This window comes from Apodemus sylvaticus, chromosome 20 (genome assembly GCF_947179515.1).
Source record: "Apodemus sylvaticus chromosome 20, mApoSyl1.1, whole genome shotgun sequence".
Taxonomy (NCBI): Eukaryota; Metazoa; Chordata; class Mammalia; order Rodentia; family Muridae; genus Apodemus; species Apodemus sylvaticus.
The window spans coordinates 48,883,016-48,953,332 of NC_067491.1; the positions used below are offsets into that span (position 1 = coordinate 48,883,016).

The 70,317-nt window shown below is 48.2% G+C and overlaps 2 protein-coding genes across 5 annotated transcripts; both read left to right on the forward strand.

The window, feature by feature from the left end:
* Window positions 1-4,667: 4,667 nt before the first annotated feature.
* Txnrd1 (thioredoxin reductase 1) lies at window positions 4,668-44,346 on the forward strand. 4 transcript variants are annotated; one of them, XM_052165005.1, is made up of 15 exons: window positions 4,668-4,786; window positions 5,938-6,054; window positions 20,639-20,761; window positions 22,015-22,087; window positions 23,888-24,007; window positions 26,003-26,145; window positions 26,555-26,670; window positions 28,770-28,995; window positions 31,117-31,209; window positions 31,705-31,781; window positions 32,131-32,287; window positions 32,376-32,483; window positions 34,225-34,320; window positions 37,124-37,258; window positions 42,576-44,346. In XM_052165005.1, the coding sequence occupies exons 3-15, from the start codon at window positions 20,675-20,677 to the stop codon at window positions 42,636-42,638; spliced, it is 1,494 nt and encodes a 497-aa protein (XP_052020965.1). In that variant the 5' UTR covers window positions 4,668-4,786; window positions 5,938-6,054; window positions 20,639-20,674; the 3' UTR covers window positions 42,639-44,346. The 4 variants fall into 4 exon arrangements, with proteins under 4 accessions (XP_052020965.1, XP_052020963.1, XP_052020962.1 ...); XM_052165003.1 differs by lacking the exon at window positions 5,938-6,054 and having other exon boundaries at window positions 4,695-4,786; XM_052165002.1 differs by lacking the exon at window positions 5,938-6,054 and having other exon boundaries at window positions 4,711-4,786; window positions 20,642-20,761.
* On the forward strand, window positions 12,131-15,398 carry Eid3 (EP300 interacting inhibitor of differentiation 3). Its single transcript, XM_052165006.1, has one exon. It carries the CDS (start codon window positions 12,233-12,235, stop codon window positions 13,400-13,402), a length of 1,170 nt encoding a protein of 389 aa, XP_052020966.1. The 5' UTR covers window positions 12,131-12,232; the 3' UTR covers window positions 13,403-15,398.
* Window positions 44,347-70,317: the final 25,971 nt, after the last annotated feature.

Consider the following 70,317-nt stretch of genomic DNA (forward strand, 5'->3'; position numbering starts at 1 on the left):
GGTTGGAACTGGATTTGTGGAGCCCTTGGGAGTCAGCAAAGCCAGGAAGCATGGTAATTAAAGGGACAGAGGGTGGGCTAATGATGGGGGTGAAGGGGAGGGCTGGGTTAGATGAGGAGGTGGGACTGAGGGCGGGCTAATGATGGGGGGTTGGGGGAGTGAAGGGGAGGTTAGAGATAGAGCCTGGGTTTTACCTCAAAGTCCCACTGAGTAGTAAGTGTTTAAAGAGGGTGGCTCTGCATTCACCTTGCCCTTTTCTCCATGGGATCGGGTACATTACGACGTTAGAGGAACAAATATACAAGCAGATGATGCCAGCACTGTTGGTCCCATCCTGTGTCCCCACTCCCTGCTTCTCACTGAACGAAGGAGCACTGGACCCCTCCGTAAGCAGGAGCACCTTCCACTGGCTTCTGAGACACTACATCATCTTTGTCTTCTTCCTGCATCCTCTAGTTCCTTCCCCCGGGGCCAGTTCCTTTTTCTCTCTGTAATTGGTGTTCAGGGCTACCTCGGGGCCACCTTCATCTCCCTAAATATACTAACTCCCTGAGTGACCTCATCTTTAGCAGAGTGTGAGAACTAACTTTACTCATCAGCCTGACCCAGCTGTGGTCACCCACTGACTCAGTTAAACACTAGATGTTGCCGTGAAGGGATCTCAGAGGTGTAATTAACGTTGCAAATCAGTAGACCCAGAGTAAAGATTACCTCCCATAACTCGAACATGTGCGTGGGCTTTATCCGGCTACCTCAAGGCTCCCAGAGAAAAGCCAGAGGCCCACTGAGTGTCCCTGTCCCACAGAGTGCCACCACTGACCCCTGCAGAGTGCCACTGGAACCTCCAGGCCACAGGCTGGAGATTTGTTAACCTTCTAAATCACCCAGCCAGTTCTTTCAGTGTGAGACAGGGTCTCCTGTAGTCTTGGCTGGCCTCAAACTTCCGGGCTAAGGGTAACCTTGAACTTCTGAGCTTTGGCCTTGCTTCTCAAGCATTAGTACAGGCAAGAGCCTTAACTGCTAACTGATTCCCTTCTGAGCTCAGGGCCTCTTTACACTCACTACCCCACTGCTGGGTTTTCTTCTCCCTAGAAAACCCCAATATTTGTAGTCTTTTCTATCCTATAGTTTGTTTATTTTTGAGACTCTTGGCTGCCTTCGAACTCACTTAGTAAACCAGGCTTAGCCTCGAACCCATAGAGCTCTGTCTGTTTCCAGTGCCCGAGCGCTGGGATCGAAGGCATGTGCCACCATGCCCAGCTAGTGCATATAGTGTATGGTATCGTCGTTTATAGTGGACTCCCCGGATTTCACTCTAATGCTCACTTTTAGTTCTGACCTCCAGATCTATATATCCTATTGGAAATCTCCATCTAGAGAGAAAATCAAAAATTAGAACTCTCTAGTCAGACTGTGGGTTTGTACCAGGCTGACACTGACCCAGTTGCCAAGGCCGATGTCTGGATCTGGATAGATTTCAGGTTCTTCTCTTCCTTTGGTATCTCTCATTCGACAGTTTGCAAACCTGTGTTTAGCCTCAGATGTAGCTGTCGCCTCACTAGTCCAAGCCTTTGTGGCTTCCGTCTTCAGGCTTCCCCTGGGCCTTTCGATTCCTTCCTGCTTTTTCTTCCTGGCTCTCTGGCCTCTTGGCTGCTGGAGTACAGCGAGCTCCTGGTGTGACGTGATGCTTCTGTTTCTCTCGGGTCCTCTGGCGCGGGCCTCCTTTCCCTTTAATCTCTCCCACAGGCACATCCTTAGCTGTTCCTACCTTCCTGCTCCTTTTATTGTTCTTCGGCGTGCAAAGAGCTCCTCCAACACCCACCTCACTGCCATCATCTTGTGAAAGGATGCCGTGGCAACACCCACCTCACCGCCATCATCTTGTGAAAGGATGCCGTGGTGGCCTCTATGCAATGAGAGGCACACTGTGTTTGTGTGATGACAGAAACGAACACGTACAGATCAAGAAATTGATGTGACTGAGGGGTGTCTTCCCCGAGCGAGGGCAAAATGAGGTGGCAGTGCTGTTAGAAATTCGAGAAAAGAAGGAAAAAAATGGAAGAGTCATTGTGGCAGCTGGAGAAATATGACAGGGAGAAAGGATTGCTGGGCGGGGCTGAGGACACACTTGAGGTTTGTGGCCCTGACCGTCTTCTCTCCACGTGTTTCTCCAACAGTGGTTTGCTGCCCAAGTAGGGTGCAGACTATGTGGGCAGCCAGCACTGACAGGAATGGTTCTTAGCCAGGGGGTGGGTTGGGGGCAGCAGCACACACACACCTTTCTTAATCCGAGAACTTGGGAGGCACGGGGCAAGGGGGTCTCTGAGTTTGAGGTTAGCCTGGTCTACAGAGCAAGTTCCAAGACAGCCATGGTGACACAGAGAAACCCTGTTTTGACAAAACAAAACAACCAAACTTCTCCAAACAAGGGTGGGTCTTGCCTCGACTGGACATTGAGAAACCTGGCCTTGATCTCAAGGGGCCCTAGAGAGATGAAGGTCTGCGTAGTGATTGTTCCCGAGTGCGCTCTCTGTAGGTGGGTGTCTTAGTGCTCTTGATGCAGTAGGACCCCATTATGTCTTAGTGTTCTTGATGCAGTAGGACCCCATCGTCTGTCTTAGCTGAGATGACAGTTGAGAAACAGAAGGATTTTCCATCCATTCCTGAGCATTCCGTGGAGACGAGAAATCAAACAAGGGTTTGCTTTTCAAAAGTTTTGATAGACTTAGAAGATGTGCAATTATTAGTAGGTACTTGGGGCCTGAGAGAGGGAAGGAACAATTAATCCTCAGTGGGAACCCCACCCAGAGGAGGTGATGTCAAATGAGTGTTGACGGACTACTACATTGCTTTTCAAGAAAGATAAGATCATGCACAGTTGAAGCGATTTAAGGTGTTTGATTAGACAGTGAACAGATCTTGAGCTATGAGGACAGGGGAGGAGCCTCTTCTCTTAACCAGTAATTGAACTGGACCAGAAGAGAGCTCTCTGCATCTCCTCACAACAGGGAGAGCTGTTTTAGCCACTTGTGCTATAGTCTGCTTATCCTTAGAGCAGTGGGGAGTTGAAGTGCCTTCCATGGTCTTTTCTAATAAGTTGTTAGAAAAATCTCAACTGGGGCTGGAGAGGTGGCTCAGTGGTAAAGAGCACTGTCTGCTCTTCTAGAGGTCCTGAGTTCAATTCCCAGCACCCACATGGTGGCTTACAACCATCTGTAATGGGACCCGACGCTCTCTTCTGGTATGTCTGAAGACAGTGACAGTGTACTTGCATACATAAATAAATCTTTTTTTTTTTTTAAAGAAAAATCTCAACTGTGATTCCTCTCTGACCAGTCCATGTAAGACATTTTCAGGGTCAAGCTATCAAAATACTATAATCACTGCATTAGTATATTATTGTAACTTATCGATATGAGAGCCTCTTTCTACCCTGTCATACTCTTGAAATAAGTGGCGCTGTCCGTATTTTTAAGAAGGAGGTGTTCGAGACCTTCCTTTACAGACTGTCCTTATACCTAAGATAAGGCAAACAGCTCGCAGAACTTGCTTGGAAGCCAGGGTAATCAACTTTTCCATCCCTCGGTATCCCTGGGTCCTTAACTACCTTTGCCCTGAACACTTTGGAGCTGGGCACTTTGTATCCAGTCCTGACACTAATCAGGGGCTGCTCTGGATCGAGCACTGCTTGCACACACACACACACACACACACACACACACGAAGTGAGCAGTGGGCAGTGTGGGTGAACCGCCAGCCAGATCGGCCTGGCAGTGTGTGTATGTTTATGCCAGTTTCCTACTTTCACCTTGGAGAGCCTAGAAGGCATGTGGGGAGGTCACTTAGCGCTCAGGAGGCGTGGCTACAGGCCTAGGAGCCAGCAACCCTCTCACCTAGTTTGTTTGTTTGTTTTTTGTCACCCAGCCAACTGGTTGGACAATTCATTCATTCATTCCCCAAGCATTTTTAGTAGGCGGGGAGGCAGGAGAGGACAGGCCTTCTTTGGTCGATGCTGGTGGTGGTCTACCGAGCGCTAAATATACTGTTTCCCCCGAAGCCCGATCAGGACGAGGAGGAAGTATTGTAAAGAGGAAATAGTCATTTCTTTCCATGGTTACTCAGGATGATGTAGGCATAGCTTAAAAAAAAAATAACAAAACAAAACCAGGGAACTTCCTTAAGAGAATCACCAGACTTGACTAATCCATTCCCTTAGGGCAATGGGTCACAGACTTTACAGTCAATTAGACTAACTTTTGGATTCTTTTTAAAAAATTGGCAGGGTCCCAGCCAGTGCCAGGGGCATCAGAACTTGTGCTGTATGGGTGCCGGGAGTCAATATTATTAAAGTCCCTCATGTGACTAACGCAAGCTTGTGTAGACAGCAGCGCCTCAGGGCTGAGGCCGGCTTACTCACGCCACCCTCGGGTTCTGGTTACCCTTGGACTGGCAGCCGCGGCCTGGGGTCGGGGTAGGGGTCGGGGTTGGGGGTGTGGGGGGCGGTTCAGGGCAGCGAGGATGCTCTGCGGTCCAATTAGGAGCTCGCGCTCTGCGGGGACGCCGGGCACAGGTGGCCGGGGCTGCGCGGGGACTGGATTTTTGCTTTGTCATTCTGACACGGGCACTTCGCCCGCCCACTGAGCAGGGCGTGGCTTCCCGGGGCCACTGGGAACCGGCAGCGCTTTATCCTCAGTTTGCTTCCGTCAGGCCTCGCATCCACGCGGGAGGTGCGGGACGCCGGCGCCGCGGGGCGAGACGAGCTGGTGCCTTCATCTTCCGTGCTCATGTAAGCTCTACGTCAGCGTGGATGCCCCGGGACGGCCGCTGGCGGGTCTGGGCGCATCGCTCCGGGGTGGCGATTTGGAAATGTCCGGGAGGGGATCATTTATTTAATGTGTGGCTGAGAGGGCTGAGTGCAAGCCAGGGTAAGCTCTTAGAAGGGTGCAGAGGACAGCCCGGGGCACAAGCTTCAGTACGTGGACACTAGAGGTTGACCCTTGTCTGCTGGGGCCCGGCAAGCTACCAGAGAAAGTGGGCATCCTTTGTAGAGCAATGATCTTGAGTTATATGTGACACTGTGATGGATGTGTATATAGATCCATGATAACATTACAAAGTTTCATGCCTTTACAAAGGCTTCCACTTCCTAAGCCCGGTGAAGTTCCTTGGAATTGTCAATCGTATTTGTTTCCAAGTGGCTCGCCCTTTCCGACCCAGGCTGTTAAACCCGCCAGCTGGGGTCAGCACAGCCCTTTCCCAACTGGAGGCTGTGCAGGCTAGTGGTTAAGGGCAGAGGCACTCCTGCCTGGGTTTGAGTCCCACCTCCAGTGTTGACAGGCAGCTCGAACTTATCCAAGGTGGTTGACAGTATGTAGCCCGGTTTCCCCTACCTGCTATATGGACATCGTAATATGGTAATACATCTAAAAGTACAATTGTGAAGACTAAATGTTTATATATAATGTTATATCAACTTTGTGTATGAGCACTGTTGGTACTAGTACGGAATAACTATGCTTATAAGTGCTGGTGTCAGTATATTATATATGATCATATATATATGCATATATATTCAGCTATGGGCTACATTTTTAATAGTCCCAGACTTCTGAGTTCACTCCCATGTGAAATAGGACCACCCTGATGGCATCCAGAGCGTGGATGGATGGCGTCTTTGTGAGCCTTCCTTTTGCCCGCGGTTTCAGATTCCAGGAAGCCCCGGGTGTTGCTTTCCCCGGCGCAGCGATCCACAGCCACACTCGGCTGGGGTCTCTGGCCGCCCTGCAGAGCTTTCCTGAGTTCTGGCGGTCCTGGAGTCTTGCTGCTGGCCCGGCAGCTTGCGGCTCGGACTCCGCTTGCGGGAGTGACCGAGTGCGCATGGCGTCCCGGAAGCCCCGCCCGGAGGAAGGCTCACTGCCGCTCTGCTTTGTGCCACAGAGGGCGGCGGGGCCTTGCAGTGGCGCGGCGCGGGCGAGCGAGCAGAGAGGCCGCGGGGAGGCAGCGAGCCGGCGGGAGGCGCGACTGGCGGAGGGTGGCCATGGTCCAGCCCTGAAGGTAGGAGCCGTGCACGGTCCCCGATCCCCGGCTTCCGGCCACTGCTCAGGCTGGCGACCCACGTGCTCAGATCCCCGAACCGGGAGGAGCCAAGCCAAGCCATTTCTCCTTTTAAAACGATCGGCCGTTCAAAGTGCACTTTGCTCAGGCTTTTCCCTCTTGCAATCTTCAGCGTCAAGGTGAATAGCGAGGAGGAAGTCTTGAGAAAAAAGGCACCAGGAAATGCTCACCCTTCCTCATCAGGCCGCCCGGGCACCGTCCTCTGAAATCTCTGAGGCTTGGGGTACCAAGAAACACCGGCTCCGCCCGGGAAACAACCCGGAATCCCCTGGGTTGAATTTGTTTCCCGTCAGGCATTTCTTTCTCTAGCTCAAATTTGAGTGCATATAAAGGAATCTAGATCTACCCTTCCGTGGCGAGTATCTGGACATCTTTTGTTGGTCCGTGCTCTTGGGTGACAGCCTGCAGAATTGTAAAAATGTATGAGACACTAGGCAGCGTTCAAGTCCGAGGACATTATGGAGTCTGTTCTTAACTTCCCCTATGTGGATCCTGGGGGTCAAACCCCAGTCTCCACACTTGGCAGCAAGCGCCTTTCTTCAGTGAGTCATCTCGCCAGCCCCTCTGTGATTTTTTTCAAAGTAAAATATACTGGAACATGTGCTTTCTTAGTAAACCTGCTAGGTGTGTGTGTGGGGGGGGCACGCTTAGATGTATGTGTCATTAACAATTACTTTGTATTTTTATTTAGTCTTCTACAAGAAACATTTTTGAAGAGTGAATATAGGGAATGGAGCTAGACTTCAAAGGCAAATAGCAAATGGATGGGAACTAATTACCGGAGATAAAAGGCTTTACCTTTAGTTAAAGTACCTGCACCACTCAGACCTTCAGTTTGCAAGTTAAATAACAGAGACCTGGCAATGGTCTTGGGGGGGGGGCTCCACCCGTGTTGTAAATGTATATTGAGAAGTTACAATCATTTGTTTCTGCATAATCTTATCCACACTCATGATTTTTAGTATCCGTGGAGTGGGAGTAAAAAAAAAAGCCTTTATAAGCTTTGGGATGAACTTTATTGTCCTGTTTCCCCGATCTTTTCGATTTCATATGACCAGTTAGTTTCAGAGCCACAGTGAAGTTTTGTAACCTTACTTCCCATTCACTACATATGTAGGGCTTAAGTAGACCAGCTGCTCCCTTTCCGACTTTCTCCTGGTTTTAATGAGTGCTAGAAGAAATGGAAGGAGACAGGTTAAGATGGACTGGCTTGAGAATCTTGAGCCTTTTGCTAGCCACAGTGAGTACATTATAGATGCGAGAGGGAGATCTTTGGAAGGACTGGTAGGTAGGCACAGGTGACTTCCCAACAGGGGAGTTTGAATAAATGTTTCCTCTTCCTCTTTTTTGGTGCATGTGCCAGGATTGGACAGGGCTGTAAACATTCTAGGTAAGCGCTCTACCACAGAGGTACATCCCCAGGGCAGCTGCTTGTGTTTGTAATGCCCGGGAATGGAGCCCAGGGCCTCAAACACAAGCAGGTACTTAACCACTGCAGTCCTGTGGTCTTTCTTTCTTTCTTTCTTTCTTTCTTTCTTTCTTTCTTTCTTTCTTTCTTTCTTTCTTATCTATCTCTTTTTCTTGCTTTGCTTTTCTTTTCTTTTCTTTTCTTTTCTTTTCTTTTCTTTTCTTTTCTTTTCTTTCTTTGGGAGGGAGTCTCCCTATGTAGATCAGGCTGACTTTGAACTTATTGTGTAGCCTAGGCTGGCCTTTTTGGGTGCTAGGATTATAAGCGGGCGCCACCAGGCCTGACAGCATTTTATCTTTAAGGCAAGATTACAAGGATCGAGTTTATAGGATTCCAGAGGATTTTAAGTTTTTTGTTTTATTTATTTATTTATTTATTTATTTATTTATTTATTTATTTTATTTTTTGGGGGGGGGTTTCTCTGTATAGCCCTGGCTGTCCTGGAACTCACTCTGTAGACCAGACTGGCCTCGAACTCAGAAATCCGCCTGCCTCTGCTTCCCTAAGTGCTGGGATTTACAGGTGTGTGCCACCACCGCCTGGCTCTATTTTAAGTTTTTTAATTGCATTTATTTGTGCATGCGTTTGTTCTAGCCATGGTGTGTATGTGGCTCAAGGGATAACTCGCTTTCTCTCCCTCGACCACGTGGGTCTCGGGATTTGAACTCAGGTTGTTAGGGCTGGCAGCTCGTGCCTTTCCACACTGAGCCCTCTCCACGGCCCTGACTCCAGAGTTTTGAAATTGCCTGTGTGAGCGCGTCTCTCGGTGGCTCTGAGAAGAGCGGGTGCAGTGAGTGGAAGGATAGGTACCCCGGGAACAACCGTGGTTGAGCCTTCAGGAGCACGGTGGACGAGTCTTGGGCTGTAACAGTAACAACTGGCTGCCTGAGACTAATCACAGAGGGGCTGGCGAGATGGCTCGAGCTGAGGAAAGGCGCTTGCTGCCAAGTGTGGAGACTGGGGTTTGACCCCCAGAATCCACATAGGGTAAGTTAAGAACAGACTCCATAAGGCAGAGAGAAAAGAGGTAACTGGCAGGTGGTGAGACATCGGGAGGGTCACATCCACGCAGAGGGAGCCCAGTTGTGCTCAGTCCCCGGGTGGGCAGCCTCCAGCCCATCCTGTGAGGCCAGCCGCAGCCTGCCTCTTCCTGACCGCCTCAGAGAAGGGTGCTCGAGCCCACCCTGAGCTCTGCCTCCCTCACCTGCCCAGGGCCGGCTTCCTCAGGGCTGCTTCTGGCTGCCTGGTCGGCTTCAGGATAAAGGGCTGGCTCACTTTCCAGTTCTTTGTTTTGTGCCTTCTTGGGCCAGGGCCAGCCTGGTTTCCTTTTCATCATCTCGACTCCCAAGCTGCTGTAAGCTCCTGGGAATAGTGACGCCTGCAGTGGACACCTCTTGAGAGAAATGCATCATTTGACCAAACTACTTGTGTGTCCCCACAGCAATCCTACAGATCCTTCTTTCTGGAAAAGGAGGGATCCTGCCAAAGATAATTTCCTGGCTTGCTTATGGAGGTGGCGAGGTCAGCTTACTTTAGGTGCTTTGTGTTCACAGGGGTGTGTTAGTAACCGCTGCTGAATGGATATGCCCAGTACTGTGTAACAGCTGTGTGTGTGTGTGTGTGTGTGTACTCGCGCGTGCGCGCTGGATTCTAAGTTCTCTAACTGCCTGGTGAAGAATATGGTGCCTTCCAGTATTGCCAGCCAGTAAGAAATGAAGATCTCCATCCACAGTTCCCGGAGTGCACAGCTGGCCACCAGGCTGAGGCAGGCCTGCATCCCAGACCACTGCCTTCAGAGCCACTGTCTGCTCCGCTCACACCTCTGGCTTGGTGTTACTACTTCTGAGACACAGGCCTGCTCCTGGTCTGATTTCTTGTGCTTGTGAGTCAGGATGGAGCCCGTGCAGATCCCAGCATTCCTAGCACACTTGCGGCCTGGAGCCGGCGGCCATCCATTTGAAGCTTACTGGCTGACTCCATTCCACTGTGCCTACTCCACTAGAAGGAGGAGGAAATGCTCGTCCATCTTTCCTTTGTCCTTCAGCTCTTCATATGCATTCCATAAGTCAGCAGCACATCACTCATAACTCATATCCTCATTCCATAAATATTCATTAAGTGGCCGGGACGTAAAGATTCACTTAAGGGAGTTAACTTTGAAGGCTCTGGTTTCATGGAAGATGGGTTGTCAGACACGAAACTCTTGAGCTGTTCAGAACAGGTTCTGAGTAGCACATTGGGAAACAACTTAGACTTTTACATCTGATAATGCTTTAGTTTGGCGTGTAGGTGAGCCTCTGTCAGTCAGGAAAAAAAAAGAGGTCACTTTAGTTAGTTTGTCGGGACAACAGTGCTGTCAGCACTAGACTGGGCGTTACCCTGTTGTCTCTAACACAAATCTGTATGACACTATATACACTTAAAAACACTTTTGTTAGGACTTTGGTAGGTGTAGCTCAGTGGTATAGAGGGATTGCCTGGCTTGTCATGGCCCTGGGTTCAATCCACAACACTACTAGAAAACGCATGCTGTCTTAGTTAGGGTTTCCTTGCTGTGAAGGGACAACATGACCATGGCAAGCTCTTAGAAAGGACAACATTTAATTGGAATTGGCTTGCATTGTCAGAGGCTTGGTCCATTATCATCACAGGGGGAAGAATCGCAGCATCCAGGCAGACATGGTGCTGGAGGAGGCCTGGGTTCTATATCTTGATCCGCAGGCAGCAGCAGGAGACTGTGTGCTACACTGGGCATAGCTTGAGCATAGGAAACTTTAAAAGCTTGCTCCTGCAGTGTCACATTTCCTTCAACAAGGCCACACCTCCTAATAGTGCCACTCCCTACGGGCCAAGCATTCAAACACGTGAGTCTATGGGGGCCCTACCCATACAAACCACCAAGTATGCCAACAAATGTTTTTCTATTAAAAAAAAAGGGGGGAGGTTAGTAATAGTTTTGAAGGTATAGTGGAATGCGCAGAAGACTGATTTTGCAAATGAGGAAACTCAAATACTCCTAGAAAGTATATGGAAGTCACAGAAGCATTTTTTTCTTTTAAAGATGTGTGATTTGAATGTTGGCTATATATATGCACGTTGAGTACAGAGGCCTGTACATCCTCAGCCTGAAAATAATTTTCTTTTCTTAAAACCTAAAACAATGAAAAATCACTGCTTTGTATGTTAAAATTATTTTTGAGATGCTTTGACACGTAGTAAGTATGTACTCAATAGTTAAAAGCACTGATTATATAATTTTCATTCCATATGTTACAGTCCCCATCTTACACATGAGGGGCAGTGGTGGCTCTCAGGGTTAGCTGCCTATATCTTAGGTTAATACTACATAGGGTAGATTAAGACTGGGACGTAGGCTTTGCTTCCAGTCCATTCTTAAATTTTAAGTTATGCGTATGTCTGTGTCTGTGCTTGTAGTGATGTATCCCAAGTGTGTGCAGGCGCCTGCGAAGGCCAGAAAAGGTTGGATTCCTTGAGGCGGACTTAAAGGAAGTCGGCAGCCTCCGTCCTCTGGCAAACTGCAAGTGCTCTTAACCTCTGAACCATGTTTCCAGCCCCGTCAGTCCATTAAAAACCGTTAAAAATGAGTATGGTGATATATGTGTGATGTATGTTTAGGCAAGAGTTCCATGGTCTGTATGTGAAGTTTAAAAGACAGTGTTGATGTAGACGTGAGTACCATGACAACACGTGAGAACCATGGGCTGTGTGTGGAGTTCAGAGGACATGTGTGTAGGCATGAATACCCCGGTCTGTGTGCGCAGTTCAGAGGACAGTGTATGTGTAGATGTGAGTACCATGGATTGTGGAGTTCAGAGGACAAGTTTGTGGAGTTGGTTCTTAACCGCACTTTGTGTGCTTTGTCCTTTTGAAAGTGTGGCCGTGTACAAGTGGGTGCCAGTGGGGGGCTAGAAAAACTGGGGTTACGGGCTGTGATTGGGAGCTCTACCCCACAGGGTGCTGAACTGTAGTCGGGCAGTGTGACCCTCCAGGTCAAGCTTTCTGTGGTGTGAATTGGGTATGCGCGCCTGTTAATTTAGAAACAAAACACGCCTCCCATTGTTAAATGGGGTGGGGTTGGGGTTGGGTGGGTACTTAACTGTGTGTGTGTGTGGGGGGGGTCACCGGTGAGCTGTTGTTTGTGTTTCCCAAAGCATATTCTTCACCCGGTGGGAGATAACACAGGTGGCACCAAAAATCCTCTTCATAGTTTGCTCGTCGTCTAGGATTCAGGTTCACCCCCTCTGCGGTGTATAAAAAGCCTTTACCTAGCCTTTGGCAGACTTCCAGATGAACAGCTCCCCTGCAGAAGGCGGTCTGCCCGCTGTTCTTCCGCGCTTGAGTGGAGAGGCTTCTAAGATCGCTTTTGTGTAACGGTGGGGGTTGGGAAGCATCCTTCCCGTTGTGCGTCAATTAGCATGTGCTTCCCTCTAGGCAGAAAAGGAACGCTGCGCCGAGGCTGCGGGAGCCTGGGCTGGAGGTGTGGTCTTGGAGAGCTGGGGGGTGGGGGCGGGGTCTTTTGCGCATGAGCAGGAGGCCTCTCTGTTCCAACGGCTTTCAGGTTTTCAGTTGCCGTCGCGTCACTACCGTTGGTAGTAGTCCTTGGAGAGCTGTTACCTGCGCACCACCACCATGGCTGCAGAAAAATGTTCCCTTACTGAAGGCAAAAAGAAACGAGAAGAGCTGGTCAGGACCCTGTCATGGCAGCACCTGGTGAAGCAGAGGGAGGAGGAGGAGGAAGAAGAAGAAGAGGCACTGAAGAAGGAAGAGGAGGAGGAGGAAGAGGAGGAGGAAGAGGAGGAGGAGGAAGAGGAAGAAGAGGAAGGGCCAGACAGTAGCTCTGACGACCTGAGCCCCAAGACCCCCTGCATGCACCCAGATCTCCTGGAGCTGGCGGTGGACCGAGAGAAGTGCCGCAACATCCGCAGGCAGTACCGGCAGCTCATCTACACGGTGCAGCAGAACCGCGAGGACATCGTGAACACGGCCAGCGACTCGCTGACCGAGGCCCTGGAGGAAGCCAATGTGCTGTTCGACGGGGTGAGCAGAACCAGAGAGGCAGCCCTGGACGCCCAGTTCCTGGTTTTGGCCTCTGATCTGGGTAAAGAAAAGGCAAAGCAATTAAACTCCGATATGAGCTTTTTTAATCACGTCGCCTTCTGTGACCTGCTGCTGGTGTTTGTGGGCCTCAACTGGGTGGAGGAGGAATGCGAAGAATTGAGCAACTGTGATGATAGCATAGCTCTTTCCTTCTGGAGCGCGCTGCACAGGGAAGCCAAGTCCTGGATGCTGCAAGCTGAAATGTTCCACTTCATTTTTGGTTCTTTTAAGGCAGAACGTTCTGCACGAAAGCCCCGGCTTGAACATCACAAGAGAGCTTGCAAAATGGAAGGAAGTGGGGATATGCCTACAAAGTTGAGGAAACTGGATGTGCATGCTAATCAGGAGACGACCGAAAAAGAAGTCGAGAGAATCTTGGGATTGCTGCAAACCTACTTTCAGAAGTACCCCGATACTCCAGTGTCGTATTTTGAGTTTGTGATTGATCCAAACTCATTCTCTCGCACTGTGGAGAATATCTTCTATGTGTCTTTTATTATTAGGGATGGTTTTGCAAGAATAAGGCTTGACCAAGACAGACTGCCGATTCTGGAACCAACCAATGTTAACCAGGTGGATGAAGAAAATGATTCCTGTTCTTACTGCAGGAAACAAGGAGTTATATCTTTGAGTTTACAGGACTGGAAAAATATTGTCTCCACTTTTGAAATTTCAGAGGCTATGATCAAAAACTCATACTAAAGAGTTTTATTTGTAGTGTATGACTCCATCTTGAACTAGCATTGAAAAATGGAATCTAAACAGAAGCATATACTCTAGTAAACTATTTTCAAGAACAAATGAAATTGTCTGTGCTTACTTGATAATAAGGTTGTAATCTTAAAAGTTCATTATGCTTATGGGAAATTTTTTTTGAAATCCAAATCTCAGTAAGCTCCTGAGTTTCTTAGATGGTATTAGCCAACTTGCTAAAAACAAAAACCAGGACTCACTGTGATCCTGAATTGCTTTGTCTGATGTGGCAAACTTAAGGGTAATGGGGCTTTTCATCAAGTTGGGGAAAGAGTGAGAAAAGAGACAAGAAAAGTCAGTAGTATTAAGGCTAAAAATTCCTAGGTATATGCTTCTTTTCAAAAAGTGGATCTCTGTATTCTGAACTTTGTTTTTGATAAATGAATCTAATAAAAAATATGTGTGTACACTGACAAGACTGAAGTTAGTTAACTAAGGCTTGAAAGGTAGGTCCAAATTTAGACAACGAAGAAAGCATTCTGGGTTGTTTTGAGCCCACGGAATTGTGGCTGTCCTGGAAGTCACAGTAATCTGCCTGCACCTGCCTCTGCCTCCCACCACACTGAGCGTGAAGGCATTCTAGGTAAGGTCAGATGTGTGCAATTGAGACAAGTTGGGAGAGGATGTGCAGATTTATAGAAAACTTTACACTTGACTATGAAGCTGGCAGGAATTGCTATGACCTCACCACTGTTCTGGGGCAGACAATATTTTTTATCACTCCTAGTTGCAGGCCTTACCTCTGACTAATGTCACCAGTCAGTGTCCTCGTGATTTCTACAGCAGAGTATCACTGAGATTTCGTGATGTTTCAATTCGTAACAACTTTGATTGTCCCAATGAACATCGCTTTAAAAAACAAAAGCCCAAGGTTGACTCTGTATCTGGTCTATACCGTGAGAATTCTCCATCCACCCCTGGTGCTTGTGCCCTAGATGCCCAGTTTCTTGTGGGCCAAAGTTGGAAACTAGGTGCTGATTTGAGTAGTCGGGCTGACTGTGTAGCCTTTTGCTTCTGGAAGATTGCATCAGAGGAAGCAAGTCAGGAACTCCTGTTGCAGTTGTTTGAATTTTTTTCTTTCTCTTGGTACCTTGCAGTTTTAAGAGTGTAAATCACAGGACAACTGGGGATGTGGTCCAGTGGTTAGGTGCTTTCCTAGCATGAGTCCTGTTTTAGCTTCTATCCCCAACATGAGTGGGGCGTCTCTGTGTGGCCAATTTATCTGATGGTCAGTATAGAAAATTCCAGAAGAGACAGTGGCCATGCCCTGAATAGAAAGAAGTCTTCTGAATGTAAGTCTTTGTTGCTGAGAAGTGCTGCCACTCATGTGGTCAGTGGTATTTTTGTTCCACTCAATAGTAAGTTTTACTACTAAGTCTATAGTGGTTCGGGGAGGGAAATCCAGGATCTTTGTGTAGGGAGAGTTCATCACACCAGCAGTGCATAGAGAATTCAGGAAAAAAAAAAAAAAACAAAAATCCTTTCCAATGCAAACTACTTTCTGTTGTAAGTAGCTGTCTTTCCCCCTTTCTTCACACCAAGAAGTGCACGGGCCACCCTTCAGGCTGAGGGAGCATCCTCCGCCTTGCTGTTCCTCATCCCCACATCTCCGCAGCGCCCTGGCTTTCCTTTGGATGTCCTTTGGAAAGAGAATTAGGCGATAGGAGATGTTGAGTTGTAGAAAGTAACCGGATAGCAGATCTTGCTTGTCAACACTTTAAAATGAGAAGATGTGGTAAGAGAAGTGGGGGGACTTACGGGCTTTGTTTTAAAGTCAGATTTTTATGGAAAGGGCGTTTTACGATCCATATCAGCCCTAACCTGGGCACCTCAGATGTTGGTTTGCCAGGTGAAAATCCTGCCTGCTGTCGAGGGCTTTAATCCCAATCCGGAGTTCCTCCCCTGCTTTGATCATTCAGTGCCCAGATGAAAAAGACACAGCCTTTATATTTACAATAAGCCTTAAACAGCACAAGAGCTGGCCAGAAATCAATCCTCTATGCTATTTTACCTATCAATAACCCTGAGTTACTACTTGCTATGTTTTATCTGGGCTGCTCTTAACTCAGGGCCATGTTCTCTTGAGCTCACCTAACCTGTGGTGGCTTCTCTTCCACCCTCTTAAGTTTACAGTAAAGAGAAAAGGTGCTTCCAGAGTCTTGCTACTCTCAGAAGATCTGATTTTAGTTCCCAGTACTCATGTTGTAGCCCCACTACACCTTTACTGTATAAGGAAGCGTCTTCTGATGGCATCAGGCACACACATGCACACAGAGCACTCAACGCCTAAGCAAACATGGGGTTAAATTAGAAAAATGTATGTGAGCCGGGCGGTGGTGGTGCATGCCTGTAATCCCAGCACTCTGGGAGGCAGAGGCAGGTGGATTTCAGAGTTCGAGGCCAGCCTGGTCTACGGAGTGAGTTCCAGGTCAGCCAGGGCTACACAGAGAAACCCTGTCTCAAAAAAACCAAACCAACCAACCAAACAAAAAGAAACTCTCACCTAAGAAAAGTGTGTGTGATTAGTTACTAGGTATATATCAGGAAGAGCAAGAGATTAGATGTAAAAAGGTGTGTTTGTGATGTGTGTGTGTACCTGCTTGTGTATGTGTGGAAGTAAAAAGAGAATCCTGCCCCCCTGAGAGAGAGAGAGAGAGAGAGAGAGAGAGAGAGAGAGAGAGAGAGACTCACTATGTAGACCAGGCTGGCCTCAAGAGCTCCTACTGCCTCTGGCTCCTGAGTGTGTCACCATGAAAGCACAGCTTTTGAAAGTTGGTCCTTTTGCTGTGAGAGTTGGTGTTGTACTTACATCATTCTGAGGTTTTTACTGGCTCCCATTACAATTTCATCAGTTAGTTAATTTATTTGATGTGCGATGTGCATGGTTATTTGGCGGTCAGAAGACACCTTCTGGGAGTTGCTTTTCTACTCTACCATGTTAGTCAGTCCCAGGGATTGATTAGGTCAAGCTTGGTGTCTGGTGTCTTTATCTGTTGATTCATCTCGCCAGCTTGGGCAAGTTTACTGCCATAGCCAGGCTGCTCTGCAGCAGAAATGACAGGACTTTAACTTTTACGAGGTTTGGCCAGATTTAACATAGACAAAATGTGTAGTACGATATTTTGTCTCACTGTGGACACTCAGTGAGTGACTTGCACGGTGCCACCTCTGCGCATTGACTTTTCTGGTGGTCTGTCTTCTCCGAGTCTTGTACTTTCAAGCTTCCTTGCCTTTGTTCTGGGGGAATCTGTTGCCAACTGATCGTGATGTGCACATCGGTAACTGACACAGTGGCTGGTGGGCAGGCTCTGTGCCAGGTACTGCGCTGGGCACTGGAGGGAATGGTGGAGCCCTGTCCTTCCAGGAAGGGACAATCGTGGGTGTGTTATTTCATGGCTTTGGGTAACACTGCCTATGGCGTCCTGGGGGCTGGGTCTCCAGACACAGTGGGTTTGGCTAACCTGAAATCAGGACCCGTCCTGGGGACCTGTTCAGCACATTTCCAGGGAGACAAGGTTGAGCAGGAGCTGGTGGCCAGTTCAGTGTTTACATGTGAGTGTCAGTTCAGTTTTTACATATGAATGTCTAGCATTCGGTTCTAGGCACGCCGGATGCTTCAGATGCCCACAGCTTGCCAGTTACACCTTAGAGATTCAGGGTCTCTAAGCACACTTTTTTTTTTTTTTAAGATTTATTTATTATGTGTAAGTACACTCACTGTAGCTGTCTTCTGACACACCAGAAGAGGGCTAAAGACTGGCTGGTATAGTCTACCTGTCTGCTTGAGCTGTAAAATCCATGTTCAGTACAGAATTTGGTGAGAACACTAGAAACCTTTGGGAGGGGGAATGCATGGACCTTTAGGGTGGGGCTGCTGGAGATGTGCCTGCTCTTACTTGTCTGCTTGGGTGTCAAAGGCTGGCTCCAGGGGCGAGAGGTTTGTATTGTTCTCCTTGTCCCTATCTGCCCTAATAACAAGCGATTAAGCCGGGCGGTGGTGGTGCACGCCTGTAATCCCAGCACTCGGAGGCAGAGGTAGGCGGATTTCTGAGTTCGAGGCCATCCTGGTCTACATAGTGAGTTCCAGGACTGCCAGGGCTACACAGAGAAACCCTGTCTCGAAAAAAACAAATCACCCCCCCCAAAAAAAATCAAACAAAAAAACCAAACAAAAAAACCCATGAGATTAAAACGAATTTGGGATTATAATAGTTTATCTTTTAAGTCAGTAAATTTTACTGATCTTTCTTTCTGAGCTTTCAAATGTGGTTCCTTTGTTGTCCATTGAGGTCACTGAAGTTTAAGATTTCTAAAATAGCTTTTTCCTCAAAGAGCAAATGCTTAGTCTAGTTGTGTTACCACTAACCTATAACCCTCCGATTCTTTTATCTGAGCGAATTAAGGACAGACATTTGTGACAACTTCTAGGTTCTCCAGAGTTCTCTATCTTTTGACCTTTTGTATCCGGTTTCTTGAGTTGACTTTAGGGTGGATCTGCCTCTACTTGCTGACAGGGATGCGTCTGTTAGGAGTGAGCTCAGGTCAGTCACTCCTCTAGCATTCAGGGTACTGTGGCTCTGTCTGTGGGATGTGCCACTGTGCTTGGATGCAAGCATCTCTGCGCAGCAAGATGCTATCTCGAGTGGTATCATGTTCCACATCACGGGATAGTCATCCGGTGAATGAAAGTGGGAATGCTGGTGTTCTCGTGGCTTTCTGGTTGCCCGTGCTTTAATTCGCAGTGCCCAGCATCCCTCTGCGCTGTCTGCTGCATCCGTAGGCTTGTCTGTCACACCTCACGCTCAGCAGTGGCTCCGGGACGCGGGCGAGGATTGGCTCTGTGCCTGTGTTCTATGCACACAAGTGCTACCAGTTAGTTTTGTTTTATGTGTATGGGTGTTTGTCTGCATGTGTGTCTTTATCACTTGTGTGCCCAGTGACTGTCGAGGTTTAGGCAATTATGAGCCTCTGTGTGGTGCTTGGGAATTGAACCCAGATCCTCTGGAATAGCCCCTAGTGGTTTTTGTTTTTGTTTTTTTACTACTGAGCCATACCTATATTCATTTAAAGGAAATTTGTATGCATGCAAATGCTGGTGTCTGGGAACCAGAGTCTGCAAGAATAGCGTGCTCAACGGCTCATTTATTGCCTCAGCCCCACAATGGTGGTTATTATTATTAATTATTATTACTATTATTTTAAGAACATCTGTTTGACTTTTTTTTTGTTTACCCTTTGAGACCAGCAGATTTTGTGCTCTTGGTCACTCCGTAGGGAGGAGCCCCACTGGTTACCTGACTAGTTTACCTGGTACTGTGATCTGAGTGGCCGTTATTACCAGCTTGTTTCCCCCTACAGTGCCCTGCGTTGAAGGAGAAGCCCTGGTCATCATGCCAGTTGGTGAACACTGGCTGTGTTTCCCAGCCTCTCGGGGTAGAGCCTCTATGCAGACTGTCTGGGTGACGCCCACTTGCCCCAACTGGTGCTGGTTTCCAGGTTTTCTCCCTCCAGTCCCCCATCCCCCGTGTGTGCCCCGTGTGCTGCTGAGGGGCCCTCGTGGGGCTATGCTTCCGGCATCGCTTCCCTCCAGGACACGCCCCTCCAGGACACACCCCTCCGCATCCCAGACGCCCTGTTCTACTGACCCCTGTCTCTGCTCTCTACCCTCCACATCTGATAGTAGGCAGGAAAAAAATACGCAGTCTGGGCTGGTAAGTTCATGGCTTTGTAGATATGAAAGGTAAACTGGATTTCAAATGTTTTTACTGTACTTGCTGACATCGGTTCCCCTTACTAGCCCAGGGCTATGTTATAAGGTAACCGTGAGTGTAGTGCTGAAACAGTGCCCCAGCCTAGTGTAGACTGTAGCTCGTTATATATAGCTAGTGTACACTAGAATGAAAAGATGTTTTAAAAATATTTAAAATTTTTTTCTTAAAGTTCTATACATATAAACATTGAAACAAGAGCTAAACATAGCTTTAGACCGTAGGATAAATCAAAAAGAGCTTAATAGAGTCTGATGAGTCCTGCCTACTTAAAGTCTCTTGCAAGGCTGTGTGGTAGAAAACACATATGGGTTTGAGGCTGGGCCTGGTCCTCACACCTTTAGTTCCTGTGCTTGGGAGGCAGGGACAGGTCTCCATACCGGGGTTCCAGGACAGCCAGAGCTGCATAGTAAGACCCTCTCTCAAAAACAAAACCCGTAAACCTATAAAGTACCTTGTAGAGGCACAGACTTCTAAGTTTACCTGTAGATCAGTACAGGTTGGTGATTTTTCTGCGATTTTAGATTTTGCCTTTCAGCTACATAGTGTAATAAAAAAGTCTTAACTACTCGGCCAGCTGTGCAGTTGCTGTCTTAACCTGCTGTGTTTGTGGTTGATCAGACTCCTCCTTAGCTTACGACCTCAGCCCACTGATCTGTCTCTGACAAGAAGGTAAAGGTGATGATGCCAAGTCGTATCGCTGACACTATTAAAACCATGCCGCGCAGTTCCATTTAAATAGCCTCACGTTGTGCAACCGGGAGAATTTCAGGACAAGTTCAGTGTTTCTGTGTTTTGTTTTCCCCCAAATTAGGGAGACTTGATTTTAAAACCTAGTTTAAAAACTCTAGGAAGGGGGCGCTGGTGAGATGACTCGGCAGACAAAGGTGTCTGTTACCAAGGTGATAACTTGACTCCAGATTTCCCTCTGCTTTTTACAACCATGCTATGGCAGGTGTCCTCCCCCACAGACAGACAGACAGACAGACAGATTAAAAAAATCAGGTAAGGTCGGCAAAAAGTCCCTGGGTGGTCAGTATGAAAATATCATAGTGAAAACCATTATGGATAATTAATACATGTCTGTTAAATACTAAATTCTGGGGGAGAGAGTGTTAGCAGACTTGGTTTAGCTGTAAGTCAGCTTGGAGGGCTGTCTGTAGAATGGGCTAACCGGAGAGTAGGGAGAGGCTTGGGAGGGGTGCTGGGATGCAGTTCTCTTTGATACTGGCCTAGATGCGGAGAAGGATTGGTTTCCCTTCAGGAAGCCTGGATGTCTCCGTACAGAGCTGAAGTGAGAGTCTACATTTCCCCTTTGCATATGGCCTGAGATTGCCTTTAAAAAAAATTTGCCAAAGCTTTTCAGACATTGCTGCTTTTCACTTAAGTCCTTTTCATTTTTGTTGTTTTCCTGCAGCAGCACAAAAAAGGCCAAGTTCAAAAGCTGCCAACCATGAATGGCTCCAAAGATCCCCCTGAGTCCTATGACTTCGACCTGATCATCATTGGAGGAGGCTCCGGAGGACTGGCGGCGGCAAAGGCAAGGCCATCTGCTGTGGTGTCTGGTGACGGTTAGGGTGCAGTGCTCCCTCCCGGGCACAGTGCTCCCTCCTGGGTACAGTGCTCCCTCCCCGGCAGCTCTCTGCAGCCTCTGGATTTGTCCATCCAGGCCTGTGTGCTTATTCTTTGACAGGGTATATGCAAAGGGGCAACTTCATAAATTACTTTTCCACACTGAAATGTTTCCTGTTCTTAGAAAAGTTCTGAGCCCAGTGATTTAGGGTATACTTTGTTTCATTTGAAGTCTTATCTTGTGTTTCAAGTATAGTAAAGGTGTGTGGAAATGGTTTGAAGTTACATACTTTTTTTTTTAACTAACATTTGATTTTTTTCACTTCTTTGATTTCTGTAATTACTATTCTGCAATGAACAGTTAGATTTCTTAAAACTGATTTGCCTCCAGTGTTTATAGCATGATCTGAGAATGACCAGTCTCAGTCCTGGGTCTGACTGGGAAGAGACTCTACCACTAGGAAAATCCCTCAGGAGTGAGGCTTCTGGCTGCCCGCACCCTTCCTCTTTGTGAATGACTCCAGGCCTGCCAGCCTTTCCACTAAGGCGGGGCCTTCGTCAGCCAGTGAAGGTGGATTCATGGGCCCTTCCAGTTGACTCCGCAGTAGCACGTGGCGTGTCGCTGTCACAGTGACTTGTTTGAGGGACACACAGTCCTTGCTCCCCATTGTCCTTTGCAAGGCCCAGTGTCCAGTGTCCACACTTCTTCCGTGAGAAAGAAATGTTCTCCACAAGAAAGACAATTTCAGAAAAAGAAAACAACCCCCGCCCCGTACTCTGGTAACGTTCTTAGATAGAACTAGGTAAACGCAGAAGTTCCTTTTAAAGATGTCGCTTCACAGGGTCCAGGGTGAGGCAGGCGCTTTGGGCTGTCGGTCAGATGGCTGGCCTTACCAGGTGGTTATTGCCACTTGCTTGGAAATGGACAAAGCGTTTTTCAGATTTGTGTGGTGTCTGAGGGGAGTCATGCGGGAGTTAGCTGGGGCAGCCAGCTGTTGGTAAGAATGGTGCAGCTGTAATCGTGTAATCGTCGATACGTTCAGTGTCTCGGCTTTTGTCCTAGAGCTGAACTAATCAATACTAATCAATAGGTGTGTTAGGTTCCCAAACTTCATCTGTGACTAGCTGTTCCTCAGGCTTCAGAGCGTGATACAAACATTGTGGGTGTTTGCCCGAGGTCCCGCTCTATGCCTGGCTCATTTGAATAATTTTGTTTCCCAGGAGGCAGCCAAATTTGACAAGAAGGTGCTGGTCTTGGATTTTGTCACGCCAACTCCTCTTGGAACTAGATGGGGTGAGTTTCTGAGATCCTGCACTCGGTTTCCCCTGGTTGGGATGCCAATGGTTCTTAAAAGCCGACTTAATAAAAAAAAAAAAAAACAGCCAGTAGGTGGTGGCACACACCTGTAATCCCAGCACTTGGGATACAGAGGCAGACGGATTTCTGAGTTTCGAGGCCAGCCTGGTCTACAGAGCGAGTTCCAGGACAGCCAGGGCTACACAGAGAAACCCTGTCTTGTACAAAACAAAAAACAAACAAAAAAAAAAAAAAAGAAAAGAAAAAAAAAACCCCAAAGATTAGAAATGACAAAGCCCAACTCTTCCCCGTGACTTGAGTGAGTTAAAGGAATTCCAGTTAAGTGCTGCAATTCCAGTTAGGTTCAGCAGAAACCTTGGCCGCAGGCTGGCTCAAAGGTCGACCTCTCTGTTATCCAGCAGAGTTGACGCTTTCTAAGCCTTCCCCTGCATTCAGATAGTTACTGAAGGCAGCAGTAGCCTTCTGAGTCTTGCTGAATTGCACGTTGCCTGCTCATTCAATGACTGTGTACCAATGACTTGTGAACCAGGAGCATGGGGCTGAGGCAGTGAACTCTGTGAAGAAGTTCCTGCCCCCGTGGAACATAATAATACCCTTTAGTGGGAACTTGATTCTCGGGTGGTGAGTGGTGCAGAAAGAGGGGCCCTCCTGGGTAGAGAGCTTTAGTTATGTGAGCCGTAAGGCAGGGTTTCTGAAGAGACACCCACTCAAGGCACTGCCGGAGAAGATGGGGCAGATGTGCTAAGGCTGAAGCAGAACTTGTAGGCAGTATATGCTAGCGTTGCCACTGAGTAGACTCCAATGGCCCGAGGCGGGTGAGAGTTTTCTGTTGTATGAGCCGGGCGTGACTAGAAGTGAAAGTGGAGAGAAAGGCCAGCCAAACTGTACGGCACTTTACAGGACTTTACAGGAGGACTTTGGGCTGATAAAGGCAGATAATGAGGGCCTGCAAGGCGTTTGAGGCAAGAGAATGATTAGTACATTTTATAAAGAGCATTTGCAGCTCGCATTAGCGTGAGGCAGTGGCAGTTCAGCCAGATAAGACGACAGCACAGTCTGTGAACTCATGTATCCGCAAGTGGCTAATGACACTCTCTCTGTTCCTGGGGTGGATCCAGTCCCTGACCTGTGGAGTTTGGACTTGATGGTGACACTGCTATTTTCAGAGGACAGGCCTTGAGCTGTGAACTCTGGGAGCCACCTCCCTCCCTGCCTGAGTTTCCTTCTGATGAAAAGCAGTGACCCGATGTGCTTAGGGATTGCTATTTTGGAAGAGAGGAGTTTTAACATGGGAATTCTTTGGAGAATCAGGGAAAATTTTTGGCTGCTTGCCCCAAAATTCATATAAACATCAAATTCCAGATGTATTTTCAGACCTACATCTAGCCACACTTAGTATGGCGACCTCTTGATCATTTCTGTGTGTAGGTAGGTAGATTCAGTAGCAGGTATAGCTTTAGACACAGGGAAATTGCAATCTTTGCATCACTAGTGACCATTTTGAATCTGGAAGTTATAGAAATTTCAGAAATGTGTTTGTTTCAGAATGACTACTTTGCTCTCTGTATCTTAGGCTCCATGACCTTAGAAACGCTGTGATGCTTGGGAACAAACTTTAATAATAGTATTGGCTACATTAGATTAGGAATAGCGATGGTGGTGGTGGTGATGATGATGATGATGATGATGATGATATCATCTCATTGCATCTTAATACGCTTTGGCTTCTCTGAAGGCTCCGCAGTGGGCTATGAACTGACTTCTTTGTTGTTGCAGGTCTCGGAGGAACCTGTGTGAACGTGGGCTGCATACCTAAGAAACTGATGCACCAGGCAGCTTTGTTGGGACAAGCTCTAAAAGACTCTCGCAACTATGGCTGGAAAGTGGAGGACACAGGTGTGTGGGGAAAGGAGGGGCTCAAAAGCTGTGGTCTTGGCTGGGTGCCAGCTGGATACCCGGACCTAGGTGAGGCCTGCCGGTCTCAGGTCAGCCCCGGTGAGCCTCAGGGCTCTAACTTGTCAGCTTTGAGAAGCACTTCATGAGTCCTCTGAGCTCACGGGGTGTTGCGCCCACTGGCACTCAGTGATGTGGGCGGTACTGAGTACCAATCGCATGGCACACTAGTTCGAACCATTGGCTCTGCGTGTTAAGAGGCAGCTGCAGCCGGGCGGTGGTGGCGCACGCCTGTAATCCCAGCACTCTGGGAGGCAGAGGCAGGCGGATTTCTGAGTTTGAGGCCAGCCTGGTCTACAGAGTGAGTTTCAGGACAGCCAGGGCTATACAGAGAAACCCTGTCTCGAAGAAAACCAAATCCAAAAACAAACAAACAAACAAAAAAGCGGCAGCTGCAATTCTCCATTACTGTGACTCAGAGGACTGACCTGAATTTCAGGCTTGCCTCTTGTCACTTGCTAGCATTGTGACAAATCTGCTATCTACTGATTTACTTAAAATACAGTGCTTTAATTTAAAATAAAGCAATCAAAACCAAACTCCACCCGCATAGGAAGAATAGATGTTGGTAAGATACTGGTAATTATTATAGATGATTGCCTTGTGGCGCAGGGCGTGTACTGACCTTTCCATCCCTGGTGGACAGTGAGTTCTGCTCATCTGGGGAGCAGAGGCCAGCGAGGCTTTCGCAGGCTCCCTAAAGTGAGGTGATCGCTTAAAGAGGGCTCTAGTTCTAACGTGTCATGATGTGTGAATCAAGTGTCTGTAGTTTATTCGCTATAAAGCCACAGGCCGGCTCTTGTGCAGTCCTGCTAATTCAGGACACAGACCTAAGTGTCATGGGTTCGGTGCCATCTCGTGCTCAGTGTGTTGGAGACTTCATTTTCATGAGAGAAACCTGTTTGTGTTGTTTCCTCTTCAGCCATGAGTGATTTGTCTTCTCCCAGTCTCCTCAGTGTATTTGATCTGTGCCCTGTTTTCTTTAAGTCATTATAACAATGATTACCAGTCACCAAAGGTGGCTGTTGGTTTGTTTTTCATTTTGAAGGTGGGGTGGGGTTGTTTTGTTTTTGAGACAAGGTTTCTCTGTGTAGCCCTGGCTGTCCTGGAACTCACTCTGTAGACCAGGCTGGCCTCAAACACAGATCCACCTGCCTCTGCCTCCCGAGTGCTGGGATTAGACACATACTGTTTCTGAGACGGAAGTGTTCCTCTGTCGTCTTCACTGGCCTGGAACGGACTGAGGAGCTCAGCTGCCCTCTCAAGTGCTGTAGTAGATATGTGCCTGTCAAAACAGATTGATATTTATCAGTTGAAAATTTGAGATGCCGGGTGTACTATCTTAACCTTAAGGATTAATTTATAGAATGGAAATTTTTCTTTTTACCAAGTAAGGATTTGGGGACAATGAGAGTCAAGCTCTTTGACTAAGGAGCCAGCAAAACTTGTTCACAAAGCAGGTGTTGAGACGCTGCAGGCTGGCATGCGGTTTCTGTGGAATCACTCAGCTCTGTTTTTATATCGCAAAAACAGCTTCAGAGGACATGCAAATGAATGTGACTGTATTTCAGTCAAAGTTCACTCACCAAGATGATGCCAGGCCTGCGGTACCCAGTCTGCCCTCACTGAGCATGCCCAGTGACGGTGTAGTAACCTACACCTGGCTAGAGCAGGAGGCTTTGACTCTGTTAAGATGCAGACCTAAGCCTTAACAGTACCGTTTCCCACAGTCAGTGTTTATAATCCAAAGTAAACTACCGGTTCACTTCTTGATAAAGGTAGAAAGAATTTGTGTTGTGGTTTTAAATCCTGGACACAAGAAAGTGGCGTTTATGCTCCAAGAGAATTTGTTCTTCTGGGTTGAAACTGCCTAGCTCCGGGTGGGAGTTACCTCAGCCAGGCAGCGTGAAGGGCTAAGCGTCCTCTCTCCTATCACAGTTAAACATGACTGGGAGAAGATGACAGAGTCTGTGCAGAATCACATCGGCTCGCTCAACTGGGGCTACCGAGTGGCTCTCCGGGAGAAAAAAGTCGTCTATGAGAATGCCTACGGAAAATTCGTCGGTCCGCACAGGATTATGGTAATTGGAAAGCTACGATCTATGCTCCTCCCCTGCCTTTTCAAAACAGCTTCCATTGGTGTTAGCAGAGAAAATCTCTTCAAATGTGCTTTAGGAAATCAAATAAGGTGCAAAAAGTATGGCCACCGTGACCTTATTTGTCTAGTTTGGCCACTTGGCAGCTACGCTTCTTGGGGCCTTCTGTGGGTCAGGGGAGTGTCACCCACCTGGGCCAGATTCCTTGGATGTGAGGGAGACTTGCTCTCCTCACTCACTGTAGCATTATTCCTCAAGGAAGTCCTTCATCTGCTCAGTCTTTAGTTTCTCTTCCTGTTGTGGGAACGAGGGAGACATTGTAAGAAGTGCCCTTTACCAATTATAGGTTCTAAGGGATAGTCTTGCATTGGGGTTGACATTGTTTCCTTTGCAGGCAACAAATAACAAAGGTAAAGAAAAGATCTATTCAGCCGAGCGCTTCCTCATTGCCACCGGTGAAAGGCCTCGCTACCTGGGCATCCCTGGAGACAAAGAGTACTGCATCAGCAGGTGGGAGAAACAGGCCGAGGCTGGCCTGCTTGGTTCTTTACACCCACCCGGTTCATTTCGTGGACTTAGGAAAGAATTCTTTGCCACGATTATCCTGGGAGGTTGAAAGAAAGAGAATCAGGGACTGACAACATCTTAAAGGTTACAGACCACAAGCATTGGTCCTGCTGGTCCTCCTGCCAGGCAGAGTGACCACATTACCCTGGCAACATAATGCAGTTAGATTGACATTTCTCTTTGGACTTGATGTGTATTTGTAAACCAGGTGGATATTTTGTAACACAAACGTGGTCTCCCTAGGCAAGTTTATTTTGTGCAGAGAACAAGGACCATGTTCCTTGTTAAGACTTAGGGGAGTGGAAACAAAGGGTTAGCTCTCTGAGGCCTTGGCCCCACTGAGGGACAGTACCCTGTAGAAGGGCCTTCTAAACATGTCAAGAAAAAAGATGTTTCCCATCAAGGGATAACACTACCAATACTGTTTTTGAGGAGTTTTAAATGATGAAGTCATTAACATGTATTGACAGTCCTTGCTGTTTTGGATGCTTTTTTGCCTGGGAATCTCTGGATTCCTTCTTTTAGGAGTTGGACTCCTTGACGCCTGGTACAGCAGCTCTGGTGTTTCCGTCCCTACTACCTGGGATGTGTGCTCTTGGTTAGTCGTTGGGCTGTTGTAACACAGTGACCAACTTGGGGCTTGCCACAGTTCTGGAGGGTCAGACGGAAGCTTGAGGCACTGGTCGTGGCTGTGTCCCAGCTCATAGGTGGATCTTTTTTTTAGTGGAAAGGACGGTAGCATCATTGTGGAGTTCTTTTATAGACTCTGGTCCCATTTGTGAGAGCCAGATTGTTTTTATACCCTGTTAAATCATCTTCTAAAAACCTACAAAGCCGGGCAGTGGTGGCACATGCCTTTAATCCGAGCACTTGGGAGGCAGAGGCAGGTGGATTTCTGAGTTCGAGGCCAGCCTGGTCTACAGAGTGAGTTCCAGGACAGTCAGGGCTACACAGAGAAACCCTGTTTTGAAAAACTAAAAAATAAAAAGGAAGAAGAGGAGGAGGAAAGGAAGGAAGGAAACCTATTAACACCAACACACTTGGGGTAGAACACTATGAGGAATGTTAATATTTGGGCACACATTCAGATTATACCAAGGTCCCTTCCTGTTTTTTATTTTCTTAGAAATAAGGTTTTCCCTATGTGGCCTAGATGAACTTGAATCCCCAGGCTCAAGCGAGTTTCCTGCCTCAGCGTCCTGAGGAGCTGAGTCCACCAGCATCTATTACCACTATGCCCAACAACTTGCTATTTTGGTGGTGATAGGCTGGTGGGCACCGTGCAGCCCAGGCAAGCCTCAGACTCAGTCCCCAGCTGAGGACAACCTTGAATTCATGGTCCTTCTACCCATGCTTCTACCCATGCTTCTACCTCCCAAGTGCTGGGTCTGTAATCATGCACTCCTTATCCAGCTATCCTGACATGTAATTTTTAACTTCGTTTTGTTTTCCTTGTTTTTTTGGTATTTGAGAAAGGGACATTTCTATGTAGGCCAGGCTGACATCAAACTAAGACCCTCCTGCGTTTGTCTGAGGGCAGGGATTAAAGGTGTGTGCTGCTACACCTGGTCATTTTTATGGTCTCTTACTTCTAAACTCAACTACAAGATTTTTGTTGAGTTAAAAACTTTTTTAACTTTATATTACAAGGATTAGATTTTCAAGGCCTCCCCACCCCCACTCTTGATACTAGATGATCTAGGTAAGAAGGAAAACATTTTCCATTCCAGGAAAGCAACTAAGTATAGGTCAGTGGGGTTTGGGTTTCCACATAATACAAAATGGCTCTGGGGTCTGATGGGTGCTAAAAGTTACACTGTTGGTTGTATGTATTTAGCCATTAGTGTATTTAAAGACCAGCTGGGTATTACCAACAAAGACTAGTATCTAAGACCTTTTAGAATTTTGTCATATGTATAGTATCCTATCAAATGTTTATAATACTAAAAGTTCTCATTCTTAGGAAGTGGAAGATGCTTGCGTCTTTATTCATACGCGAACATTTCCCTTTTTTTCTTTTCTCCCCCCCTTAACTTTTCCAGTGACGATCTTTTCTCCTTGCCTTACTGCCCGGGGAAGACCCTAGTGGTTGGCGCATCCTATGTCGCCTTGGAATGTGCAGGATTTCTGGCTGGTATCGGCCTCGACGTCACTGTAATGGTGCGGTCCATTCTTCTTAGAGGTTTTGACCAAGACATGGCCAACAAAATCGGTGAACACATGGAAGAACATGGTATCAAGTTTGTAAGGCAGTTCGTCCCAATTAAAGTAAGTGGGTTTTCTGTGCTGTGGCTGGTTTTGTGATCATGGTGAAAGGCAAAAAAGCAGACGGACCCTTGAGTGTTAGGGACCCTCAGGAGCGCTGTGCTGATGCAGGAGCATGCACTGACTGCTGCCTCAGCGCTGTTGCTGTGTCCGCGCCATTTACTGCATCCTTTCATGGCGGTGCCCTGGTCTGCTGTAGTCAGGAGTATTCGCATCACTAGAACTCGGAATGCACACGCCCACATGCTAGACTCTCCTCTTCTCCCCTCTCTGCCTTCTGCAGGAAAACATTTTCCTTGGACGCACTGTCGTCATAGACACTGTATAATCAATCCTGTTTCCTCAGAAACAGTTGTTCGTGGCTGGCTTCCCCACTCTTTTCATCTTTGCCGTAAAGGATCTAAAATGTGCCACATTATGTCTGTGACTTAATCACCATTCTCTGAGAAGCGTGGTGACACTGGGCTGGGGACATAACTCAGTGGGAGAACGCGTGCCTAACAAGCAGAAGGCTCTCGGTTCCCTCCACACTGGCGCACGCACACATGCTGCAAGGTCAGGTCCGTCACTTAGCATCTCAGAGCAGCAGTTTCCTCCAGAGTGGCTGAAAGGGGCTTGGTTTTGGCAAAGTTTAGAAATGCTAGGCCAACTGGGCCAACAACTTCTTAGTAAATTAGATTTGTGTGAGAGAATCTTAGTGCTGGCGAGATCCAGTGTTGGGATCAGACTCACTTGTCAAATACTGTCTGTTGCCGAATGACTTAAGGAGAATTCCTTAACCTCTCTAAGCCTTCGTTTCTTCTGTACATTGAGAATAATGGCAGCAGCTGTGTATTTCCGGTGAGGCGCTAGCTAATGTGTCTTCAGCGCTAGAGCACAGCATGACAGGATGCCTGTCTGACCATATTTAGTGAGAGCTGAGCTTTGGATTTCTTGGAAGTTACCAGTACTTCATCTCTGTAGTTCACTGGTTCTCAACCTGAGTTGTGACTCCTTTGGGGGAGTGCAATGAGTCTTTTACGGGAGTACCCTACAACCATCAGAAAACAAGGGTACTTACAGTATGGTTCATAGCAGTAGCAAAATTATAATTAGGAAGTAGGAATACTTTTATGGGTGGGGGTCACCAGAATGTGAGGAACTGTGTTAAAATGTAACTCTTCCTGAAGTATTGTCAACATACAAGGAGTGGTGCACTGTTGTGGTGGCTGGTGCCCTCTCCTTGAGCTCTCACAAATGTGTGTGCAGTAGGTTATCATGAACATATGTGTGCAGTAGGATGTCACAGACATCTGTGTGCAGTAGGATGTCAGTAACGTGTGTGCATCTGTGTGGGATGTTCTTCTCCTAGTTCAGGAGGCTGCTCACTCCCTTTTTTGCATCTACAGCAACTGTCAAACTTGCACTTAGACACATCTTTCCCTTTGTGATTCCTAGGTCTTTCTAACTCACATTTAAGTTCTTATAAACTCCACTATTTTATCAGTGAAAACTAACATTAGTAGTCAAAAAGGATGCTCTGAAGTTGAGTAGCTGTGGCTCTCATCAGTAATTTCCCTGGAGACAGCAGCAGGTGATAGAGAGTGTGCTATGGTGGGTCCGCCTTAGGGATCATCTGTGATGGGTCCACGTTAGGGAGCGCACTGGGATGCGTCTGCCTCTTCGTGTGCATCACTGGGATGCGTCTGTCTTAGGGCTCATCTGTGATGGGTCTATCTTAGGGAGCGCACTGGGATGTGTCTGTCTTAGGGATCATCTATGATGGGTCTATGTGTGCATCACTGGGATGCATCTGTCTTAGGGATCATCTATGATGGGTCTATGTGTGCATCACTGGGATGCATCTGTCTTAGGGATCATCTACGATGGGTCCACCTTAGGGAGCGTGCTATGTGTTCTCCACTTTCTTCCCTACTTTTTTCTCTGTTCAAGAATTACTTGAGAAAAAGCCTCTCAAGCAAGCGTGTCAGTGAGGTTGATAGAAATTGATTCTCCCAATGTTGCTACGTGAAGGAGATGACGTAAAAGCCTTTCAGGGCTGAGTTCTGTTTCCTGAGGACTAAGAAGATGGAAATAGAAGAAACCGCTGACCTTCCTTGTCTGCATCTTTGTTTGCTTTCGTAGATCGAACAGATTGAAGCAGGGACACCAGGCCGACTCAAGGTGACCGCTCAGTCCACCAACAGCGAGGAGACCATGGAAGGCGAATTTAACACAGTAAGCAGCGGCCCAGGTCAGGCTGGGCGTCAGCTATGTACTTCGGGTGACTTTCCTCTCTCTAAAATGCAGCCCATTCCTTGCACATTCTAAGACATTTCAGTTAGTGTGACACTAGAATTTATTTTATCACAGGGATGGCTTCAGCCCTTTCGGTAACTTAATGTCCTGTATGCCAAGTTTCACAAGCAGGCAGAAGTTGATGAGCTAGACTGCCCATGCTCTCCCCTTTCCTCTCCTGGACTGTCACTTAGAGATAATTCAGCCATGGACCGTGCACTTGGCTTTTAAGCTTGCCTGCCTCAATTAGGGTAGCAACTCCCTTTCTTATAAGGAATACCAAGAGATGTTTGCTTTGTCCTTTCAAAAGACTTGAAAACATAAAAGGTTTTAGCTTTCTTAAACTCTTGACTTTTATTAATGAAAGGTGTTTTTCAGGTCTGTGTTGAAGAAGTTTATGCAGTGGTTTTGTCAATACTTTATTATTTTTTTCAGGTGTTGTTGGCGGTTGGAAGAGATTCTTGTACAAGAACTATTGGCTTAGAAACCGTGGGCGTGAAGATAAACGAAAAGTAAGGAGACCACACAGGGTTCTCACGGCGTCCTCCCTCCGTTTTGCTGGTAAAGCTAGTCCAGGGCTGGGCATTACCTTTAGGCATTGGCTGCTCAGTGCTACCAGATGGCGGTGTGCGTCAGGTTGTTCTTATTTAGGCCTGGCAGTCTGACCACTATGTGAAAGGCGTTTTTCTTCTATTTTTCAAACACATTTCATACTTGATTTTAAAGTAGTAGGCAGGCTTTTTGCTAAGCAGTTTGAGTCCTGTGCGTGGTTTTGTTGTTTTAGTAATGGGAGTATTGCTCTCCTGGGGAGGAAGACGATGTAGTTTTTACTTCACTAATAGCAGCAATTGATGGTTACAGGACCGGGAAGATCCCCGTCACGGATGAAGAGCAGACCAATGTGCCTTACATCTACGCCATCGGCGACATTCTGGAGGGGAAGCTGGAGCTGACGCCCGTAGCCATCCAGGCGGGGCGATTGCTGGCTCAGAGGCTGTACGGGGGTTCCACTGTCAAAGTGAGTTTTGTGTTGTCACCCGCTGAGACAGTGGTTTCTATCGTCGTCATTTTGCCTCTCTTAATTATTTTTTCTCCATTTGACACAGTGTGACTATGACAACGTCCCAACGACTGTATTTACTCCATTGGAGTATGGCTGTTGTGGCCTCTCTGAAGAAAAAGCTGTGGAGAAATTTGGGGAAGAAAATATTGAAGTAAGTGCTTTTCCTCTTTTCGTATTGCTTTTTTCAAAGTCAAGGTGGTTTTCAGTGGGCAGAGAAGTGCAGTTGAATGAGCGTGCCTACTGATTTTTAAATTTATCTTATTTTTTAAAGGTTTACTTTTAGCCGGGTGGTGGTGGTGGTGCACGCCATCCACAAATAGGCAGGAGTTGCTAACGAGCTATATATGAGCTAAAGAGAGGCTAGGACTTGAACCCAGGTCTTTTTAACTGCTGAGCCTTGTCTCCGGTCTATGGCCATGGTTATAAACCATTGTCCACTTTTATAATTACTCTTTGAGGATACATTGTCTGTCAAAGCATTTAGCAGCTGGATGATGTAAGAGCACTTCAGTGCAAGCTTAGGGACCTGCGTTCAGATCCCAGCACTCACATTGAATGCTGGGTCTGGGTGTATCAGTGGGTGGGGCAGGGCGGGGTGGGGTGGGTGGGACGGGCAGGCAGTATGGACAGGAAGAATACTGGGCCTTTCTGGCTGCTAGCATCACCAAAGAATGGTGGTTCAGGGGAATAAGGCGGAGAGTAATAATAGTGCTTGTGTAATAATAATATATATTATACATATAATGGTCTTAAGGCTTTTTATCTTAAGATATTTTTATCTTAAGGTTATTAGTAAGCAAGTCATGTTTCACGCAAATAGACTTTGAAATTTTTACTTTCCTTACAAAAGTGATAGATTTGCACCAAAGAAGTTTTGAACAACCCAATTAAAGAAATAGGACTCAACTACTCCCAGGTGCTGTCTGTAACGTAGTCCTTTGGGAGGGTTTCCTCAGGCTTCCCGTGTGTGATTTTACAGTGTGTTGCATCTTTGTGTGTCAGACCACTGGTCTGGGTCCCCAGCTTATATCGAAGCTCGTGGTCAGAGGAAGGACAGTCTTGGACTGTTGGTCTTGCCCAAGACTTCAGACAGAGCCTGTCTCCCAGCTCTCCTGCACCTCCTTCCTTCCTCCTGTGCTGTCCACTAAAGGTCATGGAGGTTTCTGGAAGCGGGAAGAAGCGTCCACTGGGCGGTTGCTAGGGATGTCCCTGCCATCTCACTGGCTTTTATTTACGGCAATCATTCCTCTGAGCCAATGATTCCCAACCTTCCTAATGCTATGACAATATAGTTCAATATAGTTCCGCATGTCCTGGGACCCCCCAACCATAACATTATTTCAGTGCTACTTCATAACTGTAACTTTGCTATTATTACAAATCGCAGTGTAAATGTCTGATAGTCAACACCAGAAGGGGTTACACCCTGCAGGTTGAGAACCATTCTTCTTCGTTAACCAGGTGGTGTCTTTGTATTTTTTTCTTTTCTTTTTCTTTTTCTTTTTCTGAAACAACAATATGTCTGTTAAGTCGCTCTGGCTATCTTAAAACTTCCTATGTAGACCAGTTTAGCTTCAAACTTTGATCTACCTGCTTCTGCTTCCCAAGTGTTGGGATTAAAGGTGCATACCACTGTGCCTGGCTTGTATTTCTTCTTTCTTGATTTTCTTAGTCGGTTTGTTATATTACTTAAGGTTTACTAATCATGTTGAAATAAGCAAGATTAGTCAGAGGGGTTTTGACAACAACATTCCAAGTTAGTTGCCTTTTGACCAAGTCAGTTTATTCTGTGAACTTACTCGACAGCGCTAATCATGTAAGTACCTCCACACCTATTGCTGGACAACATCTTACGTGAGGAAATGAGTCTGAATTGTGCTTGTGTCTTCCAGGTTTACCACAGTTTCTTTTGGCCGTTGGAATGGACAGTTCCATCCCGGGATAACAACAAATGTTATGCAAAAGTCATCTGTAACCTCAAAGACAACGTAAGTGCAGTGGTGGTTGGTGGTCTTTGTGGAGGTGTGGAGCTTTTGAGATAGCTCAGTATGGACCATGAGATGTGTTAGCATTCCACCCAGCCCTGTCCACAGCCCCAGGGGCGGCGTCTGAGGCGAGGCGAGGGTCTGGGCTCTCCTGCCTGCTGCCCATTCCACTTTCCTGCTTCGGGGCCACTGCAGGGAGTGGGGACACACCTGAGTGAGGAAGGGAGTCGGGGGACAGTTGGAGCTTCTCTGTGTTGATGAGTGCAGAGTCGTGAAGTCCTCTGCTACCTTCACATACACACACACACACACACACACACACACACTCGGGATGTAGCCCCTGGCTACACTAGTGACCGTGGCCCGGGCTCCAGATAGGGGATATAGCCCCCAGCTACACCAGTGACAGAGCCTGAGGGCAGACTCTTCCCCCTCCTCGGGATTCCAGACCCATAGTGGGAGAGATTGAATACTTTTGTGGTTTTCAAACTTTCTGACTGTTAACCACACAGTAAGTACATCTTACATTATATCCCAGGTGTGCATACACACATATTCTCTTTCAATATTGCACCAGAAACTGAATTTTTTTCAACATATTCAGCACTTGACCTTAAAAATCCCTTCAGGAAAAATATAAATAAAGCCAAAGCCTTACGTCAAACACTCAAGGAACTTGTTTAGATTCTTAAAATCTTTGGGTTTGTCTGTAATGACATATTTCGTTTAAAAACTACTGTTTTAGATGAGACAGAGATTTTTCTTTTAGAACTCAGAAGGTTTCAGGACGTCTCTGTGGATGCAGAAGTCACCACTGAGGCACATGTTTAGTAACTGAATAGACCAGGGTGGCCCCTGATGGCCTGTGCACTGACAGACATAAGCTGTATTTAAGCACGATGTGTTATCTGACTTGACAGTGACTGGGCGACTTTGTTTTTAAACAGAGGTTAGTGCTCCCCGTGTGAAACGTGTAAATACACACTCACACATAGAAGTGCGTACTGCTCAGCTCTCGGGTCAGTGACCACCAGCCTCTTCTGTGTAAGAGACCAGCAGTGCACATACAGGTCACAGCACTCTGGTCCCTGGACACGTGTACCACCATTAGTCTGTGCTGAGATAGTGCGACTACGACTACAGGTAATTCTTATCTGCTAGTTCTGCCCATTCTGGGGCTGAGGAAACTGAGTCCAGAATTGACCTAGCAGAGCTGTTAGATCCCAGCCCGTGTCGCAGCCATGCCAGTGACAGTCACTCCCTGCTCATGTTTTTTACTGTCTTGGTTTTTCATTCCTTCTTCGGAAGTTGTTGTCTCTCTCGACCCTTCATGGTTTTTCCTTGCTAGGTCTCTCCTTACATATAAACATTGCACGGTGCTTTGTGACTGAGTTGAGAGAGATTCCTCAGTAAATGGAGGTGGGCACCTTTTACTTTAGTGTCATCTTTTGAGAGGACAGGATGTAGCTCAGTGGCAGAGGCCTGGTTTAGTACGCTGACAGCTCTGGGTTCAAATCCTGTCACTGCATAGAGAAAACCCTGACTAGATTTCTTATGTTCTCCTACATTATGATATACATTATGATAGTTTTTTTCAATGATTTTAGGTATATAGCACATGGGTGGACCTTACTCATCTCCCAGCCCCCAGCTGCCTGATGTAGGTTATATATCAAGACCGACGGCAAAGGTGTCTTCAATGATTTCTAAATATTTACGAACAACTCATTTTTTTATAGTTACTTTCTTACTTTTATTTCCTGTGCATTGATGTTTTGCCTGCATTTATGCCTGTGTGAGGGTGTCAGATTCTCTGGCACTGAAGCTACAGCAAGTTGTGAGCTGCTGTGTGGGTGCTGGGAATCGAACCTGGGTCCACCGGCAGAGCAGCCAGTGCTCTTAACCACTAAGCCATCTCTCCAGCCTCAGAGGTTCCAGTTTCGTACAACATCTTTTTTAATGGTTTTTATTTATCCTTTGACTTTCTAACAAAGCCTCTGCACGTGGGCTGGCAGCCCATGGATCTACGTTGCTTCATTTCTCTGGTCTGGTCTGTCAGCTCTGCAGATGCACCCACTGAACCATGGAACGGTGACGTGCACGAGCTTTCTCTTCTTGGCAGAGATAATCTGGGCGTGGGATTTAGATTTTTCTTCACAACCAATAATTCCCACACAGGTATTTCAGTTTCTAGGCATTTCCCATCTGTGCCCGTGGAAAGGTCTGGACAGTATCTGAGTTTCTCCTGTACCCAGAATGTCAGCTAAATGATCTTGAAAGTTGAGTGACGGCCCGGTGGTGGCACACTCCTGTAATCCCAGCACTCTGGGAGGCAGAGGCAGGTGGATTTCTGAGTTCGATGCCAGCTTGGTCTACAGAGTGAGTTCCAGGACAGCCAGGGCTACACAGAGAAACCCTGTCTCAGAAAAACCAAATCCAACCCCACCCCCCCCCCCCCAAAAAAAAGAAAGTTGAGTGACTTCTCTTAAGTCTTAGTCACCACAGAAAATGGTCAGTTTCTGACAGAACCTGAGAGACTGCCCTATCAGCATGGTCTGGAAGGGCTCTGCAGCTAAGGAGCTGCGGGCATACACTTTTCCTCAAGTTTGTGTGTTCTCCTCTAGCTTGATGCTCGCATCCCTGTACCTGCCTGAGGGAGTCCTCACCTCCTGACTCCGCAGCACACTGTGGGTCTTAGTAGCCCAAGACCGCCATTTCCATCAGAGGCTTCTGAGAACAGTCTGTGGAAGTACCAGGGCTCGAGGGAGAGACCAGCTCACCCACGTCCCTCTATTTTGCATCTTAGGAACGCGTCGTGGGCTTCCATGTCCTGGGTCCAAACGCTGGAGAGGTGACGCAGGGCTTTGCGGCCGCGCTCAAGTGTGGGCTGACCAAGCAGCAGCTGGACAGCACCATCGGCATCCACCCGGTCTGTGCTGAGGTGAGTCAGGGCACTGCCCCGCGCCACGGAAACAGACCTCTTTCACTTTGATGACGGTATGACCTACAGTGTTTCTGCGGTTAGTGGCTTGGGAAAGCCTCAAGGCTGGTCATGGGGTCTGCCTCTTGAGCTGTGCGCATCTAAGAATGACCCTGGAAAGTGATGCTTCTGAAAGTCTGAGCAGAGGATAGTGAGCTGGAAACTGCCTGGTCCGGGCCGCACGGTACCAGTGTCAGTACTGGCTGTCCCCATCATCCAGGCCTGAGGACTGTGACCAGAGAGGGAACTAAGCCTTGTGACATGGAAGGACTCGGGGTGGGTTAATAATGGCAGCTTTTATCTGTGTGCCGTAGCCACATGACGTGCTTGTGTGTGTGCCTTCTTACTGGATCCATGTGTGTGCACATAGGTGTGTGTATGTGTGTGCGTGCGCGTGCAATTCTTACCGGATCCTATTCTGCAGCTCATAACTGGTTGGTTTCTGTTTGCACTTGTGTTTGTTGTACAGCTGACCTCTTGGTTGAACAGATGTCAGCTTTCAAAAGACTCAGGAAGGAAGGGGCTGAGGAGATAGCTCAGTGGGTAAAGTGGTTTTTTGCACAAAACAGGACCTGAGCACCCTGGTGTGGTGGCGTGCTTCTGTAACCCCAGTATGGGCGTGGTGGGTGAGGGATGGGGGAAGGGCACAGGTCGAAGGTTAGGGAATGACGATACGTGGATCCTGGAAGCAGGTTTAGTGAGAGACTCAAAATGTAGGTAGAAAGCAACAGAAGGGCTGGAGAGATGGCCCAGCGGTGAAGAGCACTGACTGCTCTTCCAGAGGTCCTGAGTTCAAATCCCAGCAACCACGTGGTGGCTCACAACCATGTGTAATGAGATCCGATGCACTCTTCTAGTGTGTCTGAAGACAACTACAGTGTGCTTATATATAATAAATAAATCTTTTAAAGAAAAAAGAAATCAACAGAAGACATTTAAAGTTTCATAAGGCCTCCATACAACCACAAGTGCATACATGTGCATATGCACGCGCGTGCACACACACATCTTAGTGTAAAGTGCTAGAGTGCTTGCCTGGGCATGCATAAAGCCGTGGGTTTAATCCCAGCGCTACATAAATGGGGCTTGGTAGCAGACTCCTGCCATCCTCGCCGAGGTGGCGGCAGGAGGCTCAGAAGTTCAGAGTGCTTCTCAGCAACAGTGTGACGTTGTACACGGTATAGGCCACAGAGCCCCACATTTTAAACAAATGTAAGCACAGCCGTGGGAAAGCACCACGCTTCTGTGTGCCCTGCATCTCTGTCACTAGGAATGCTGTTCTCCTTCAGACTGACGTGCGCTAACCTGATGGGAAACAGGCACAGCAGAGAGGTGGTGGAGCACGAGTCAGAGAAGCTGCTGGGTTTGACAGTTACAAATGTCAAGATAAAAATTATTTCCAAAAAATTGAAGAGTGTATATTAATACTATTTTAATTAATTAATTAATCGAGGCAGGGTTTCTTTGTATAGCCTTGGCTGTCCTTCCTGGAACATCCTTTCCCTACTGGACTAGCCTCAGATGCGGACATCCACCTGCCTCTGTCTCCTGCCTCCCGAGTGCAGGGGGTAAATGCTGCTCCACCACACCCTGCTTAGATTCATCGTCTCGGGCCATATCAGTTTTCCAGTAACGTGTCACAGATTGTCTGCATGGGAAAGGCGCCAGTGAAATTTTTTTAAATTTTTTTTTTTATTTTTTTGAGTATAGTAGCAGTATCACAAACAGGCTTAATGTGAGAAAATAGAAATTAGGCTCGCAAGATACCTCAGCAGTTAAGAGTTTGTAGCTGTTTTGCAGAGAACTAGAGTTCAGTCCTCAGCACACATGTCGGGGTTCAAAGCCTCCAGTAATGCTAGCTCCAGGGGGGCCCGGGTGCTTGCACACACTTGGCATTTGGTCACATATACACTTAAGGTCATAAAAATAAATAATAAAATCTTCTTAAAAGAAACAACAGAAATATCTCTTCTCCCCATTCTGGCCACACTTTCTCCACTTCCGGCGTCCCCACCTCAGCTTCCTGAAATGTCTCCAGACTGTTTCAGTCCGTCCTACCATGGGAAGGGAACTGAGGGGAACACTGGAGTACAGTGGAGACACTGAAGACAAATTTGAGTCAATACTGGCAAGACCTCTGACTTAACTGTCTACGTGAGGGCCTACTGTGTGTACCAGGCACGATGTATGCTCTGTGTCAGCTGTTTTCTTTCCTGAGGAACCCGAAGGCAGCATCTCCCAGTGACAAACAAGGATGTTGAGGACAAATTGCAAGGACTTGGCCCACGGTTTCCTAGCCTGAGTTGGGATCTTATTCAGCAAGTGAATAAGTGAAGTCTGGCATGTCTCCGCTTCTCAGCTTGGCTTAAGCTAGGGACAGGAAAGCCACTCACAAAGCACAGAGGCAGGGGGTGAGGGTTTGCCAGTGGAGCTGCTGCATCGGCCTGCTGCAGCTGGACAGGTAGCTCTTCCTCCCCAGGGTCCTTCACACACACAGGGCGCAGCTGACTGCCGTGTGTGCCTGCGTGGCAGAAGCCGAGTAGGTTTTATAAAAACAACTCAGGCTGGCTTTGTTGTTAGAAACGTGAGCCATTTGACAGTTTTAGTTAATAGAAACCTGGCGACAAGTTTACATCCCTTTTAAATTCTCATCCTTATACGTTTTATTGAGTTTCGCAAGTGTCAATCCATTTTGATGAATTAGAAATAATTGTAATTAGGAACGGGTCCTGAGCTGGCGTGGAGTGTCCCCGTGGTCATGCAGCCGGGCCATCTGCTGCATTGCCTCGGAACCTGGAGTGAGCTCTTCCTGCTGCTGCCTAGAGGAACTCGGGAAACAGCACAGCCCGTTGTCCAAATCTCTGGAGCGATCACTGCAGACTCGTAGCTAAAGTTCATCCTTAGGCAGTGCGACTTCCCTCTGGGATTTCTATAGGAAACTAGACTCTTGTTCTGGACGATTGGCGAGGCCCAGGGTGGTTCCAGCCAATCGCCTTCACTTGGGAGGGGAAAACCTAACACAAAAAGAGCATCTTAAGACATCCCTTCAGATGCCTAATGCCTTAACGCACAGGCTGCATCCTGGTGGGAGAAGGAAATTGGGGATTCCAAGCGGAGCCCTGTTTAAACTGCACAGTGAGACCACATCTCCAGAAAACAGAGCAAAGCCTGCCTTAAAATGCTTCTAGAGCTTCGGTTTTGTTTTGTTTTTTAAAGTTTGGTCCTTTCCCATTCTAAAGACAGGGTGGGGACCTCCTGGGGCACCGAGGAGCCTGGGGCAGGTCTGGAGGGTCCTGGGTGAAGCTCTCAGTAGCACTTGAGCCCATCCCCGTCCTGGGTTCCGTGTGCTGTCGCTGTTCACCGATAAATATTTCTACAGACATTCTAAAGCAGCGATACGAGGGTGAAACCCGTACAAGTCGGCCCTTCAGTGTTTTCACTGCTCTGGCGTCAGCCAGGGCTCAGTCTCAACCTGCAGCCTCCAGTGCAAACCCCCCATAACAGCTCATTTTTAAAAATTCCTCCTACTTCTTCAGGGACTAGTTCTTACCCAAACCTTTTTCTGAACCCCAAGAAACAAAACAAACTTGCCGGCTGCCGGAGCCAAGAGTCTGTTCAGATAGACCCTCTTGGCTTGATCCTTTTCTTCCGTCGTCAGCACGCAGAAGACGGTGGCGGATGGTGTCCTGATGGCTGTTTGCAGAGTCCCGCATTGTCGTGTGCCCAACCCCCACCCATAATGCCCATCTTTTTTAAACAAAGGAGTTGGTTCCTTTTCAGAAGCAGTTGGGCTGGCTCGCTGCCGTTAGTGTTGACTGTTGGCGAGCTGCTGAGCCTGGTGGGGTTGGGTGGGCTGCGCTTTCCTGCAGTTACAGAAGGGTTCATTCAGCTGAGCGCTTCAGGGGGGCTGTGTCTTTACTACTGAAGGCTAAGCCAGAGCAGAGGCTTTTCTGGGGATTAGAAATCCCCTTTCGCTCAAAGGGTGCTTGCGGGATTCCGGCTGCTGTGGTCAGTGCACATCGAGATGGCCTTGATTTCCCGCTCTTTTCTTGTCTTACATACTGGTGTTCACCTGTGAACACTGGGACTTGGAAGGCTAAGATGGAAGGAAGAATTGCCATGAGTTTGAAATCAATCTGGGCTCTAGAGTCAGATCCTGTCTCAGATAAGTGGACAAATAAGTTAGTGTTCTAAGAAACCAATAGTTTTTTTTGTTGTTGTTGTCGTTGTTTTTTGTTTTTTCCTTTGAGAATCAGTGAAGGTATATTATTTGGCCAAAAAAAAAAAAAGTTTCAGAGTGTCAGCAGAGATCTATGCAGCCAATGTCATAGCTGCTTCCTCGGGCACGCTTCCACACACACGGGCGCCTTTGGTTAAGGAGACTCTGCCTGGCAGGGTAGGTGGAGGAGCCTCCTGGAAATGGTGTGAAGTCCCCAGGCCTTGCTGACATTTGATCTGCTTGGAGGATGGAAACAGTGCACTGTTGCTAGCTGTATAACCTTTGTGGTAAAGTCTTTAGGGAATGGCCTGGTGAGCGAACCCTGGAACTTTAACCCGCCCCCCCCCCCAAAAAAAAATAGCCCAGGGGAAGCTCATCGGTGGCCATGGTCAACTCGGCTTGTAGTAGAGTGTCATCTGAGGAGGAGGAGGAGGGTGTTCTGGGTCGTTCTGTGTGTGGGTGCCTCTGAGATTGCACACATCCTGTGTCGTCAAGGAGCCACTGACACGATCAGCCCTGAGGACCTGACTGCAGAAAGCTAAGGTGAAGCCCTACAGGGCTTTCTGGCCATCTTCATGTTGTCTGTGTGTCAGGGCGGGGCAGCCTGTAAGGTATCTGCAGGGTCTCACCACACGGTCTCACTGCATCTCAGCTATGATCAGATGGCTACAGAACAGAACCGGGGCACGGGAACCCTGTCGAGGAAGCCAGAAGGGGAGAGGGCGTGTGAGACCAACACGAAATGCTACGGAACAAGGTGGTCAGTTGCTCCCCCAGCCTCCCCATTGTACAGACTGAGCTCCGGTCTGTGGGTTGGGTTAGCTTCCAGTGTGTGAAGACATGGCCGACAATGCCTCTCGCCACCAGATGTCTGCACACAGAGGAATCGGCTCATTTTAATGCAGCTGTTCCTTTTATCCTCTGGCCCTCTTTTTGGTCGTCTTGGCCGTCCCAGTATTTGAGTTCCGATTATTTCTCGTGTCACCTAAACGCGGCGCGATCTGTGAACTTGTTCGCTCAGGAGTTTGAAACGCTCTGCCTTCTTCCTCTTTCCTGCAGATATTCACGACGCTGTCGGTGACTAAGCGCTCTGGGGGAGACATCCTCCAGTCTGGCTGCTGAGGTTAAGCCCCAGTGTGGATGCTGCCGCCCAGACTACAGACCGTCGCCTCGCTTCCTCGCCCACGCCCAGGTGAAGTTCAGGTCCTCGGCGCCAATTCAAGGTGCTGTCCTGAAGCCACCAGGTCCCCTGGGATCTGGTGGGTAGGAGGTGGCAGGTCTAAGGAGGCTGCAGCATTGCACTGGGGTCACCATCACGGACTCAGGCTCAGATTCGTCAGAGCATCACAGCGATGCGTCCATGAAGTCACCAGCCTCAAGCCCAAGTGGTGGGCAGTGACGGAAGAGCTGCCGGATCTGTGAGCTCAACCCTTCCCCGTAGACTGTCTTAGTCTCGTTTTCAAGCTGTCTGATGTCAATTCTGTTTTTCTTTTTTCATCCATGGGGTTAATGATACTAGAGATAGGGAATGTTAGCAATCAGTTTTTGTCTTGGCTGGAGCACCCGCATCAGTCTTTACTGTGTGGAAGGGGGTGAGATGGCTTACGAAGAGCCAAACCAGTTTATCCTGAGAAAGACGAATTACCCTGTGACTAAAATACACTGTTGTTACTAACCTGTGTAGCATTGTCTCCTTTAATAAGCCTTATGTCCCAAACGAGAAAAGCCATGGTCCACTTCTGCAAGTTTCCCCGCAGTGTGCGTCACCGCCACAGCTTAGCCAGGGAGGTGGCGACTTGGCCAATCTACGTCATCTCCGTTGCACGGCTCTTAGAGCATCGCAGCAGAGGCTGACCAGCAGTGAATGTCTTTCCTAGTACAATTATTGTCTTCTGATCTAAGTGTGCTGAGACGGTTCTCAGTGGGAAACGCTTAATTTGCTTTAAACTTTGTGTTTTTTGTGAGGTGGATTTCGTTTTAAGCTTGTGTCCCATACATTCACAGGCAAGTAGTTCTTTGTCCGCACAGCATCTACATCTTCTGAGGTAATTACTTTCATAAGGAAGCTGTTCATAACTAAGTTATTATTATTATTGAACCCAGGTGGATTTGAAGGATTTTTTTCATTGTGAAACCGAATGGTTTTTCTTTTCTCTGTCCCATGAGCCCTCAGGACCTCTGGCGGGGCAGCCGGTGCTCTCCCAGCATTGCTGCTGCGACTTTACGGTGTAGTTGAGCTCCTAGGTTACGTGATGGTGAGCACGCCGGCTGGGGGGCTATGCAGACAGGCTTCCTGCCACTCACAGCCGTCAGGCCTCCCGCCCTGGCCCTGCTGCCCCCTTTCTTGTCCTCGCCTCTGCCCCTCTCCACCTGCAGTACTGAGTGGCGTCTCACAGTTCACTTTGGGGCCACCTCAGGGAACGGGTTTGCCTGGTGTCCGGCCAGCAGCACCTACCCTGCCCCAGAGGCTCCTTCACATCTGCACCCCCACTCCCCATGTGTTGAAAACAGTGGGGAGAGGAGAAAGGACCAGGGAACCAAGGGAATTGACTGACTGTTCAGTTGTATTTATTTATTTTTTAAGGTTTTTTTTTTTTCCTCCCAAGTCTGCCAGTCTCTGAGGTCAGAACAACAGACAGTGTAGGGTAACTGCCTAATCATGTGATTCTTTTAGTGGAATGAAATGTTCTGCCCCCCACAAGAAGGAGTATACTTTGTTGTTTATATTCTATAATCGCACAATGTACTGTAATGCAAATTCCAATTTCATGTATTTTTATTACAATTTTTCTGGAAAAAAATGTGAACCAATAAAAGGTATTGATGCGCACACGTGCCTTCTGCCTGAGTGATGTTGGGGGCCTCTCTGACACTGCAGAGGGCTGAGTGAGGCTTTGTATCGAAGGCTGAAGTCTTGTCAAGTACTGTGCCTCTGTGGTGCCGTGCTGTTGTCCGGGCAGCATCAGCGGAGGGTGGCCTTGCAGGCTGGTGACTCTTGAGTCCTGACTGCTCTGTCCATGTAGGCGGGGGCTGTGTACCGGTGTAGGGATGCGGGCTCCCCGGGTATCTGCGGAGGGAGGCTGCCCGGCTGGGGCGGGGTGCGTGCTCAGAAGGCAAGGCCATTTTGGCGTGGGCCCCGTGTACCCGTAGAGGAAGCCTGGCTGCTCCTACACGGTGGGTTTTGATAAGAACAGCCTATGCTTTCAAAGCTTTATTACAGAGAAGTAGGAAAAGAGAGAGAAAGAAAAGATAGAGGGCTGAGAGCTGGCCATGGCCACGTGGAAAGGGGAGAAGAATGGGAGGTGGGGGGCAGGGGGACAAGAGAGAGCGAGGAGGGGCCTGGCAGCCCCTTTTATAGTGGGCTGGGTTGCCTGGCTGTTTCCAAGTAACTGTGGGTGGGGAAAACCTGGCTGTAGCCAGGTGACTGTAGGGATGGAGTCCAGCCAGAATGATGGCCACAGGGTTACTTCCGACACATCCACCCACACCATTAAGTCACATTCTGGATGTCCCAGCCCGTGTGTCTTGGCTGTGAGGGTGTGAGGTCATCTTGTCCACCCAGCTGTTTCCGCAGCCCCTGGAAATGCAACCTCTGGGGTTTCAGTTACGTGCACAGCAGTGCTGACGTCACAGACCCTTTGCTCGTGTGGGACTGAACCATAGTAGCATCAGTCATTGAGCGGAAGCTCCGCTTTGTGTTAGTTCTTAGCAAGTGTCTTCCTAAAATGCATTTGCTTTTTACCCTGAGCTGCTGCAGGCTTCCATGAGTAACTTCCATGAAAGCCCCTGAAGTACGGATGGGGCGCTGGACGCAGGGTTGGACACACCAGCTGCCTTCCTCAGTGCCTTGACTGAAAGGGACGGGTAGCTTCATCTTCACCCTGACAGGAGATGGGAGTCACTTTTTTCAGGATTTTAGTCAGTGTTCGGTATACCAAGTTAGAGGCCAGAGTCAAGCCTGTGGCACCAAACTCAGCCTCAGTTCCCTGGTTACATTTTGACAGGTAGGTGTAACTTTAATTTCTTTTTAATCCTTATTTTTAATGATGGTTCTTAAACACATTAACCTCCCTTTTAGCCTATCACCCATCAGTAGTAGTGGGGGAAAAAGGATACTGGTGAAGTGGACCTGTCTAGAAAGGTTCTTTGGAGCAACTCCCACCTGTGTTGTCTGGAAGTCAGCAGTTGAGTTAACGAGTCAGCAGGCAGCGACAGCTCGTTCACTCGCAAACCTGTCACAGAGACACCAGCAGCCCGATTCAGAGTCAGATAGGAAACAAATCGGCCGCAGTGTGGTGGCACGACCTAGCAGAGACAGCCGGGCCTCAGCCTCTTGAGACCCACTAGCATTACACAGCCAGCTCTGGGAGTAAGCCTAGCTCCTCCTTCACTATCCATGGAGTCTATTTATCTCCCTTCAAACATGCGCCTCCACGGGTCTTGTCTCAGCTGATATCACTCTACCAATCAGCCCGAGTCCTTAGAAGCAGCAAAAAACTGCATAGCATACCCCCAGAAGTTTTGGTGTATTTCTCTCTAGGGAGTTCTGACACACAACGTAAGGCGGACCCATACATGCGTGTTGTTACCAAAGGATCCTTTATCCTCCCTTTCACGGGCTTGCTTTAGCAGAACATCTTCTCCTGTGTCTGCTTCAGCTAAATATTCCCTCGAGAGCCTGCCTGTACCTTTCACACCTGTGTCCACTTCAGGGAAACACTTCCTGTCACGTGTTTGCCCCTGCAAAACACCATCCAACTGACTTTCCAAAGAGCTCTCTTAAGTTTCCTCTTCATAACCCAGTGGGAGTGCTGTGAAGGAGGGTGTGCGGCCTTGGGAGGGCAGGAGCCCCCATCTGAGGGACTGGTACACAGGGAGTGAGTGCTCACTGCTGCCTGGCTTGGGAATCACACTCGGCCTCACCCCATTCCTGCCCTGGGTGTCTTAGTTCAGGTTTCGTTGCTGTGAAGAGACCCTGTGATCAATTTGGTTCTTATAAAGGAAAACATTCAGTTGGGGCTGGCTTATGATTTCAGAGGTTCAGTCTGTTATCATGGTGGTGGGGAGCACAGCAGTGTCCCAGCAGGCATGGCGCTGGAAGGACTGAGAGTTCTACATCTCGATGCAAAGACAGCAAAAGGAGACTGATGGGTTGTAGCTTGAGCGTAGGACATCTCAAAGCCCACCTCTGCAGTGACACACTTCCTCCAAACAAGGCCACACCCACTTCAGCAAGGCCACACCTCCAAATATGCCACTGCCCATGAGCCCATGGGGGTCATTTCCATTCAGACCACCACACTGGGTAACTGCTGCTTAGTGTTTATTGTCAACCGGACACGGACTAGAGTCGTCTGGGGAGAGAGAGGGCCATCGAGGGTCTGTCCAGATCTGAATGGCCTGTGGGTGTGTCGGCGGGGCAGTGCTTGGACAAACGATTGATGTCGGATGCGGATGGCCCGGCCCACTGCGGGTGGTGCCATCCCTGAGCTGGTAGCTCATGAACCAGACAGAATAAGCAGCAGCCCTCTGTGGTGCTGGTTCTCAACCTGCCTAAGGCTGCGACCCTTACAGAGCTCCTCATGTTGTGGTGACCTCTGACCGTAGAGTTGTTGGAACTCATAATGAAATTCGGCCACTGTTGTAAATCGTAATGCAGATGTCTGATGTGGGTTTCGACCCCACAGGCTGAGAACCCCCGCTCTCTGGACTCTGCTTGAGTTCCTGTCTATAGGTCCCTGAGCTGACGTCTCTCAGTAAGGGACTGATATCTGGAAGTAAACACTTCCCACCCCCACCCCCAGGTTAGTTTTAGTCAGCATTTTATCACAGCAACAAGAGCTAACCAGAGCACTAACTGACAGGCAGCCAGCTCTGGGCGCGTTGCATTTCTACCTCATTCCTGACCACCTCGGTCTGACCCCTCGCTCTGCCTGCTGGTGAGCTGCCGCTGACGGAGACTGTTTAGTGTCCTTGTGCCTCAGGTCTCCCTCAGCTGTAAAATGTGAGCTCGTATTTTGGAAGCTAGCAGACAGGTCCACCTTTTGTTGGTAGTGGGCCTGAAGTGTGGGCCGGGGGCCTCTCGCTCTTACCCTCTCCTCCACGAGGGCCTTTCATACATGGAATTCCCCCATGCTCCCCACCAACCGACTCCCGGGTAGGAATTGTACATTGCCCAGACCCGAGAAAGCGCACTGTGTCACGCACCGTAGATTGTAATGCTTCTTTCCCTTGTTTCCATGGTCTCCATGGCAACTGCCCCTTTTTCGCCTTTCCTGCATCTCTCGATGATTTATATTGTTCATATCAATTTCCAACAGCCCTTCTCATTTTTTATTCTGATCAAATTGCTTAACAACCCCACGCGTGCTACTGCGCCGCCTACTCCTTAATCTTTGGGGGTCTGGTGGGGGTGGGGCTCGGCAGGGTCTGCCAGTGAGGAGAGAAAGTGGATATCGGGGGTTCTCAGTCACCCAGGAGCATTGTTGTTGCTGCTGCTAAGACAGTGACAGCTGGGTCATCCCAACCGCTAAGTACCACGAACAAAGGCCCAGCATTTGCCAAAAACCTTAATTTTTTAAAAACATGCTTCTGAAGATGAAGACACAAATGGGACAAAAGAAGTACAATAGCCTGCTTTTTCCTCGTCTACAGAATAGGATCTCAGCCTTGAGCCAGTTGGATCTGGTTCCCACACACCTGGAGCTGAACTCCTTTTACTGTGCGCAGTGTTTGGGGAACAGTTCAGAAATTCACGTGTGCGGGAGAGTGAAGACTTTCGCACAAGCCGGAGGGGCCGTGGAGAGAAGAGCGTTATGCATGGGAACCTGGAGGCACTCAGTCACACCCTGGAGCCCCACGGGTGTGTGTGTGTGTGTGTGTGAACCATGTCTCCTGAGCCTAGGAACAACAGGTTAACTCCTCCCAGCCTACCAGCGAGTTTTATTTTTTTATTTTTTTATTCAACATATTTTTTTATTTACATTTCAAATGATTTCCCCTTTCCTGGATCCCCACTCCCAGAAAGTCCCAAAAGCCCTCTTCCCTCCCCCTGTTCCCCCATCCAGCCCTTCCCACTTCCCTGTTCTGGTATTGCCCTATACTGCTGCACTGAGCCTTTCCAGAACCAGGGGCCACTCCTCCGTTCTTCTTGGACATCATTTAATATGTGGATTATGTCTTGGATATTCCAAGTTTCTAGATTAATATCTGCTTATCAGTGAGTGCATACCATGATTGATCTTTTGAGACTGGGTTATCTCACTTAGTATGATGTTCTCCAGTTCCATCCATTTGTCTAAGAATTTCATGAATTTATTGTTTCTAATGGCTGAGTAGTACTCCATTGTGTAAATATACCACATTTTTTGTATCCATTCCTCCGTTGAGGGACATCTGGGTTCTTTCCAGCTTCTGGCTATTATAAATAAGGCTGCTATGAACATAGTGGAGCATGTGTCCTTATTGCATGCTGGGGAATCCTCTGGGTATATGCCCAGGAGTGGTATAGCAGGATCTTCTGAAAGTGAGGTGCCCAGTTTTCTGAGGAACCACCAGACTGATTTCCAGAGTGGTTGTACCAATTTGCAACCCCACCAGCAGTGGAGGAGTGTTCCTCTTTCTCCACATCCTCGCCAGCACCTGCTGTCTCCTGAGTTTTTAATCTTAGCCATTCTGATTGGTGTGAGGTGAAATCTCAGGGTTGTTTTGATTTGCATTTCCCTAATGACTAATGATGCTGAACATTTTTTAAGATGCTTCTCAGCCATCCGAAGTTCTTCAGGTGAAAATTCTTCGTTTAGCTCTGTACCCCATTTTTAATAGGGTTATTTGGTTTTCTGGGGTGTAACTTCTTGAGTTCTTTGTATATATTGGACATTAGCCCTCTATCTGATGTAGGGTTGGTGAAGATCTTTTCCCAATTTGTTGGTTGCCGATTTGTCCTTTTGGTGGTGTCCTTTGCCTTACAGAAACTTTGTGATTTTATGAGGTCCCATTTGTCAATTCTTGATCTTAGAGCATAAGCTATTGGTGTTCTGTTCAGAAACTTTCTCCCTGTACCAATGTCCTCAAGGGTCTTCCCCAGTTTCTTTTCTATTTGTTTCAGAGTGCACACATGGAGATCCTTGATCCACTTGGAGCTGAGCTTAGTACAAGGAGATAAGGATGGATCAATTCGCATTCTTCTGCATGCTTACCTCCAGTTGGACCAGCACCATTTGTTGAAAAGGCTATAATTTAATTTAATAATTTAATAATTATTAAAATGCAAATGCCCCACAATTCCACTGTTACTTTTCCCGCATTAATATAAACATAGTGTATAAACACATATGTAGTAATCTGTGTGCGCGTGCACATACATGCACACACACACATCCTGCATGTGAGTGGTTGTGAGTTTATGAATTCTGTTCCACATGTGCCCTGGTACATGTGTACCACAGCATATCTGTGAGGGTCAGAGGACAGCTTTGGTGGTGGTTCTCGCCTCCTACCTCTTACCTTGTTTGACAACAGGGCTTCCTGTGGTCTGCTGTGAACACCAGGCTACCTGGCCCTTGAGCTTCCTAATACTCTCCTGCCTCAGCCTCCCATCTTGCCGTAGGAGTTCTGGAATTACAGTATGTGCAACTATGCATGCCTAGTTTTTAAATGGGCTCTAAGAATACATATCCTCGTGTCGTGTCGCGTGACAAGTGATTAGCTACTGAGCCGTTCCCCAGCTCAAGGACAGAATCTATCTGAGCTTTGGAGGTAACCGGGCCCGACCATGACAGCACAGCCAGAGGTGGTCTCTCCGCGCCCGCTGCCTCTGGATCCACACAGATGCGTGGGTAACATGCCACGCGAGACTTCAGCTTTTGCTCTCTTGAAGGAGACCCTTTAGTGCTTTCTAAACAGCTGGCCAGCTGTTTACTGGTTTCCAGAGTCTGTTGGGTGAGCCATGAAAGGCCCCATTACATAGGGGGCTTCTGGAACTTTCCATCTTCCCACCTCAGAGTGAAAAGTAATTCTGACCCGGCAGTTATTTTTGGCAAACACCAGCTGCCCTCAGAAAGGGCCCTCAGTCCAGAACAGCCCTGGCAAGCCAGTTGCTGGAGTCTGTGGGTGAAGCTATAAACTGCGAACCCCGGGCATCTCCAGCAACTTCTGTTTCCTTCTCTCTTCCTTCCTACTTCCTCTCTGCCAAGCCTCGACTAACACCCGGGGGTGGGGGTGTGGGTGGGGGTGTGGTGGGGGTACGGTGTGCTTCCCCGGGACTGTGGAGACTGTGGGACACAGGTCTGTGTGATTGCCTCTGTAACACAGCATTCTGCCTCTGCAGACCTGAGCTGCTGCCCCTCCCCAGCACCCTGCTCTGGCTGACACACACACACACACACACACACACAACCTTTGCCTGTTCCCACCCTGCTCCTTCCAGGAGGCCTCGGTCCTGCATGAGAGATTGGCTCTCTGTGGGAACTGTGAGCATCCTATCTGAGGTTTTGTCGGTTGCCTGTGGGTTTGTCCCTTCATTTACCACGCAAACATAAATCCCATGGGAGGTCTGAGCAGAGCTAATTGGGCACCCGCCCTGCCCACCTAGGCTACGAAGGGCCAGGGTGCCCAGGCCACCGTGACAGACAAGCCATTTCAGGCCACTGAGAAAAACACCACTGTAGCTCTTGATGACTGACCTTCCATCCAATCCCTGGGTCTTCCGTGCTGGCTTTGGTGGTTCGGAAGATTCTGGGCATCGGTTCTCTGTTTCCTTGGTCCATCCTGGCCTGGCAGGCAAAGCTGTGCTGTTCTAGTCTTTGGCACCTGGCAGGGACAGTCTCAACATCACGTGGGCTTCCTCCTGCGTCACCTGGGCAGCTCGGGACCGGAGGTGCTCCTTACCTAGGAGATCCCGAAGACCCGCAAAGGACAAGCCACTGGCTGGGGTCACCTAGCCTGTCAAAGGTCAAGTCAAGACAGACACAGATCCAGTTTTCCTCCAGAGTAGGTGACTTTGTCGGTATCCCGTGTCCACCTTCTCTGCTTCCCTAAGCCATTGTCCCTTGCAGGGAGCTGACACTTTCTAGGGTCCACTCTCCCATAAATCCAAATTGTAGGCATTCAGGAAGCAGCAGTCTGGGTCTCTCTCTCTCTCTCTCTCTCTCTCTCTCTCTCTCTCTCTCTCTCTCTCTCTCTCTCTGTGGGTGAGTGCTGGGTATGTATGTTGTATGTGTGTTATATGTGGGTGTGTTATGTGTACGTTGTGTGTTATATGTATATGTGTGTGCTATGAGTGTGTGCTGTGTGGGTGAGTACTGTGTGTGTTATATGTGGGTGTGTTATGTGTATGTTGTGTGTTATATGTATATGTATGTGCTATGAGTGTGTGTTGTGTGGGTGAGTACTGTGTGTGTGTTATATGTGGGTGTGTTATGTGTATGTTGTGTGTTATGTGTATATGTGTGTGCTGTGTGTGTATTGTGTGGGTGAGTACTGTGTGTGTGTTATATGTATGTTGTGTGTTATATGTATGTGCATGTACTATGTGTGTGTGTTGTGTGGGTGAGTGCTCTGGTGTGTGTGTTATATGTGGGTGTGTTATGTGTATGTTGTGTGTTATATGTATATGTATGTGCTGTGTGTGTATTGTGTGGGTGAGTATTGTGTGTGTGTGTTATATGTGTGTGTTATATGTATGTTGTGTGTTATATGTATGTGTGTGTGCTATGTGTGTGTGTTGTGTGGGTGAGTGCTCTGGTGTGTGTGTTATATGTGGGTGTGTTATGTGTATGCTGTATGTGTGTGTGCTATGTGTATGTGTGTTGTGTGAGTGGGTGCTGGGTGTGTGTGGTGCATGTGCTTGTGTGTTTGTGTGTGTTCTAGGCTATTGAGCACCTGAAGCAGAGAAAATGAATCTATAAATCCCACTGGGTCTGCAGACAAAGGGGCTGTCTTGCTGTCCTCTGAAAAGGATGGTGATAGGAGCTGGAGAGATGGCTCAGGGGTTGTGAGCACTGGCTGCTCTTCCAAATGGACCTGGGTTCAATTCTCAACAACCACAGGACAATTCACAACTGTCTGGATTCCAGCTGCAAGTGACTGATAACCTCACACAGACATGCATGCAGGCAAAAACACCAATATACATAAAATAAAAATAAATTATTAAAAAAAATAACCCAAGGACTGGAAAGACGGCTCAGTGGTTAAGAGCACTGACTGCTCTCCCAAAGGTCCTGAGTTCAAATCCCAGCAACCACATGGTGGCGCATAACCATCTGTAATGAGATCTGACGCCCTCTTCTAGAGTGTCTAAAAACAGCTACAGTGTACTTATATATAATAAAGAAATAAGTCTTTAAAAAAATAACCCAAGTAGATGGTGACAAGGATGAGTTAGACACATCCCACTGAGCCCAGTGTGCTCTGGTTCCTGCCCCGTCTCTCAGGTCAGCGGCTGAGGAGGACAGCACAGGGCCGGAAGGCAGAGCCACTTGGTGTGTGGACATTCTGCTTCCTGGTTTGTGACCCAGCCAACCAGAAGAACATGGCTGGGAGGGCCTTAGTCAGCACAGGTCTGGAGATGAGGGTGTGAGGCAGTGATGGACAATGGGGACCCGCAAGAGCCACTGCCCCCCTTAAGTAACAAGGTGTGCAGAAGTGGAGTTGTAGGCAGGAGCCTAGGGGTCCTCAGGGGCCACTGGCCTGCGTTGTCCCTGTGGAGATGAATGGGCACACACAGAGGGACATTTGTAAGGACCAGGCAGTGGCGAGCTGCAGCCTCTTGCTCCATCCTTCCCTTGACCTTTAGATTCGTCAGACACCGCTGTCTGCTTACCTTCCAAAGTCACCTGCAGCTTCCGGTCACCGTGCGGGCAACGCTCAGCCTCTCTCCTGTGGGTTTATTTATTTAGTTATTATTTATTTTGTTTTTTTTGGATTTGGTTTTTTTGAATCAGGGTTTCTCTGTATAGCCCTGGCTGTCCTGGAACTCACTCTGTAGACCAGGCTGACCTTGAACTCAGAAATCTGCCTGCCTCTGCCTCCCCAAGTGCTGGGATTACAGGCGTGCACCACCACTGCCCAGCTCTCCTGGGGTTTTAGATCTCTGTCTGCCTTTACAATGACTCCAGCTAACATCACCGAGCGAGCGCTCTGTATCCAGGTGTTGCTCTAAACAGCTTCCAAGTAGCAACTCGTGTCAAGGTCTCACAATAATCCCTTGTGGTAGAGTCTGTGAGTGTGTGTTGAGTGTATGTGCATTGCATGCATGTGTGTGTGTGTGTGTGTGTGTGTGACTGTGTGTGACTGTGTGTATTTGAGTGTGTGTACGCAGGTATATGATTGTGTATGCGTATATGTGTGTGTATGTGAGTGTGAGAATGTAAGTGTATATGTTGAGTGTGTGTGGGTGTTGTATACACACGTGTGTATGTGTGTGATTGTGTGTATTTGAGTGTGTATATGTGTATATGAGTGTGTATTTGTGTGTAAGTGTGTGAGTTTGCATATGTGAATGTGTGTGTATATGAGTGTGTATATGTGTGTAAATGTGTGTTGTGCATGTGTATATGTGTGTGAGTGTGCATATGTGAGTGTGTATGTTGAGGGTATGTATGTGTTGTATACACTCATGTGTATGTGTGATTGTGTGTATGTGTGTATATGAGTGTGTATATGTGTGTAAGTGTGTATGTTATATATGTCTATAAGTGTGTATATGTGTTTTAGTGTGTGCATGAGTGTGTGTGTGTGAATGTTTACGTGTGTGAAGGACAGACGCTGGTTGTCTTTCTGTCTGCATCAGATGTGTTCTGTGAGTCACACCTCTCACTGGATCCGAGGCTCAGCCGTCCAGGGAGACTGGCTGACTAGCACACTCCAGCATGCCCCTGCCTCCACCCTGGCCCAGTTAAAGTTGCAGATGTACATCTCAGATTGTGGATTTTATTCGGGTGCCAGCGATCCAGACTCAGTCAGACATTTGTACAACAAGTACTTTACCCACTGTGCCATCTCCCCAGGCCAGATCCTGTATTATTTTTAATTACTTTTATTGATTGATTATGTGTGTGTGCATGTGTGCATGTTGGGCGCACGTGCAAGCATATCACAATGCATGTATGATGTCAGAGGATGTGGCAGGAGTTCGTTCTCTCCTTCCACCATGTGGGTCCCAGGGATTGGAATCAGGTCACCCAGTGTTGTGGCAGGTGCCCTTACCTGCTGAGCCATATTACTCAACCTGATCCTGAATCGTTCCTAAGTCCACTGAGGGTGAAGAAACTGAGATCGAAAACATCAAAATAGCGTGTCCAACATCCCACAGCAGGTAACCCACAGAGCTGGGATTTGACTTTAGGTTGTCTGTGCCCAGAGCCCATTCTGGTCACACCTGGGCTCTCACACCTTTGATTATGTTCTGTGTGCAGGACAGTCACGCACAGGGTCAGCCCACAGTGCGCCGAGAGATACCCTACAGACGAAAGCATGGACTGACTGAGAAGCTGTCACAGGCTGTGTGCCTATCTGCAGGCAGCCAGGGCGAGGAACTCTGTGAAGGGTCTTTTTGGTCAAGATGAGGAAGTCTGTTGGAAATTCTGAAGACTGGGTGGCTGCCACTCGACCTGGCCATCTCTCCCCCCTGTCTTCCTTCGTTCCTTCAATCTCCAGATCCGTGTTGAGCATCCAATGTGTAAAAGCGGACGGTAGACTGCAGTGCAAAACAGGACTGGACCCTCCGGGTTATTGCCTAACGGAAACCAGAGAGGACGCAATGATGACGCAGAGATGACACAGAGATGAGAGGCCTCTGGTACAGGGAACTATGGCCAACTTGCGACAGACTTTCCTGGCTTTAGCACAGAAAGTCCCGAATTCTAAGACAGCCCTTGTGCCCTGGCAAAAAACAAACAAACAAACAAAAAACAAACAAAACAACTGATTCGTTAACTCAGTGGCTGAAGTAGGGAAAGCTACAAGGATGGGGACATATTACAACTGGAAAGTGCTTGGCTAGCACGTGCGGGGCCCTAGGTTCACTCTCTCTCTCTCTCTGTCTCTCTGTCTCTGTCTCTGTCTCTGTCTCTCTCTCTCTCTCACACACACACACACACACTTTTTCATCTTCCTAATTGAATGAAAGTGAGGACATGAGCTGGGCGGTGGTGGCGCACGCCTGTAATCCCAGCACTTGGGAGGCAGAGGCAGGCGGATTTCTGAGTTCGAGGTCAGCCTGGTCTACAGAGTGAGTTCCAGGACAGCCAGGGCTACACAGAGAAACCCTCTCTCGAAAAAACCAAAAAAAAAAAAACCCAAAAAAACAAACAAAAAAAAACCCAAAACAAAAAACAAACAAATAAAAAAAACAACAAAAAAAGTATGTTAGGTGAGGCATTTTTTTTCTATAAATTTGTTTTGTTTTTTAGATTTGGTTTTTTCGAGACAGTTTCTCTGTGTAGCCCTGGCTGTCCTGGAACTCACTCAGTAGACCAGGCTGGCCTCAAACTCAGAAATCCGCCTGCCTCTGCCTCCCCGAGTGCTGGGATTATAGGCGTGCGCCACCACCGCCGCCTTATAAATTTCTTTATTAAATTGAGAAAATGCTCCTCTATTCTCATTTTTCTGGGAGTTATTTATTTATTTAATTTATTTACTTAGTTTTGGAACTCACAATGTAGATGAGATGGGTCACAAATTCACAGAGATCTGCTTGTCTCTGCCTCCTAGTGCTGGGATTAAAGACAGAAGCCACCTCATCCAGCTCTGAGAATTCTCTCTAAGATCCCGGATGGGCGTGGCCTTTGGCCAAGTGCACTGTTGTGTGAATACGCTCATTTATTCCATCACGTGCCTTCTCCTTCTCAGCGTGTGCATGTGGAGCACTGCCCTGGCTGGTTTTAAAGTTTTCCGCTCTCCTGGTGTCCCAGTCCCTGTTCCGTTGCTGTGAAGAGACACCAGGGTGACCCTGAGAAATGAAAGCATTTCATTGGGAGCTTGCTTACTGTTTCAGAGGCTAGCCCATGATTATCGTGGCAGGAGGCTGGCATGGGGGCAGAAGCTGAGAGTTATCTTCTGATCCACACCCACAGAGAGACACTGCGCCTGGCAGAAGCTTTCGAAACCTCAAACCCCACCACCAGGGACACCCTTCCTCCAACAAGGCCACACCTACTTCAACCAGACCACACCTGTATGAGCCCACGGGGACCATTCTTATTAAAACCACCACACCTGGCATCCCTGGAACGAATCCAATAGAGTATAACTTTTCTTCACATTTCTGAACACTTTATTAAGGATATTTGGGTTCATATTCAATCCGGACCTGTAGTCCTCTCCACCCAAGTACTGGCCAGGCGCCACCCTAGTGTTCGACGTCTGTTGAGAGAGGGCTTGGGTGCTGTAGCTGTGACCCTTTGTGGATCTTTGTACTGTCTCTTGCTTTCCCATCACAGGCATGCTCACTTTATACAATGAACTACAAGTGTCTCCCTCTCTTCTGTTTTCTGAAAGAGACCGTGTAAGAGATTGTGCCGACTTCTCTTCCAACATTTCGTAAATTCTCCAGTGAAACCATCTGCAATTGGAGACTTCATTCTTGTGAGCTTTTAAATTATAAACTCAATTTCCCTAACAGTTGTGGCTATATTTAAATCCATAGTCCATACGGGATGAATTGTATTCTTTGAGAATTTGGTGCATTTTAAATTATCAACCGTACGTTCTCAGAGAGTGTTTTAACTCAACTTTATTCTTTTCACATCAAAGCAAATGCTGATTTCTCTGGAGCCTGGCCACCCTCTCCGGGGGATGCCCCACAGACCGGGTCAGTCTGGATCTCAAACAGGACACCATTCCGAACATCCCGGCGGAAACTCGGGGCGGGGAGTGGTTCACAGAACTGATGAGCCTTGGAGATCACTGAAGTGTCCTGAGGCGACGTAGGGCTTGTGACTTTCCACTTAAGACCCCCTTCCTACAGAACCATCAGAGGGAGTCAGTAGGCGTCTCTTTCTATAGACAAGGCTTAAGTCAAAAACCAGAACTCTAGCTGAGCGGTGGTGGCACACGCCTTTAATCCCAGCACTCAGGAAGCAGAGACAGGTGGATCTCTATGAGTTAAAAGCCATATTGGGCTACATAGTAAGTTCCAGGACAGCCAGGACTACACAGAGAAACCCTGTCTTGGAAAAAAAAAATCAACCAACCAACCAACCAACCCACCCACCAACCAACCCACCAACCAACCAAAAAACCCAAAAACCTGGAATTCTAGGAACCACCACTAGGTGGCACTCTGGACATGCATTTGCCACTCGTGGTTCAGAGCGCTCCAGTTCAGCCAGGATGATCTGTAGAGCATTTTGTTCCTTCTGTGAGATGCACTTTGAAGATGCGCGCTAGAACCCCTGAAACTCTGAGCTTGCACTTGATTCCTGCAGCTAACGAGAGGAAACTAGAGAGATGTGCTGGCTGGAGGCCGCTTTAGAGGTCTGCAGCGCGGAAAAGCTCTGCTCAGACAAGAGTCCGCACACTGAGCCTCTCTGGTCACTGGGTGGCCGGCAGCAGCCTGACCCATCTCGTCTTGGTAAACTGTCATGCGCTGCTTGAACTTTGGACGTTGCATTGCTCCTCGGCCTCCATTTCAGACCCATACGTGTGTGTGTGTGTGTGTGTGTGTGTGTGTGTGAAAGTGCCTTCCAAGGCCCCCTAGCTAGCCAGCTATGGATTAGCTGCTCTGCCCCCCCCCCCCAACTCTGCAACAAGAGGGAAGAGAATATTGAAACAGCTCAACAGTAAAGATATCATCCTTAAAAACAGCTAGAAGGTGGGGCTGGAGAATTGCTCACCAGTTAAGAGCATTGGCTGTGGTCAGTTCCCAGCACCCACACACAGCTCACAAGACTCCAGCTTCAAATGAGTTGTCCTCCTCTGGCCTCTGCAGGTATTAAGCACACATACACATACACATACGTTCATGCAGGCAAAATATTCCTTCATAAACATAAAAATAATAAGCCGGGGCAGCGGTGGCGCACGCCTTTAATCCCAGCACTTGGGAGGCAGAGGCAGGCGGATTTCTGAGTTCAAGGCCAGCCTGGTCTACAGATTGAGTTCCAGGACAGCCAGAGCTACAGAGAAACCCTGTCTCGAAATAAATAAATAAATAAATAAATAAATAAATAAATAAATAAATAAATCTTTAAAAAAAAAAACCCAACCAAATAGCTAAAAGGCAAACCATTTCCAAGCGACATCACTAATGCTTAATCCCTGGATATAAAGCACCCACCGTGAGAAAGAGAAGCCAGAAGTTTAGCCGTGACAAGCTCAGCCATGGAGAGAAAGCTAAATTAGGACACGCCCCACCCCCACCCCCTCTGACGGCCTCAACTTCTCCAGTCAGTTTCTGCTGGGTGCCTAGAGCAGGAAGTATACAGAATCTCTGCCAGATTCTGGCTTCTGTTCAAATCCCCCTGGACTATTCACCGCCCTGTCGACAGGGGGCGCTGTCCCTTTCGTCCACCTGTAAGATGACAGTAAGGCTAGCCTCCTCCCCAGGGCTGTGGGGTTCCTGGCCAGGCAAGCAGGAGAAGAGCTAAGCATTTGGTGGGTGTCTGGGTGGCATTGCCACTCTTCTTCATTTTTGTCGTTTGACCACCCAGGGAGCCCACGCTTGCAGCACAAAAGCCCGGCTCTAGTGTCCCCAACTGTGACCCATGAATTAATAGTTAATAATAGTGAAAGGCAGAGGTAGAGATAGAGAGAACCCCCGGGGAGAGGGGCATACAGAGTCCAGGCACTACAGCTCCTCGGGGGGACCAACATGAACTTTGGATCTAATTTGGAGGAGGAGTTGGAACTGGGGAGCTGGGGTGTGTCCTTGCCTACCATCGCGCAGCTCAGGACCTGCAGGATCATCAGATAACGTTGTTAATGATCACAGGAGGAAACAAATCTGGTTCCTGGAGAAAGTCTGCTTTAGAGTTAAGCCTTCTTGCCAAGGGTAATGGTGCTCGTGGTCTGTCCTGCACGGGCGTGGCTTCTGTCTCTTGTCGCAAAGACTTTCATCTTGTTGTTCCTAGATTCCAAGGTGATCCAAAAGAACGATGGAAGCAAGATATGAGGACAGGACAAGTTAAGGGGACGTGGGGAAAAGGAGTCTGAGCTCCCACCAGCTCTCTGGGAGGGACGGATTGCATCCTCGTTAACAGCGCTGGCTGTGACGTGGTCTAATCCAGCATCCACTGCAGTCTCGATCAAGAACATGAGAACAGCGGTGCACGCGCTTACAGCCTTCGTCGGTCTTTCTCCTCTCTGTCTGTAAGCCTGAGACACTTACAAGTGCGGCTGTAACTTCATCAACAGCAAAAGCGCGTCTAATAAGTGCAACCCTGTGACTACTGAGTGTGCCTCAGGGACCATTCCATGATCTTGCTTACTGGAGGAAGAAAGGCAGGAGGGAAGAAGGGAAAGAGGAAGAAAGGCTGGAGCTGGAGCTCAATTGGTCTGGTACCCAAATGCTGGAGGCCCTCAGTTGGATCTCCAGTACTACATAAAAGCAGGCATCATGGCCCATGCTTGTAATTACAGCATTTGGAAGGGAAAGGCAGAAACTTCAAAATTCAAGCTATAAACTGAGTTAGAGGCCAGCCTGGGCTACACGAGACCCTACCTGTAAATTAATAAATAATAAAAAAGGGAAGAGTTCTCCAGCAATCAATGTCATTTCAACAGTGGTGATGTGGCATAAGCACCGCCTCCATGAGCTCTAAGCACTGCCTCCATGAGCTCCGCCTCCATGAGCTCCGCCTCCATGAGCTCTAAGCTCCGCCTTCATGAGATCTAAGCACCGCCTCCTTGAGCTCCGCCTCCTTGAGCTCCGCCTCCTTGAGCTCTGAGTTCGGACTTCATCAGCATCACCTTCAGTCACCGCCCCCTCCCTCATCATCAACACAGCCACCGCTGCTGTCAAAAGGAGGAGCAGGATAGGAGGAGGATTTTTTGTGCTGACATCCATTGTGCAAGCAGTGATCAAACTAATTTGATCAAACCTGATAAGGGCAAAAGCTAATAGTAGCGGCAGATGTGTTGTTAATTAATGAAACCAGTTTTTAAAAAAATCCAAATAGTGTTTCACACATTCATAACTTTCCTTCCTCGGGGACCGTCAGGGCCCCTCCCTCTCCTTCTCTTACTTTCGTCCCCTTTCACCTCTGCATCTTTAATGGACCATGACTAACTGGAATTCTTTCTGGGATGAGGAAAAGCCGCTGAGGAGAGAGCGCATAATGAGACTTTAGAAATACATTTCCACATAGTTGAAATAGGTCAGTAGCTTTCCAGGGAGGCGAGCATCTCTGCTACACCACAGCAGTCAGCACACCCGTGGGTACCCCACGCAGAGGCTCAGGGATTCCTGGATGCTCCGGCGCACTTGCTCACTGGTGCATGATGGGCTGCTGTTCATTCATTTCTTCATCCACGGATGGAGAGGTTGCCCTATCCTGTTCTCCTGCAGGTTCACTCATAAACATAAGACTCTATGTCTCTAAAAGCAACCCAAAGACAGCTCGAAAGAAAAATTTCTTTCATAGGACCAGAAAGAAAATGGAAATTGCGTCTAGCAGTCAGTGTCTAAGAATGCTTTAGGAAAGATCTTTTCTTTTCTTTTCTTCTCTTCTCTTCTCTTCTCTTCTCTTCTCTTCTCTTCTCTTCTCTTCTCTTCTCTTCTCTTCTCTTCTCTTCCCTTCCCTTCCCTTCCCTTCCCTTCCCTTCCCTTCCCTTCCCTTCCCTTCCCTTCCCTTCTCTCTTCTTTCTTTCTTTCTTTCTTTCTTTCTTTCTTTCTTTCTTTCTTTCTTTCTTTCTTTCTTTCTTTCTTTCTTTCTTTCTTTTTTTTTTTTTTGAGACAGGGTTTCTCCGTATAGCCCTGGCTATCCTGGAACTCACTCTGTAGACCAGGCTGGCCTCGAACTCAGAAATCCACCTGCCTCTGCCTCCCTAGTGCTGGGATTAAAGGTGTGCGTCACCACTGCCCGTCTGGAAAGATTTTCACCAGAGCCTGTACTGGTGAGGCTCTGGAAGAACTCATAGTGCTTTGTGACATAGGCTGTGGTGTGCCAAGGAGAAGCAAAGTGCTGCTGTTACTTAAAAATGACACAGCAATCATAAAATGTGACAAAGGTTTACAGAATAATAAGAGGAAGAGAAGCACATATAAAACTCTATACATTGTGACTATGGGTATGTGAATATTATGTAAGATTATAAAAAAAATCACTTTTCGGCGCCGGGTAGTGGTGGCACACACTTTGAATCACAGCACTTGGAAGAAAGAGGCAGCCGGTGCTCTGAGTTTGAGGCCAGCCTGATCTACAGATGGAGTTCTAGGACAGGCAGGGCTACACAGAGAAACCCTGTCTCATAAAACCAAAAGTTATATTTGGAAAACCACAGTTAATAAATGAAAAGGGTCACTTTGTAAGGCGGCCTGGACGGTGAGTAGTTAAAATGTATCCCCGAGGCTCTTCCACGGTGGGCTCTCTAGTTCATGCCTTCTGAAGAACACTGTGCTTTCTGAAGTGTCCGGAGGGCCACCATGTCCCAAGGTCGCCCAGCAGGCTGCTGCTCCATCTCCTTAGCAGCTGCCTTCAACCTCAAGGCGAGGGAGGTGCGACATGTGGAGAGAGAGAGAGAGTCACCTCAAGATTTGGGCTCCCCCGCTCTCTCCTGGGTGAGACACCGCCCTTCCTAATTGCTTCTTCTCTCAGAGATCGGACTTTGGACTGAGCGTCCTGCTCCAAGCTCCACGCATACCTCTTCCTAAATATCTCCTAGGACGTATTTTTATTTAGCCCAGGCTGGCCTTGAACTCTGTATAGCCAAGGCTAACCACGATCTAATCCTGCCTCCACCTCCCAGGTTTTGAGATTACAGACATGTACCGCCACAGCCGTTTTCTATGGTGCTGGGGATGCTACCCAGGACTTCACGCTTTCTAGGCGAGCACGTCACCGACTGAGTTCCATGCTCAACCCCTCGCATGGCATCTCACAGCGTTACGAAATCATCAACTCCTTTTAAGGAGGAGCCATTGTTTAAGAATAAGTCCCTCAGAGACAGCCGCACCTTCACCCACCCTGTCCACAGTCCATGTTCCATCCTTGGGCGTACACCTCTTTGTTGCTCTTTTCTTTTTCACTGTTATATTTTTAAAGAAGCATTATGGGTAAACTCTGTCAGAACCGCCATAAAGAGCCAGTTCTTACAGACACATTCCTAGCTGCACTTGGTAGGATGTGCCTTTACTTTCAGGACTCAGGAGGCAAAGGTAGAGGAATCTGCGTGAGTTCAAGGCTAGCCTGATCTACATAGGAAGTTTTAGAGCTGCACAGTGAGAGCCTGCGCCCCCCCCCCCCCCCCCCCAACGAGCCTCCCACATCTACAGCTTTAATTTCCAGAGTCAAGCCAAAGCTTACGCCAGTCTTCTAGGATCTTTGATTCTGCTTTTTCACTAGTTCACCTGGTAAAGGCATGGCCACCAGCCTGGGGGGGGGGGGCTTGGGATGCAGCACCCTATAGGGTGAGAGTCTGGAATCACCAGAAAGAAAGGAAGGAAGGAAGGAAGGAAGGAAGGAAGGAAGGAAGGGAGGGAGGGAGAGAGGGAGGGAGGAGGGACGGAGGGGGGGAGGGAGGGATGAGGGAAGAGGGAAGGAAGGAAGGGAGGGAGGGAGGAGGGAGGGGGAGGGAGGGAGGAGGGAACAGGAAAGGAAGGAAGGAAGAAGGGAGGAGGGAAGGGAGGAAGGAAGGAAGGAAGGAAGGAAGGAAGGAAGGAAGGAAGAGAGGAGGGAAGGGAGGAAGGAAGGAAGTGAGGGAGGAGGGAAGGGAGGAAGGAAGGAAGGAAGGAAGGAGGAAGGGAGGAGGGAAGGGAAGAAGGGAAGAAGGGAGGAAGGAAGGAAGGAAGGAAGGAGAAAGGGAAGAAGGAAAGGAGGAGGGAAGGGAGGAGGGAAGGGAAGAAGGGAGGAAGGAAGGAAGGGAGGAAATAAGTAAGTAAGGGAGGAGGGAAGGGAGGAAGGGAGGAGGAAGGGAAGAAGGAAGGGAGGAGGGAAGGGAGCAAGGGAGGAGGGAAGGGAGGAAGGGAAGAGGGAAGGGAGGAAGGTCAGGGAGGTCCTCACCCAAGAGTGACTAAGGCTTGCTTCCTCCCCCTTCAAATTCAACATTAATCAAGCCTGGAGAAAACAACTGGGTTTCTCCCTACACCTTCTTGTACGGTGGCCTGACATCCCAGCCTCAGTGGAGACATTCATGAACCTCATTTCAGTCAACAGGTAGCATCCAGTCTGCACTGTAACCCAGCGAATGGCGAGTTTGTGAATTTGGACAGCTGGTTGAGCTTGCTATTGTTGTTGTTACTGTTATTTTTTAAAAGATGTAGTTATTTTGTCTTATGCATAGTGTTTTGCCTGCATGTATGTATGTGTACTGCGTGCATGCAGTGCCCATGGAATCCAGAATGCAGTTTCAGATGCCCTGGAACCAGAGCTGCAGACCGTGGTGAGTGCCGTGTAGGTGCTGGGAACTCCTCCGGAAGAGCAGCCAGTGCGCTTGACCACCGAGCCATCTCTCCCAGAGCTAGACATGGTTCTTTCTCTTACACTTAGATGCCATCTTGGGCCCTGGAATTTGCCAAGTTTGGGTAGCTGTATATGAAGATGTAATAACAATAAGTCACTTTGGTAATTCTTTTTTATTAGATATTTGCTTGATTTACATTTTGAATGTTAACCCCTTTCCATGTCACCCTACTGAAAACCCCTATCCCCTCCCCCCTTCCCCTGCTCACCCCCCCCCCAATTTCCTGACTTGCATTCCCCTATTCTGGGGAATCGAGCCTTCACAAGACCCAGGCTTCTGTGAGAAATGGTCGTCATCTGCTACATATGTAGCTGGAGCCGTGGGACCCTCCATGTGCACTCTTTGGTTGGTGGTTTAGTCCCTGGGAGCTCTGGAGTTACTGGTTGGTCCATATTATTGTTCTTCCTGTGGCGTTCCAAACCTCTTCAGCTCCTTGGGTCCTCTCTCTAGCTGCTCCACTGGGGACCCTGTACTTTGGTGACTCTAAGATGCACACAATGCACACATCCACACCCACATCTTCAGCAGCCATGCTTTCAAAATGTCTCACAATCTTCAACTTACAGTCAGTGACACAGGTCATAACATGGTTGTCATTGCTTGATACCTTCTGTCAAGCTCTGGAAAACTCCTGTAACAAACTTTAATTTAATTAAATTGAGACAAGGTCTCTCTATGGAGTCGTGGCTGTCCTTGCTACATAGACCAGGCTGGCCTTGAACTCACAGAGATCCTACTGCTTCTGCCTCCCATGTGCTAGGATTAAAGGTACCTCACAGGGTCCAGGGAGCCCCAGGCATCTGTGAGAAACCTCCTACACCAGACAGCACAGGTGGGTAGAAAAGCCTCCGTTAACATCACACATGGCAAGAGGTTGACTTCGTATGGAAAAATCACCAGCACCAGCAGGGCAGAGCTGAAAGTCACTAAGAGCTGGGGAATCACATAATTTATTTCAGTCATACGTCCCTCCTTAGATGCACCCCCAGATAACAGGTGATATGGCTAGGTAAGTGATTATAAATGAGAGCCTTCAGTACGTCTAAAGTAAATGCTTGAACAGATAAAAGAGCGTTGGGTCCCAGTTCCACCAAAGAGAACACACTGTCACCAACACCGACCTCACCCACATTCCCTGAAAGTTTCTGGGACCTCAGTGTTGTAATCACTGACTGATGGGGGGTGGGGAAAGAGGGAGAGAGGGAGGGCGAGTGGGGAAGAGATAGAAACTTTCAAGAAGTTTGTATGAAGAATTTAAAACATTATTTGGGGACTGGGTATGTGGCACATGCCTTAATCCCAATACCCAGGACGTAGAGGCAGAAGGATCAAATGTTTAAGGCCAACCTGGGGACCTGGCATAAGGTGCTTTGGTGCTCAACCTGACAACATTGAGTTTGCTCCCCAGGAGCACTTCTGGCAGGAGAAAATTGATTCTTGCAAATGGTCTTCTGACCTCCACGTGTGTGCTGTGTCATGAACACACACACACACACACAAATAAATATAAAACAATTCAAAGCCAACCCAGTCCACATAGTAGGCTCTCTCAAGACACACAAAACACCATTTTTCAGTTGAACCAAATGCAGCTAAGTTACCACGGGGTTTTAAAATACAATTTGAGCAAGCGGACATATTTTTGGCTTCCTGGCCAACCTCAGACACAACGACGATTCTGGTCCCTAGAGTTGAGTGGTCATTTTTGTCTGCTCCGAGGCTGCTGCTGTGGAAAAGTTTGACTAGCTCCTTTCACAAAGAGCCCCTTGATTCTCTCCGCCATTGGTCATTATGCAGAAAACCACACCCAGTTCCTTCTGTCCTGGGCTGCCGTCCACGGCTGTTCATCATGACCATCGTCTGTCTGTTGATGGGCAGTGTCTTCAGAGCCGCAGGCATCTTGGCAGAGTGTTCCCTGTAGTTTCAACCAAGGAGACCCAGGTAGTGTGGTTTCCAGGGTTAAGTCAGAGACCACCCTTGATTTGGAGTGTGAAAATCTGGCTTTGGGGTTGGGATGAATGTTTAGACCTGTGGCGCTCTCGGGATGGAGCCCCGTGGGGCCAGTTAAGACCATGTTTATAGAATCGCTACACTGGGGGTGGGGGGAGAGAGAGAGAGAGAGAGAGAGAGAGAGAGAGAGAGAGAGAGAGAGAGAGAGACTGACTACATTTCTATGATTGTACTTGTCCCAGCAGCATTCTCTCAAGTGTGGTGCACAGCAGTACACAAAATAGGTAAAACCTCTGTCCTTAAGAACTTATGTGCAAGCTGGGCAGTGGTGGCACACGCCTTTAATCCCAGCACTTGGGAGGCAGAGGCAGGCGGATTTCTGAGTTCGAGGCCAGCCTGGTCTACAGAGTGAGTTCCAGGACAGCCAGGACTACAGACAAACTCTGTTTTTTAAAAACAAACAAACAAACAAACAAACAAACAAATCAGGGAGCTGGAGAGATGGCTCAGCGATTAAGAGCACTGACTGCTCTTTCAAAGGTCCTGAGTTCAACTCCCAGTAACCACATGGTGGCTCACAGCCATCTGTCATGGGACCTGATGCCCTCTTCTGGTGTGTCTGAAGACAGCAACAGTGTGCTCACATACATAAAATGAATACATCTTGAAAAACAAAACAAAATAAAACAAAACAACCCAAACAACCCAAGCAAACAAACACCGCCCCCCTCCCCCAAAAAGAGAAACCCCTCACATGCTAAGATGAGATGTCAGGCACCAAGACAGGATGTCTGGACTATGGATGGATGGCGACGAGTGCTATAAAATACAGGAAAGTGAAGACGCAGGTAAGGTAAGGGGCAGATGTGACTTTAAATATGGCAGCCAAATGGCAATGACTGGGTCAAAGGAGTAGCAGCCTGAGGGACAGCACAGCTGGCTCTGAAGACACCACACAGGTGTGTCTAGGATGCAGGAAGAGGGGATTAGGTAAGGCCATCCATCCAAGCACAGTGACATGGCTGCCAGCAGCCCTGGACGCTTCTCCAGCTGCTGAGTTGGTGACGGCCCTAGACACTTGCTTGTGATGATAGTGCAGTTATGGGTGAACTGTCCTACAACAGTTCCTAACTGATAGGATACAAGGGTTTGGGCCTGGGCACCTGGGATGGAGTTACCATTTACTACAGTGGATGAACGTAGGGGACGTGGGTGGGAGGGGAGGGGCCTGCGAGATTGGCTAACCATGTGTGCAATATTCGCTTAGCTCTGTTTTGTGGTTGTGTCTTTCATGCATTTTTTTTCAAGTGGCAATCAGCTACTAACATCTGTGATCTATATCTCCCAAGGAGAGCTTTAAACCAAAGTTAATGAAAGCAGCTTCAAAAATCAGAATCTGTAATAATTTGAGTCATTATTATTTCTAGAGACCAAGAATGTTGACTATGGCGCCAAAAAACCTAAACCCTAACATTTCACTTTAAAAGTTTTTTTTTTTAAGTGATTTTTCCTTTTTTTCAGGAAAAACTGGGATGAAACTGATCGTTGTGTGTCTAGAAGGGAAAGATTTGGGGGGGGGGGACCTGACAACCACAACCCCAAATGGAGAGAAAGAACATTACATTTCAGCATCTGAGAAGGGCCACGTCGTTAGGATGCCGTGCAAATGTGTCCAACCTACTGAGGTTTTGAATTAAGTAGTTCGGTGGCCCCCCTGGAGCTCAGAAGTCGAGTATGGAAATAAAGGGGAGGAGAAAGGGCCTGCAAGCCGTGGAAGTGGAGGAAGAGGGGGAAGGAAAGAGGGGGCTGCGGAAGGAGCTGCTAACATCCGGCAGTGCCCACCCCAGCGGCTAAGATGGCACTGTTTTGCATTTGGTTCTGGAATCAAACTAGAATCGCAAGAGCACCCAAACCCAGAGGAAACTCAAATCACCCGGCAACTCTGGTGATTCCACTGGAAGTCCTTGCCTGTGACTGGTTTAGCAACAGCTTTCCACGTGGTTGTGGTCAGGAGATATGAAAGAGGTCTCCACCACGGCATCTCCGGGAGGACTTTGTCCTTTGAGACCATTGGGTGGAGGCTTTGCTTTGGATATTGCTGTCTGCGTGTGAAATGGAGTTAGGGCAGCCATCTTGGGACCATGAGTGTTGGGGATGGTAACACCGCCAACCTGGTACGCTCTGGGCAACGTCTGTGATGATGTGGCTAGACTGGGTTATAGTTGAGGTAAGATGCTCTATTCTGTGGGCTGACCTTCTGGACTAAACTCAGGAGACGACAAACAGAGCGCTAGCATGCTGTTTTCTGACCGCAGATGCAGCACAGCCAGATGCTTCACGGTCCAGCTGTTACGGCTTCCCTAGACCCTTGAACTCCGAGCCTTCCTTCAGTAAGCTGCTTTTGCCTGGTATTTTGCCACAGCAAGGAGAAAAAGTACTGGGTACAGGTGGAATCAGGTGGCTAAAGAGAAGCAGAGGGACTTACGTCCTTAATACTAAGTTGAGTTGCCATGATTTCTAGATTTAGAGTTGATTGTATAGTCTTATTTTTATAGGCAAGGGGTCACTTTCCAGTGGTTCCAGCTATTTTTGAGATGGATTTTCTGTTGCTGGCAGCCAGAACCAGGATGAGGTCCAGTTGTCTGGCATGGTCAATGGACTGCTTGTATACCGTAGGAAATTCAGGAGGAGGTGATGGGTCTGGGGAGGTGACGGATGAAGCGCTTGGCTTGCGAGGCGCTCGGTTAGCCTGCCTGAGGGACGCCCTGGCGCGCATGCCCTGGTGTGCTTCTAAAGGGTGCGCGGGGCCTTACAGCAGGGGTAAACCAGTGACTGCCAAGCTGGGCTGACCCGGGTTTGGATCCCAGCTCTGCCCAGAAACACCTGCGTCACTGGGGCAGGAGACCACCAGCTTTAGCCTCCATTTCACCCAGTAGGAATCCCTGCGGGGTGATAGACAGTCTCAGCTCTGTCCTCCAGACCAGCGACATACCTCAGCACCGCCACTCTCAGAGGGTGTCGCACGAATAGACTCTGAGCAATGGGATGTGTTAGCTGTTTTGTTTCTCACTTGTCAGCTGATGGAGAGAATCCAGGGGCAGCATGGCGGCTAATCCTGGTTGTCAACAAAGTCTTGACCTCTCCTTCTCCTCCTCTTCCTCTTCCTCCTCCTCCTGCTCCTCCTCCTGCTCCTCCTCCTGCTCCTCCTCCTGCTCCTCCTAGTCCTCCTCTTCTTCCTCCTCCTTCTGCTCCTCCTCTTCCTCTTCTTTCTCCTCCTTCTTTTCTTCCTCCTCCTTCTTATTTTTCTTCGAGACAGGGTTTCTCTGTGTAGCCCTGGCTGTCCTGGAACTCACTCTGTAGACCAGGCTAGCCCTGAACTCAGAGATTGCCTGCCTCTGCCTCAAGAGTGCTGGGATTAAAGGCGTGCATCACCTAGTGGGACTTTTTTTGGTTGCTAATTGGTGCAGGATGGCCCAGCCTTTGTGGAGGGTCCCAGCTGGCTTGAGCACATAAGGAAACAAGCTGAGTGTGACCCCAGGGCCTGGGAGGCGTCCATGTTGAGTCCCTGCCTTGCGCCCCGACCTTGGCTTCCCTTGATGAAGTAAACTGTAAGATGAAACAAAGCTTTTCCTCCTGAAGCTGTTTTCAGTCGTGTTGTTGAACACGGAAATGAAAAATCTGAGTAGAGTTTTTACCTCTGTAAAGGTGGTAGGACCTGGGAGACCGGAGCCAGTGCACGAGGCAGAGGAAAGTCTCACACAACAGCCAACTTTATCCAGTCCGTTTATACTGTGAGGGTTAAGAGGAGTCGCGTGAGTAAAGTTCCCAGTCACAGGGGCAAGACACTCGGGTGGACAAGCCATCGGCATGTGGCAAAGCCATGTTTTCCCGTAGAGGCACATAAACACGTCAGAATAGCCAGCTGTAAGGAGTAATCCCAAGGAGACTCACTCTTATCTGCTGCACCCGGGAGGAGCACAAGCGCATTCCAAGAACACTTTCATGGTTTTGAAGAAACTGAGATCACGAGACTCTTGACTTGCTCTCTTGGAGTGTCCTCACAAGCATTCAGAAATGTCCTCACACAACTCCATGAGCTGACATCTCCCATGTTTAATTAGATGCACAGGATAGCTAGAGAGGTTTTGATTTGAGGTGTTGTAGATAAATCTAGCTGTCGTTTGATGCAGTAGTATCCTATCTGCAAGCAAATTGTAACTAGAATGGC

Excerpts from the sequence above, each read along its gene's own strand:
- Txnrd1 (XM_052165005.1), top strand. The coding sequence starts at position 20,675 with ATGAATGGCTCCAAAGATCCCCCTGAGTCCTATGACTTCGACCTGATC. Across the intron at positions 32,288-32,375 it reads ACGGGGGTTCCACTGTCAAA|TGTGACTATGACAACGTCCC; the intron begins GTGAGTTTTGTG and ends CATTTGACACAG. Across the intron at positions 37,259-42,575 it reads TCCACCCGGTCTGTGCTGAG|ATATTCACGACGCTGTCGGT; the intron begins GTGAGTCAGGGC and ends TCTTTCCTGCAG.
- Eid3 (XM_052165006.1), top strand. The coding sequence starts at position 12,233 with ATGGCTGCAGAAAAATGTTCCCTTACTGAAGGCAAAAAGAAACGAGAA.